Below are 58,175 nucleotides of genomic sequence, written 5' to 3'. Positions count from 1 at the left end.
CTTTCTCACAATAAAGATTTTCCTCACAAGCAAAAGTGTAAAGGCTACACAAACCATCAACCAAAAGAAAGTCCTTATATTCCAAAAAAAGAAATGACAGTGTCAAATGAAAGGAAAAAAGTTTACTGAGGAGTTTTATTTTACTCTGGATGAAAGTTTTGGTTAACTATAATAAATGCCCTGCCAGCAAGTATATTCTCTCTGCTTTCCTGATGACACCATCTACCCTATTTTACTTCTGTGCCCTTCAATCTAAAACCTTGTATGGTTTTGCCTGGTTCTGTAGCTGCTCCAGGTTGTTGCAGAAATTGTGTGTCGGCCTATTTCTGGTTAGTGATCCTGTGCCATCTGGAGCATGTGGGAACACAATCAAGCTTTCACCATTTATGTTTTGCATTTCTTATTGTCTGTTTCTGTATAAAAACCGATTTACAGGTTAATCATACAGAACCTAAACTTACGTAAAGTTGTTGAAAGAAATTGCCCTGACAGCAGCAAGTACCCATTGCCCTGCCCTGCTGACTCAGCATTATTCACCGGTGCAGGAGGGTGTGAGGTTCTCAGAAGAAAAGGAGATGTGTGCCTGCAACCTCCACCCCAGCAGCCACCTCCGGAGGGCTTAGAGATGCTCATTCCAGGTGTGTGGAGCAAAGTTAGGACTCCTAACATCTATGAAACACTGTAAATGTGATGTGAACATGGTCATGTGGCAATGGGAAAGTATGTCTCCTTAGGATAGTTTTCCAAGGAGGAAAGTGGTGTACAGAATTGCTGGAGCTGGCGTCCACGAGAAATGTCAGTTAAGGTATGATGTGAAAACCTGAACTGAGCAGCTAGCCTGTCCACATATCAGAGAATAAGGAATTAAGGTGCTTTTTGTTTTGATTTGTCTTTTTCTGGATATGGGGTTTTTTACACAATCAGTGTAAAGGGATTGTGTGCTGATGGTCGATGAAGCCATATTTACATTATTACTGAAATTATTTATTCAACAGGAAGGAGACCTAACCAATTCATCATTGCTTAAATTTTAATTCAGTGAAAATGTAACCTCTGGAAAACACTGTTCATATCTATAATTAATAGGTTGTTATGTGCTGTAGTTTACAATTGGATACACCCTGTGAAGAAGTATTTTATGTGATCTCTTCCTGAATTCACAACAGATGAAAATGGCCTGGCTGGTTTCATACAAGGAGGTTCATTTACAGGGAGATGCAGATCCAGTTTGCTGTTTGCTGTCGAATACAATTTAGGCAGAGCAGTGCAGCGCTCCCTTTTTCTCCTGACAGTGATTCTCCCTCCAAAATGAGGTTCTAGCAGTCTGCTTTCACACAAAGTAGACTCAAATGTAATTATGCTGCTATGACAACTTGGTCTTACAGCACTCACAGTCCTTTTTCTTCTCACGTTTGTAGTGCTGCTACGGGTAGCAACTGATTCTGGTTTTCCTTCGTCCAGTATAAATAGAAATGCATGTCAATGAAGTCTAAGTTGTGCTGGTGTAACACTAGTCGGCATCAGCCCCAGCACATTAAACACTTCTCTCTTAAAAATGGCTGAGTGAAAAGCGGGAAAAAATGTCAGGTGCTCGGTCCCCCCGCCCTCACTTAGTGCAAGCCCTGTTAACCACCCCTGTCCACACATCTGCATGGGGAAGGAAACCTCCTCTGTTTGAATCTCCACACTCACATGGGAAGACATCAGCCATGGCCACATCTCTCCCCTCCTTACCTTCCCTCGGGAATAAGCCACATCATTTCTTCAGAGCTGAGGAGTGGTTTCTAGAGAACGGGTACCCGCTTTCTGTGCCTAGTCCTTGTGCGGGGTCTGAGCCTGCTGTCTCCTGCTATGAAAGCAGAACCTCTGTTGCAAGAGGTTTAGCTTCCCCATAGATCTTCTCGTCCAGCCTTTGAGGCAGGCAGTAGAAAGCCTCTTTTGAAGGTCACGTCAAAATTCGGCGCCTGGTGCAGGCACGCTAACGCAGAACGCCCAGGGCCAACCCTTGAGGGAGCACGTGGTTTCGTCATCAAGACGTCTCCCTTAATTGCTACCAAAGCCAGACGTTTTCCGTGGGTTTAACTTGATGAGTAACGTTCAGCAAAAAAACTGGAAGTGTAGCCAACATAACTTAATTTGCAGTGACACCCAGGGAGCTGTGGAGAGGTGCCAGAGGTGTGATAGAGAGCATTTTAGTTTCATGTGGCTTCCTGAAGCTCCCCAGAGCACACTGAAAAGAGTCTGGCCCTTTTTTTTTCCTTTTTATTTAGGGCAAAAAAATATTCCCTTTCCAGCTGTGAAAGCAACTGCATAGGCCAGAACAGAAGGTGTTTGCGGTGAAAAGACACACAGGCTTAGCCAGACTATTTTGATCTTTTTTTTTACCTCCCTAAATTCTCCAGGTAGGAGAGGAGCCCGGCATCAGATGGCAGGGGAGAGACCCAGGGCTTCTACTTAATTTCTTCTTTCTGACCCATGCGCTGGAAGAAGTAGGTACTTCTGTTGCCTGATGTCCCCTCCGTCACTGAGGCTGAGACCCGAGGTCAGAAAAAGGCCGTTCGTTCCTAGTCAGTGTGGCTGACAGCCGCCGGACCCAGTGTGGGGCAGGAGGGTCTATGGGTCCCTGCGGGCCCGGGAGGAGTTTATGGGTCACTGCTGCCGAAACAGGCTCTTCTCTAGAAGCGATGGCCCACGCCTTACCTGCTCCAGAGCCCCCATGGCCCTCACCCCTGTGACCTCCCTCCCGGCTGCCATGCGGTCACCTTGCACACCGGAGATGATCTAACTCCCCAGCTCCTCCTCCTTCCCCGCCACCCCCACCCAGCAGCTGCCATTTTCAGAGCTGGGGGTGAAGAGGGCGAGCACGCCGGCTCTTATGGAGGAGTCGGAGGAAGCCGCCTCTACAGCTGCCCAGGGTGCTGTAGTGCAGCCTCAGAAACAAGCTGAGGAGCAGCAAGCCTCAGCGGTGAGGAAGCTGTTGGCCCGCGTAAGCTGTGCAGATGGCCACCTTGCCTGTGCAGGCCTGTTTCGAGGTTTAACCCTCTGAGGTCTTGGAGCAGAGGTGGGACCTAGTTCCCCAGATGAAGGAACCGTGGCAGCCACAGTGGGTCTGGACCTCTTCTGACATGTTCCCCCCCGAGTGCTTGATTCTGGGTGATCCTGGGTGCTGTGGCAGCCATGCCTCCTTCCCTGGCTTGACCCTTTCAGCGAGGTCTGTCAGCATGGGTGTCACCTACGTCCAAGGGTGGCCTGGAGCCCTGTATGTCTGGTAATACCAGACACAAGAAAAGCTGCTTTTAAAATGGCATCTGGCAGCCCTTTCTCTTCCCCTCTGCCCCTGCCTCAGAAACAGGGAACAGATACCACCGCAGGTGTTTTCCCTGTGTCACTTCGATGGTTTTGAAGTGGCAGCCTCCAAGAGATGTCTTTTCTGTGAAGAAACACCTCCTTTTCTGCTTGCTCCATGACATTTCCATGGATGAACTAAGAAGGTTCTGGCCTCTATTTTAATCAAGTAATGCAGATTCCATGTACAGGCTGGTTGCCCTGGAGCTCACGAGAGCATATGGGACAATTCTTGCCTGAAATAGAGACCCAAACCCAGCACTGACTTCACAAACACTGTTTCTGTCTCAAGCCCCACGTTTGCTTGTGCACGTGTGTTTGGCCAGCCACGATTCTGCCTGCTAAGCACCTCCTGGCCGAGAGTTCACGTTTTCTCTGGTGGGTGGCTCTTTCACTGTCTTACTGTCTAGACGTCTTGGGTCTTGCAGACCAAGAGTTTGTCTGAGACTCTCATGAAAGCTGAGGCAGATCCCTGACAAAGCAGTGTTGGTTGTGTGTCTTGTCTGTAACTCAGTGAGGTGAAACTGGAAGGGGAACTTTCTGTGTTTCCATTGACCTACCACTAAGATGGTTGCTAGCTGACAGCCTTCCCGCCATAGAGGTTGCTGGGGAACCTTTCCCAAGGAGAACAACGCACGGCAGGTTCTACTCTAGGCAATCAGAGTGTTCCCAAGATGATTTTATATCATGTCCGTATTCTGCCCAACCTCTCTCCCCTCTTGCACATACTGCTCCCTACACCCCCTGTTCCCACAGGATGTCCTGCTGAGCACCAGTCTGCTTTATCTCTCCTCCAGTGTGTCCTCAGCTGTGAGGATGCTTGTCCTGTTGCACACTAGATCTCCCAACTCGGGATCCATGTACTTGGGCAACAGGTCACTGTCTGCTGTACCACGCATCAGCCCCAGGCGTTGGCTGCTTGACCCTGTTCACCCATCTGTTTTTTCCCCAGAAGTAAAACTCCTGCTCCTACTTCTGTCTGAGATGAAAATACCTGAGCATATTCATTACTGAAAGTAAGCCATGTTCACAAGAAAAAGGCATATGAAAGCTTTATGTTCTCACAGTCTCAATTCTTCTACAGTAACTTGTCTTGTGCCACCAGTCCTATCCTCACAGAGAGTGCAAAACAAAGCCCAGTGTTGTATCTACTATTCACTTTGTGAAGATGCTAATGACTGGGAGACCAAAATGAAGTGGGTCTTCCCTGAGAAGAAAGTACCATTTTGTTCTGAGAGGCAAGTCATAACAGATGAGATGTATGTGCACTTGCTTTCTGGTCTGCACTTCTCATTTCTTCCTTCCTGTTTTCCTGCAGAAGTGAAGTTAAGAGTCACTCACACCAATTGATTGCTGTTGGCAGGATAAATATTCTCTGTTTTTAGGGTTCCATAAGAGAAGAAACAGGAATCACACTCTTCCCTCTTTCTCTGTAGCTCACATCACAGTCTCTTGAGGAATGGTGGCTTTCTTTCAGGTGATGCTCAAACTTAATCTTAACAATAGCAATTTGCTATCAGTAAATTAGAAGTTGAGTGATTCAGCATCATAAAAAGAGCTTGGAGCTCATTGGGATTCTTGTTTCGTTTCCTTTGTCAGCTTATATAGTAGTTGGACAAACACTGTTTCCTGGTTCTGATTCCATATTAGACTGTATGGGTCTGTATTTCACAGCTACCATAAAACCAGGTACAGCAGTGATGGGAGCCATATAAGTACCTAGATAGATGATAAAAATATTGTTGCCGAGTCCTTCAGGCTGTGCTTTGTGAGGGAAGACACTTAATCTAAAGAATACAGGATTATTAACTTTTACTATATAGCATATGCAATGCTAGAATTTATTAGCCTAGTGTTCAATACAGTAACTGATGTGCTGTTTAAGTATTTTTTTTAAATCTGTGAGATAAAAGAAATTGTCAAACTTTCTTCCTCAGTTTTCCTGTTTGCAATATGTGAATGCTGGTGATACTAAGTGAAAGTGCAGTAAATTAAACACCAGTATACATATATAGCACACAGGTGGAACGTGATTCACGTGTGTCCTTGAAAAAGTTTGGGTTTTCCCGGATCAATAAAGGATTGATTTCTAGTTTAGCTACAGTGACGTAACTGCATACAGCAGACACCGCTTCCAACACGCTGCAGCTCCTGCATTTGGGGGTGTGCAGGAGAGCTGTGGCACCCTGCAAGCTGTCTGTAACAAATAGTTAATAAAACACAGTTGTGTGGATGTCCAAAGCTGGCCCCAACAAAATAACCTGCAGGAAGCATTAACACAATCCCTTTTTGTGTTTACACAGGCCCTCAAGCAGGCCAGACCTCATGCACTGCCAGGTGCTGTCGCTGCTGCGGGGAGCTCGCTGCTGCATGTACGGTGCCATGACAAAGCGTTACAAACAGAAAGAAAAGAAACGTAAAAGAAAGGAGGCGGTGGAACATAAAGGAAAGAAGGTGGTGTTACCACTAAGACGATTCAACCAGGCGATCTCAGAGAGTTGTGCATTCATTACCTGCTGTATACAATAGTAATTAGGAGAAAGTAGTGCCAACCCCCTTTTTTTTAACGTATCAAACACATTTTTGTATTTTTGCATTTACATTCAATTTCTTTTTTAAACTGAGTATGAAATGACAGGTTTAGCCCATAGCTGCTTTCAGTGCATTGGGAAGGGGGAGTGCCATTTCTTTACCTTTCTGTCATTTGAGGGAAAAGCAGCCATTCTTTACACAAAATCTGCATCAGTGGCAGCTTTTAAAGACTTCCTTGCTTAGTGTCTGAATTTAGTTTTTAAAAATTTTGAAGTGCCAGCTTTTTCTGAACAAAAATTGTTTAACCCTCAGTTGCAAGATCTTCAAACAGTTTGCTGACAGTATCTAGACAGCCCCAACTGGAATAGCTTGCAATGGTTATAGCTTCTCTTGGCAAGTGGGGGAGATGAAGAGCAAAAAACCTACAGCGATGAAGATCATTACACTGAAGTCCCTCTTCGCTGTTATCTCTACACATCTTCAGGCATGACCGCCGCTTCCCACATTTCCCCGCCTTGCAGCGAGCATACATTGCTGCTGTGCAGATCCATCTGCAGGAGCAGCCTTTCCCTCTGCGCTCTCCTGATGTTGGATCTCGGCTCAGCCAAGAGGCAGCCTGTGCTCCGCAGCGGTGCTTACACATGGCTGGTGGTTGTCTCACACTGCTTCGTGCTCGTTTGCAAAGCGAAAGCGGCTACTTCACATATTTCAGTGTCTGACAGTGTCCCTCCTGCATGCCTCCATAGTAGAGGAGCACAGTGCATTCATGCTTTGTTAAATCTGCACGAGAGGCAGTGAGCTGCATTTTAATTATTTTCATCTGGCTATATGCAGCTTAGAAGGACAGTGTATCGATTTTTCTGTTTATTTTCCCATCTCTGAATGAATAAATGTTTTTCATTGAGCAGCTCATAACCTCAGGCTCACCAATATTTGTCTTTTCAGTTGACTCTTCTCTCTGACCTTCACCTACCTGTTGCATACCTTGGGGATCTACCTTTACTCTACATGGTACTCAGAGACACAAAATCAAGATATACATTGATACCGGCCTCCTGTTTGCTGGGATCTGAAAGGAGAAAGCCACTACAAGGAACAGGGGCCCGTAGCAGTTAAGAAGCTGACCCCAGTGACTGCAGCATGTACAAAACGCCCGAGTACCTTTGGGAATAGGAACCCTGGTGTCTGTGTAAATGGTCTGCTGCAGTACCAGGGTCTATGGCATCTCTGTCTGTCCATCCGTGTCCAGTTTCTACTGGAATAAACAGGGGCTACATAGGTCAGTGGATCTGACCAAGGAATGTTTTACTGAGGGCTTTTGGAGGCAGCTTTTGGATGCAGAGCTCCACATACTAGAAGGGAACAGGGCCTGAATTGACATAACATAATTTCAAGCGGTAAGGGCCCTGATCCTTCTGTGTCTTACCATCCTTTCAGCAGCTCAACTCTGCGTGCATGCACAGGCAATGGGTATCAAGCAAGCACTGCAGGCTCGGGGCAGGCAGTTTGCCTGCTTTCTAACATAGTGCAAGCACTGTATGTCTAAGGAAATAGAAACTCCTTTCTAATAACTGGCTCGGTCTCAAAACAGTGTTCATATGGATCCCCATTTTAGGAACCATATTTTCACCTGGCTCACGGAGAGGACTGCTTTACCCCTGCAGGTGGAATCGAGATAGGCAGCTTCACAAACCCCATGAAAATTTTACTCAGCAGGCAGACCAAGGTTCTCACTGAACACAGAAAATATTTTTTGAAAGGAGTGAAAAACATATCTTCTGGTTTTTGTGCTGAAGCTGATAGGCTAGACTGAAAACAGCTGATGGTCCCTGCCTGGCTCCAAGACCCCCTGCAAGCTCCAGCAGCCTTGCTGTGTGCTGTTGCTTTAAACCTGGAGAAAAGGACCACCTGCAGCCTTTTGGGGCTTATTTTATAACAGTTGGTGTTTGCTGGGGCTCTCTGTCTTCCAACTTGCAAGTACTCCTTTCCTTACCACTACCCCACCCCCCTTGAGGTTATTTTGGACTCCTTTCTTCTTCCCTTTTCATGTCCTCTGTGATTTAAAAGAATTGGTCATGAGAAAAGTTGGATGGAGGACTCCAGCAGCTTTATTCCCAGCACCCCTTTGCATGGCAGTGTGCTGGGAAACCTTCATGAAGCCTGTTAGCCCTGTCAGAAGGTAAAGATTTGTAAAGCACCTAGTCCCACCATGCTCCTCTGCTTTATCTTCCTCTACCCTATGCATGCCATGGGGTCATGGATACGATGGTGGGCCTGTGAGCAAAACCTCCTTTTCCCTTTCCCCTCTCTTTGCTGGCAGCCCCACACGCAGACACAGCTGTGCCCGTGCCGCCGCAGGGGAAATCTCTGCGCTGTTTTTTTTTGCAGTGGCTTTCCTTGCCAAGCCCCCAAGCGTGCCAGTCGCTGGTGGAAGCTAGGTTTTGATTTGCTTTTCCTCTGTTTCTGCCAACTCAACATATGAGATGGTGGTACTTTTTGTGATATTTTAGTGGTTAACAAACATTACGTGCACACTGTGAGAAAAATCTGACACTGAAATGAGATACTGTGTAACGTATGTCTTCCTTTACAGCACCTTTTAAATTATTTTTCTTTTTTTAAGAAGCCTGTGGAACTGGAGCATAACAGAGGAAGACGGGACAAGCTGAGAAGAAACAACAGAGAGGAAAATCTTTGAATTTGTGACTATCAGAGCAAAAGGCAAAAAGGTAGGATTGCATCTATGTGGTTGTTAATCTTTCACCCACTTGCACTGGCTGTAAGGTAGCTGTTGTCTCAGTTTGTGCCACTGCCCATATACTGTCATTGGACCCTCACTTCCTAAAGCTGGAAGGGGACATTAGAAAGCTCCAGAAGATCAGGGAGATGGGAGCCAGATTAAAGCAGGCTTTAGCAGGCTCATACTCCAAATGGTTTGGCTCCAGGCAAGTGAGAGAGGGGTTGTACTGCTCTGCGAGTCGGCCCCCGCAACCCCTCTTCCCCACCCCAAAGTGTCATAGCCTCTTTGAGACCAGCCCAGCTTCACTACCACCTCACATCGTAACAAATACGTGAAAAAGAGCGCAACCTGGGTTTATTTGCTGAAGCAGCTACCTGTTTAGTGTTTAAAACCGTGGTTTCGTTTCCACAGTATTATATGGCAGCATCATAACCTTTAACAGTCCATGAATCAAAAGGTGTCAGCTTTTCCCCGTCTGCCATGAGCCTTGTGATTCTTGCCGTGTGCTTTAGTTTCTTGTGGTTAGTTGAAGCTTGCTTGCAAATTTTTCCGGTTTAGAAATGTCCATCATTTCCTGTGCTCTTTAACAACAGAGGAATGCCAGCCAAGGCAGGCAGCCTTTCCACGCAGTGGCTCGCTCGTGCGCGCCGAGGGTGCTCTTGGTAAACAGGGTCGCTGCCTCTCCCGGTCTTGAAGCGGACTGCAGCGAGACTCCACTTTATGCCTTTCTCCTGGCGGGAGTGTGGGACTGGGAGGTTAGAGGGGGTAACTGGCCTGAAAATGTCAAAAAGCAAACCAAACCCAAACCCCAAACAACCAGAGAGAACCCCACAACTTTTTCTCCAGTTGTTGAAAAAAAGTCTTATATATTTATGTGGAAATTTTCCTATTATTGTTATTATTTCAGCTTGTAGTTGGCCATGGGAATGTTTCCAAAGAAACCAGTTCTCTGGGAAACCTTTTGTTTTCCAGAAAGGCTGTTATTCAAAAGCAATTAACATAAAAACATTAAAATTGTCTAACTTCAGAGACAGAAGAACGGAGGAAGGAAATGTGAGAGTGTGTGTGCGCGCAGGAGGGAACACGGCAGCCTGGGGTAATGCAAGAGGCAGAAGGGGGAGAGCAGGGGGCTCAGGTCAGCACACGGATGGGTGCCATAGCCGGGGAGGGTCAGGATGGGGAGACCACACACCCAGGGGATGCAAGAGCAGGGACGACAACTGGGGGCTGCTGTCACTTTGGAGGGTAGAACAAGCCGAGGAGAGGCATGGGGCCTGGGAGAGCATGAGTCCCAGGAGTGAGGGTGGAGATGCCCAAGTGTCTCTCCGTTCTTCAGGCCAGGTATGAAATTTGTGTTACGTGTTTTGGCAGCTCTGAGTGCCTGTTGCGATGAGGTGCAGCTGTGGTTTCAAGACCAGGCTTGTGCTCTGGCAGCTGGGAGCCGTGCTCCTGAATCATCTCCCTTCCCACTGTCGATGCTGGGTGAGGGCACCAGCAGCTACAGTGTTGGTGGCTTAATGTTACATAGGTATGATGCAAGTTTTCTCCACCATTTCTCCAGTGGGGTTTGAACCAGCTGGCTGATTTCAGTCTCACTTGAGAGGGCAGGGGGTCACGAGAACTGTCTAGATGTGTGGAAATGGAGGTCGAGCAGAGGGAGTTTCCAGCTGCCCTAAGGCAGATCTCTCTGCCTTTCTCAAAAAAGCACAACTATTTGAAAGTCTGAACTGCACCATATGCAGCCTGAAGTAAGGCACTTTCATTTGCACGGGGGGTGCAACAGCTATAAATTTACAGATTATCTCTGTAAGCCTTTCAACCTTTCTATCGTTCTTTCCTCCCCCGATTTTCCCTCATCTCTGACCCTGCTCATGTCCACACGCATCGTGCTCAGACACTCAGAAATGTGGGAGAGAGCTCAGTCCTCCTTAGGGGGGACCTAGGGGACTTGAGAGGCAGCCAGAGGTAATGTTGCAGGCAGGAGACCTGTGGAAACAAGAAGTGTCAGTAAACACTGTAAAGGCTGAGATCACCGGAGGTGGGAGAAATGGAGTCGCCGGGGTGGAAAGGAGGTACATGGAAGTTGATTAAATATCCCAAACCAGCCAGGATTTCCTAGTTCAGTGATGCTCGGAAGAACCTACCTGTGTAGGTAGCACATTTGAAACAGAAATTCACAAAGACCTTTGCTTAAATAAAAGTCTGAAATGGGAAAGCTTGTTCTAAACAAGACAGTGGTCTCGCACTCTGAAAAACCCAGAGAAATGGGGCAAGAAGCATTGCATAAGAAGGCAAAAGGCGTGTGAATGGCAGGGCTGGCAGAGCTGGAAGTGACTCCCAACAGGCGGAGGCTCAGCAAGCACAGCGTCCCGGTGGCATGGGAGGAGGTGTCTGGGACTGTTCTCCTGCTGCAGAAGGAGGCTTTGCAGGTTTTCGGGGCAGTGTTCCTGTGCTGGTGTTTTCCTGTAAGCCTTCCCTTGCGTTCAAAGTGCAGCACAAACTTTTAATAGATCGTCAGTAGCTGCTACCGCAGGGTCCCCCACCCCCTTGCATCCTTCGGTCTTGTTTCAAGATCAAATTTTAATTGAAACAAGATGTGGCAAACAGGACGAGTTTCTATAAATAGGCTCAAAAATGTCATCTTAAGAGGAATGTATGTGACCCAGTTCAAATACCAGTATGAAGAAAAAAATGGTTAAACACGTAGCCCCATTAGACACAAGAAGGTCTCCTTGCAAATTGTTTTATTCTTTGGCAGATACTTATTTAGGCTGGTTCCAGCAAATGATAACGTATTTTCTGCTTTGGTGCCCAGTAAATGTATTTTGCTAATAGTTTCCATTCATATTACACTTTGTATTGTCACTGAATTCATTGCACAGATAATGTGTGCTCTTACTAGTTTCTTCTTCTGTCACAATTTTTAAAGAGTTTAATTTATGTAATCTATTACCTGGTAGGCCAAGGAGATTTTGTTTGGGGTTTTAACCAAATCCTCATTTAAAAATGTATAATTTTGCATGATGTAATATTCTAGGGTGACCATATAGAACATTGTAGAGGTGGTGATGGAGGGTTTGAAACCCATGTAGGGTGTTTAAACTTCCAGTTGCATGTATATTACACAGTATTTAAGTTGTCTGACCCCCCCCCATGAAGATTACCTGTGTAAGTAGCAGAGGCAGCCAGGATTCAGCTTTTGTTATTCAATCTCTTTTCAACACATGAAGTGCTCTCAAACAGCTGGTTACATAAGTTGAGGTTTGGCGAGGTTATTTTTTTTTCAGTACTTGACTCTCTGCACTGCATATTTTGTCGTTTTTGCCTCACTTTCTGAGGGGTTGCATGTATCATCCTTATTGCTGAAGTTCTGCAGCAGTATGTATATTTTGAAGAACAGATATATTAGAATTGTAAATATGTTTTCACGATTAAAAATAAAAAGCGAAGAGAGGCTAAAGTAAGAGCCCAATGTACATTTTTAAGTATGCTTATGCAAGTTTAAATAAGTGGAAATAGACTTTTAAACATTAGCTGTACTTGCTGACCTTGTCACAGTATTACTATCGATAGTCAGCACTCAGAGCCAACTACCATTTAAAGACCGGTAACAAGAGTACCGTGTTTCTAGGGGTTCTATTAAAATGAACTACTCCTTATCTGTTCCGTGAAGTTAAAGAAAACTTTACCCCATACAGCAGTGCTAGCTGTTCATGTACATGCTGCAGAACTTTTCAAATATTTTGAAACCTGTGTGTTATCTGTGTGAAAGCCATTTATATTACATCAAGGTTAAGAAACAACACATTCACTAGTCATAAATGCAGAGTGCAGGCCTTAACATTCAGAATATAGGTGGGTTTTTTCTTTTTTTTTTTTTTTTTTTTGGTGACTGGTAGATTTAGACATAACACTTATACTAATGGAAGTTGTGAGTTTAAATATCCTAGCGAGTCTCTAGCATGAGAAGTCACAGAGCTTATGTTACAAAATGAAATATAAAGTTGCCTCAAGCCACAGACAGCAAGCAGTTCGTTTTGATAAGGTTTCTGGAACAGGCTGACAGTTTAGTTCATTGTGACATTGCTATTGCTTGAATTTGGGCATTAATCTTGCTATCTAGTGAATACATAATGTGTTTTAAAACTTGTTAGCCTGAGAAGCAGGGTATAGCAAAGTAGGATAAGGGGTTGTGGAGGAGCAAAAGAGGTCCTCTGCCTAAAAGCACATGGTACATCTCCCCTCCCTCAAGCATTAAACACATGTTCTTCAGTAACAAAACACTGAGGACAGAAACCTCAGGAGAAAACAGCGTGCCTGGCACAGGCCCCCTGTTTGGCTTTCTCACCAGTTTGGAGGCTTCTCTCTGGGCACAACATCAAAGGGCCTCGACTGCTTCCATCTCATCGTGGTTCTTTGTGGTGGCAAAAAGTGGGTGATACAGGAGGACTTTTAACTAGGTGAGGCCTGAAGTTCCCAGGAACTGAGAAGATCCTCAGGCTCCTGGACCATCTCGTGCCCTTTACATTCCTGGAGTGCTGTACTTAGCCGGCCGCACCATGGTACAGAGCAGACATGACCCATTCATCAAACCAGTAAATATGCGAAATAATATGAGGTACATGCCATGTGAAAGTAAGCATCTCTGTGAACCTTCAAGTTGGCATTTGGATTTAAAAGCAATAAACTGAGCCAAAATGAGACCTGTCCGTGCTTTTTGCATAAAAAAACTCAAAGCATACATGTACATGGCAGGACTCGGAGTAGATGGGCCGAGTAGAACTTCATCTAGACAGATCTATCTGCAAGTGGAGAAAGAACACAGGTATTTTAAAGTCTGAACTGCACATGTACAACCTTATATGAGGTACTTTCTTTTGCAAGAGGAGAGAAGATTGCTGAATTTTCTACATTTGCCTCTCTCCCTATATCCCTTTTCAACGCTTTTTTGATTTTGTTCCTATAGCCCTGGCCTTTGCAGGAATCTGGTTAGGGAATAGAAACCACATTAACATGGGTGACCAGTCACACAGCATATTTGAATCCTGAACAAAAATACTTGGAGATATTTGTACTGTTCAGCAACCCATAGGCAAAAATTGCTTTCATTGAACCTCTTCTCTACATGGTTATAAGAAAAGACTGTAAAAATGTTATCCATCTGTGGTCAGAACAAGTATCAAGTACAATAAATTACTTTTACTGAATACTTCTATAACTGTAGTTGGCAGTGAATTTGCTTTAACCTCAGAAGAGCGTTGCAAATGAAATCTTTAGCAGAGATGCAAACCGATTGTGCAATACTGGGCTTTCTGTTCCTCACGCCATCGTCTTGCTCACAACCCCAGGTTCACTATGCCTACCAAGACATATATTCTATTGGGGCAGCAGAAAACTTAAGCAGCTTCTAACTGCAGAAGCCAGCATAGCAGCTGAGCTATTTGGGATGAGAGCACCATGCAACAACTGCAGTTCCAGCAGGATTTGGCTCAGGGATCGTGTGGGAAGCCTTTCCACTGCCAGACCAGTGATGAAAAGGAGAGAGGGGGTGAGTGTGACACGAGCTCCAAGCTGTGAATCACCACTTGGGTTGGCCCAGGAGCCCGCGGACGGAAAGGGGAGGGAAGCGACCACTGAATCTGAGCTCCATGGACTCGCCTCCCCACTAGGAAGAGCTGCGCCTTTTCTTCCCTCTCTGAGATATGCCTTCTCAAACGGCCTGCGCCGCCATTAATCGGAATATCTCCCTCCCGCATCCTAATCAAACGGTGCTGGCACTGCAGAGTCAGCGGTAAGAGCGACTTCTGATATGCTGGCCAAGTCAGGCAGCGGGTTGCTCGCCTCAGGCCTGGCGGGTCGAGGTCTCCATCTAATTTTATTCAGCATAAAATGATTAATGGCAATGAAGCACATGCAGACTGTCCTGAAAAGGAAGGAGCTCCTATCATTGAGAGAGCTTGACTCTTGGGGGTTTTTTTTTTTCCCCTCAAATACATTTAAAGCATTGACTCTTTCTCTCTTTTTCCTCTCTGGAGCAAAATACCACCAGGTAAAAGATGTCAGTGAACAACTTAAAATGGGTGTTACACCAAAAATCAACCAGGGATGAAAAGAATAGCTGAGGAAAAGGAGTTTAAAATCAAAACTGCACGCGTCCCGAGATGTCCCTCATTGTGGCGAGTACATCTTTCCAGCCAGCTGCTTTGGAAGCGATTTCCCACTGCACAGGACAGGTACCCGTCCAGCTCTGCGCCAGGCCCGAACGTCCTGCAGCTGGAGTCAGCCGGGTGCGGGGTTTTGGCCGACTCTGCAGTGGAAACGCACATCAGCCACAAAGTGACTTTGAAGTCTGGGTCATGATTTTCCCCAAACGGGGTACGCGGGGGAGATTTTACCTCTCCCTGTTGTTGGCACCTGGGCTGATTTGTCAAGGAACGCCAGGGAGCTGCACAAGCACTCATGGAGTGAACTTTAATAGAGTTTAATTCCAGCGAGGGGCCTGCTTTTCACCCCGTTTCCTGGTCCCTAGGGAAACAAGCGGGGAAAGCAGGACCCTTTGCGGCAGGCTTGACCCCGAGTCGCAGCAGACGGAGCCACCTGTGTCTGTGTCACTGTGCCCGCGTCCAAGGCAAACAGCTCGCTTCCTGGAGTCCCCGGCCGGAGGGGGACGTCGCGGTGCGTCACCGCTTGGAGCGGAAAGCGGACAGTGCCGTGGGGAGCACACGCAGTGACCGGCTGGGATGCAGGCATTGATCCTGTGAGCTCATGGCAGCAGATGGCTCGTGCCTGGACTCGATGGCAGGAGAGAGGCAGGGAAGCGGGGTGCTGGGGGGGTGGGGGGAGCAGTTTTTTCCCCGAAAACCTATCTGTCTGGCAGATATCAAGCCCAGCATCTGTGTGTCCTGTGAAGTTCAGATAGACACGTTACACTGCTGATTCAGCCCCTGAGCTCCCCAGCTGCTTGGCTGGGGGTGGGTTTGGCGGATAGTCCTGCCTGAGGCTGTTGCAAAAGTTAAAAAGTTATTTTCTCAGCTCTTCTCCTTTCCCCACCCCCTGCCGAAGCACCAAACCTCTGGTTCCTTCCTCAGAAATTAACTAAAGCTTTGCTCCGCTAAAGCTTGGCCACCATGGGGGAAAAAAGGTATAAAAATATAATGATAGATATATGAAGATGGATTTTCTCTCTAGAAATAGGTTACAGATTGGATGGCAGTCACGATTCCTCCCTTTTTTTGTGTGCACACACATTTCCTCTGTGGTGGGGTTCCCATCGCTGCAGTTTTAGGCTGGGGCCGGGCTGGGCAAGCCGGCGGAAGATGAGCTGTCTGGGATGGGAGATGGCCGTTGCGTCCCTGCTGTATGGAGAGGGAGGGAAGGGGACGACGCGCCTCTCTACTTGTCTAAGGCAGCGTATGGGTGGTGATAGATAATGATAAGGCACGCTGAAGAAGTGTCTTAAGTCTTTTCATCACCACTATGGCATGTGCGAAATAGTGGCTTTAATGAGCTACGCTGGCCCTGGGTGGAAGGGAGAAGGTTTTGCAGTACTTCTGCCCCCCCTGTTCACCCAGCGGGGCTCTCCACAGGATAGCTGGTTTTCAAGATGTATGAACGGAGATGCCACCACCTTCCTCCAAAGCTCAGTAGCTGGCTGATTGCTTTTTTAGCATGAGTGTTCAGAAAAAAGTTCTTAAACCATGGTGTCTCCAGAGGTTTGTGGTAAGAAAACAATGTTAATTTGCCCAGACTAGAAGCAGAAAGATGAAAAAAGAGTAAAATACACTGTGCTCTTTGTTCCAAATACCCAGAACTAGTGTCCTTGTTAGAAGCGACATAAATGGCTTTAATGGGTTTTTTCCCCTTATTTATGGAGCAATGCAGTATTGCTGCCACAGCACTGGTGCACTGTACAGAACAGTCCACCTATTTTCACTTTTTAATGAGCAGTGACTCTAAATTACTGTAGATACTGCACTGGGTGTGCACTCATGTTTTATTGCATTTTCCAAAGGGGAGTGTGTCATATCAGCTTCTAGAAAAGTTCAGGATAGCTGCCTGTGTCATGGGAAAATAAGACTTGATTAACAGAGGATGTAGGAAGCCAAAGTAAATACTAGAAATGTGCAAAGCAGTTAAGGTGGTGTAGATTAGTATGTATGAAGGGATGTGTAAATCTGAGAACTTGACATGATTGATTTTACATTGAAAGGGAAGTCATTGTGTTAGTCCATTTTTAGTTGGAGGTCCCTGCTGATGGCATTGGAGCTATTTCTATGTCCCACTCAACTCAAAATCTCAAATATCGTGAAGATTTAGACCTGCATTCAGATCTTTCCTGACTTGCCAATATGGAAGGAGGAGTAATGAGAGAGAAAAAATGAAACTTTAAAAAGCGTGCCTGTCAGCAAAACGCACCGGTGCGCACACACGGCAACTCTTGGTTGAACCACATACCCAGTGTTTAAAAAAAAAAAAAATCCCTCCCCATGAAAGGTAGAGGTGATGGTAGCTGGATAACAGGACTGGCTAAAAGGCAGGAGGAGTGCCTTGCAAGCCTGTGAGTCTTGCCTCCGAGCTGCTCTTACCCCTTTTTATGTTGTTAGTGGGCTGACACACACAGCTGCAATAAACATATTGCTGACAAAGCAGCAGGTGAAAAGCTGCAGTTATTTAAATCAGTCTCTGAGACACATCCAGTTAACTCAGTTAATGCAGAAAGCGTGAATTATCATGTTCTTACTCTGTCATTTGAAGACAAATGTTTTACAGCACAAACCCCATCATTATGTGTACCTATAAAAAAAAAAGGATGTTGTTTTTTTTTTTTTACAGCAATCATGAGACTTTTCGACTTGCTAGGAGGTGGGTCCAACTTGTGGTTAAATCCTGCAGACGATAGTCTTGCTGATCTCAGGATTTTCCAAAGATTAAAACACAGATGTCTGGATTTCTCAAAACCCCATGAAACTTCAAAAACATTAGACCCATTTCACTCTTCCCCAGATATCCGAGATGGCCATAAACCACTTGAGCATCCTGGCAAGATTTCCTGTAATAGACAATCTGTTGAATAGCTTTTAGTGGCTTATTAGCAATTTTAGGTTTTATATTTTAGCAAATGAAATCAAAGTTTATCCCTTAGCTGTTGCTTAACTACAATAAATTATTTATAAAGGGCACCCCCATGCGTGTGCAGGTACAAGAGTTTTTCCCAGTTGTGCTATTTTTATAACAGAGTGCCATTCAAAATGCATACATGAGGGGGGAGTCCTCTATAGAGCGAGCGAGCTATAAAGTCTGAGCCAAGCAAAATAAAGAAATGGCCCAGTAAATCCTGGCGCTCCTGTGACGGTGATTCCCGTGCCATCCCCAGCGCTGCTCACGGGTCTTGCTTCCTACAGGAGTCCAAGGCCAAGGCATGGAGGTCGGAACGCTGCGCGGCCCTGGATGTGGGCTCAATGAGAACTGGTGTTAGCTGAATCAAATGGATGTCATTATCCAGAGATAAGCCTGAAGTGACTCTTAAGTTCCTGGCAAAATCTTTCCAATGCATATATTTACATTAAGGGTTTGTACATATATTTACATTCAGGGTTTGTAGATAAAGTTACAGTGTGGCAAATATCCCTAAGCTAGACAAGTTGGCAGGAAAGAGACAGTATTAAGAACAGAAGTGCCCGCATGCCTGCTTGAGTGAAATCTGGAAGGTCTCGGTGTGTATATGTGTCTTTTTCATTTACTTGTTTTAAGTTTCTCAAGTGGTAACTGTGAGCCTTGGGTAGCCATACAGTTCGAGAAACAGAAATACGGTTGCTGATGGAAAAAGCTGTGTGTATTGGGATAGCTGGCTGGCTCCATGGCAAGTCATTTTTGATTTTCTGGTGAACTCATTCCATTTTAAGCTTTCCTTCAATGGCCCTTTTGACAGAAGGACTGCTGAAGAGGATGCTTCTCGGTTTGGCCCACCCTGGGATTTTGATTATCCTTTGCAGAAGGCTGCCTTTTTGGCAACATGGGCCATTAGCTTTCCTCTTGTGGTTTCAGCTTTCCTTCTTGCTTTTCCACTGGGGATTTTTCTTCTGTTTTCAGTAAGCAGTCTCTGCAAATCTCCAGGTGAATTCTACTGATTTTATGTAAACCCCTTCCTTTGATTAACTTGGTTATTTATTTTTCAGTCCTCATTTTTAAGATGAATGTCACAGGACTGTGGTGGTTTGAGGGGTTTTGGTTGGTTGGTTGTTGGTTTTTTTTGGAGCAGGGAGGGGAAGTGGGAGGTGGAGGAAATCACATCTCCCAGGGAAGGTGCTGTTACTAATTATGCCTCGGAGGTTATTTCTTGGTGGCTTAGATATAATTACTACTTGATCAAACTTGTATGTGCTATTTAGGACAAAATAAAGCCTCTCCTTTCTGTATGACACAAAACCCAAGGTGTTACTTCAAATATTCATTTTTAGGAGGTCAGGAAACTGCATCTGTAATTCTTACATATCCTACAGCTCCAATCTTCTTCCCACAGAAGCCACCCCTGCAGCCTGCCTCCTACCAAAACCTTGCCACCTACACCCAGTACAGAGGTGCAAAGGAGGACTTTTAGGACACCTGTTACTGCTGGATTCTGGTTATGTGTTTTGAGAACTGCTTAGAAATGTATGTTGTAGGACAGGATTTTTAACCTTGTCCAGTGTCTTGGATTGAGCTTGTGACGTAAGTTTGGAAAAGCTGGAGGTAGAGAATAGTGTTCAATAGGTCATGAAAGTAATAGAGACGTGACCTGAAAGGCAGAGAAGTTCTGGGAGAATGACAAGAGGGTCCCTGTCAGCCCTTGATTATTTTTTTTTTTCCAGGGATGCTCATGCTTTCACCACTTCAGATCCAGTACTGGTAGCAATACCAGGTACCTTCTGGTGACAAGCAGTGCATGCTATGTGAGCCACTCAGATGACACAGGTGTTGAGTCAAAATCCACCAAGTTGGTAAGACTCATTCCTAAGTCTTCAGAAAGGAGCAGATCTCCAAAAGGGATCCAGGCTGAGTTTAGACAGTCTATACCCAAACCTGCAGTCCTCTGTATCCTCACACAGCTGCTGACTGGATCCTGGATGGTTACCCAGACATCTGAAGCTCTGTCTTTGAGCGTGCTCAGAGACATGTCAGCCTTGACAGAGCCGAGCAGTTCGGTGCCAGCCTCCTGCCCACAGCAGATGCAGCGCCCTTCCAGATCCCACTCTGCAAAAAGGCTATTGTGGGCTATTGCCTTCGTTTGAAATACAGCCAGTACGGGGATGCTGCTGCAGTTCCTGCTGTCCTTATCCAGCCGCCCAGGGATGAGGATGCTCCCTCCCCACTCTTTGATAGGGGCTCAGTCTCCTCTTTCACCCAACAGATTCAAAGCACCTCTCCCATCCTCTGGAGAGCGTCCAAACTACCAGGGCTGTGTAAATGTTTTGCAGTGGGTGCAATCCCATGATTTGTAGAGTTGGAGGGATTAATCGAGAGACTGTTATGTGCAGTGAGCAGAGCATGTGTGTGAAAGGTGGAAGAGCAGGGTTCCGCTGCTTGTTCCAAAAATCATCCACGTGACCCATGCATATTTTTTATGAAAGATACAAACAGACCTTGGGAGAGGCTCCGGAGAAGTCTGCGTGTCCCTGTGGGTCTGTATACAGGAAATGTACAGGAAGAATGGCTTTTGCATCCTCTGTCCCAGTGTGATCCTTCAGAAGGACTTCTCAAGGTCAACGGAGAATTTGGCTTCCAACTCATTATTAGGTAAATTGTAAGAACATGGAGCCAGCCGCTGAAATAAACTGTTTGCAGATGGGGTTCCACAGTGAGGTTCGACGTGCCATTTCCCAAGCATTCAGGAAGCATGGGACCAAACCAGGGTACTGGCGTGGAACATCTCGTGCTTTGCTAAAATGGTGGTAATAATTCTTTATTTACAAAGCTCGTGGGAAGGACTCACACAACACTTGAAAGCAGTTGATGGCATTTATTTCTTAGCTCTCTGATTTTGTACAGCCTGGTACAAGAGATGAAGCATGACAAACAAACAAATTCTTGGTTGTTAGAGGCCAAAAATATTTGGTTGATTGTGCTTTGCTATCAGCTTCAGTAACAAAAGCCCATTTAATATGAAGAGAACATGGCTTGTGCCTATTAGCTGCTGTCACTTGTGCACATGAGACTGATGACAGCCATTGACTCCACATCACCAGCTATGACATACCTTCCAGAAAGCCACAATTTGAAGTAGTGAGTTATGCTCTATTTGTGTTCTTTATTCCAAATATAAAACCACCATAATGCCATATATGTTATTTCAGAGGATTAAGGATCACCTACAGAGTATTTTACAAATGATTTCTCTTCAGCATAGCCTTATATTGTCAGGGCAATTGCTTCTGCATTCCCAGTTCCAGTCCTCTCACCTCACTTTTAGCTCAGCTCTTGTTGAAATTCCTGAGATTTCCTCTTTTCTTAAGGTTGTTACCAGACCCCGCACTGCTTCTGTTGTCCTCCATGCAAGAACTGCTGTTCAGGCACGCTCCTAGGGGCTGCTGGCTTTTTCCAGTTGTTTCAAAGTTGGTGCCTGCATTTTGGTCATGAGCTAGAAGGCAGACTCCCACTGTGAGATCGCCTGCACGTGTTCATCCCCACCACGTCTGCCTAGCCACCTGGTGAAGGATGCAGCTGTAGCAACACAGGGCAGGGAAGGCACACACCGTACAGCCAGCCCTCCACTGTCTCCCTAAGCAGCCATGGCCTGAAGGTTTCATGCAATTAACCGCTCTAATTGCCTGGGTGGAGTTCAGACCGCAGGAGCACTCCTCCGTGTGGGTGGGGTCACTCCTTCATGCCCTTCTGTGAGCACGCAGGGGCCACCAGCATCCAAGTTATCTAAGCTGGAAGATGAGAGAGGATTTGAGCCAACAGACAATTATATTAAAAGATCCTTAATTGTGTCCCCTCTATGTCGTCTTGATTCATTAGTCGTGAAGCTAATGACCTGACACACAGTATGTAGGCAATGTGTGTGCGTTTAGGGTGTCCTTTTAGAGGCATCTCTTCCTCTAGAGAAGGAGAAGAGAAACAAGAGAAGCTGTCTTGTAAATCTGCTGTCCCTTGGGATATAAATGGGATCACAGCCAAAACTCAGACATTCCCTGTTACCCTTGCTTACCCAGTGCGCAATGCCCACCAAATATTGACCAAGCAGACCAGGCCTGCATCTCTGCTCTTAAGGGTTTACTACTGTAGATTTATCAGAGCTATATGGAGGCACTGAATGTGCATGGATACCAATTTATTTTGGTAGGATGAGACACGAAACGCTTTCTTCCCATGCATGGGTAGGCAGCTGTCTTGAGACATTCCAAAACCTGATGCTGAGAACTTGCTTGTCTGTGACCTGTGCTGAAACAGAAGTACCCACGCAAGGGGCACCTATTCTCCCTTAACACAAACTATGTTTTGGATTCAAGACTCGCAGAGAAAAGGGACAGTGTTCACATGTGCTGTGCGTGGTTAGCGGCTTGTAAATGATTTCTTCACTTGAGAGGAGTAATTTTTGCATCCCAGATGTGGGACATTGGAGAAGACTTTGGATGGTCCATGAACCAGATGCAGTTTTCTGTGGTGCTGTGCTGGGTGTACCGAGGTCAAGTAAGAAAGCCACAGCAGTCAGCATGCGAGCACCTGACGGGAACTCTTGCCCAGAGGAGAACATGCTGGCAAACAGGAACCACAGCTGGCCCCAAAACCAACTTATTGTCTAGTCCACTAGTGCTACGATCTTTATGTAGAGAATATTGATTTTAGGCTATGGTGTCAGGAAAAGCGATGCTCTGTACTTAACACATGTGATCTCCTAGGTTATAAACAGTGTGCAATTACACAAGCACTACTTACCAGTAGTTTAAGCAGTGTTTGTTAGTTGTTGTTGTTGTTGTTCTCTCTCCCAAGAGATTACTGCTATTACTGTCTGTAGGTTGTCATTTACAGTAGTGTAATCATCTGAAAAGATTGGATTTGTTAAGCTTCTCAGATAACAGACAACCAAGTCAAGCAATACTTACAGATACCAAATGGATTTAAACAAAAAGGTTTTGTTACTTGAAGCTGTATTATTTTACGATGTGTCATCATAATGACAAAATACATAATAATGATAACATACAAAGGGATTTCTGCAAATTCTAGTATTAGTGGTATCAGCACCTTAGTATGACTTTAGTGTTCAGTAACGATACAGATACCGCTTGACTCTTCTTGTTTAAAAGAGCACTAAATCAGGGTTTTTTTCCCAGAACCTGACATCAAGTCTGTGAAAGTCGTCTTCTCTGAAGAAAGAAAAACTATATGAGATTTTGTCTCGAGTACGTAAACCACGTACATTGTTAGAGATTATAAGAGGCCTTAAAAACTACTGGTAAATTAATTTATTAAAGATGACTTAGTCCTTCAGGAAAAAGATTGTAATCATGCAGGGATTTTGAGCATTTTTCTTACATAGTGGACTTACAAAACCTTTTTAACCTTACACTAGTTTATTTTTACTTTGATATTCTTCACCAGTAAAAAGCTCTCCACTTTGCTTACCTGCATTTCCTTGTGCTTTGGTGGGATTTGACACTTGCAGGCCTCTGTCAAAGGAGGTCAAGGCACATCTCCCTGCATGTGCCTGCTACTCCTGTCCTCCATGGAAGCCCAAATATAGCAACTCCATAGGGACGCAGAACACTATGATGGGAGAAAGCAGGTTAATACAGGAAAGTGAAATGCAGGGGATCCGAAATGAGCTGGCCCAAGGCCTTTCTGAATTGAATTTTGCTGCTTTCCAGGACATGGGGCCAAGGTCATTCCCAGCACAGACGCAGCAGAGGGGAGGGCTGGGGCAGGAAGTTTCCCCGGGCACCGACCTGGTGTAGGAAGCAGCAGTGAGTCATCAAGGCGAGCGCCCTGGAGCTCCAGCACCCTGCTCTCCCACCCGCTAGCGAGGGTGCGAAGGATGGAGGCAGCAGCCGCGGCTGGCCTAGGCTGCCTCCCCCGCACACGCCTCTCGCAGCCCTCGGCACAGGCCTTCCCTCGGGAGCAGCTGGCCATACAGGCCCCCGCGACGCGGCCCTGCCCCAGCCGCGGCACGGCGCAGCACCAGGGCTTTGGCCATACTGGGCGCTTCAGCCTCGGCAGTTTTGCTGCCCTGGGGCCGACGGCCGCAGAGGCAATTGCCTGCTTTGTCGGGGCCTTCGAGAGCAAGTAGATCCACCCAAAGCATGAGGTAAATGCAAGCTACTGTAGCCTTTAAAAAAGCCCAGAAAACCCCAAAGTAAACGGGAGGCCATCCCCCATCTCCACTGTTTGCTGGAGCAACAGCCCGTGGGGGCAGGTAGCTGCACAGGAAAGGAGGAGCTTGACCTCTGGTGAACAACCTCCTTCTTTCTGAGGGATAGGACAGATGAGGCAAGGACAATACGCTTTCCACCCACCAGAAAGACTAAGGGGAAAAGATTTGCCAGTTGGACTGTACCTTGCGAGTTGCTGGACAAGCTCACTTCCCAGTAACATCAGTGGGACTTCCGTGGGAGCTTAGCCACTGGGGTGCTGCAAGCTGTTACAGGGGTAATGGAGGGGGTGACAGGGGAACGTATTAATGCAAATGCATGTGAGGCTGAAGCTGTTTGTGGTCTGTAGTAACGCATTCAGGTGATACCTCACAGGTAGTAATGATTGTACTTGAACAAGTTAGTCCTTACCCTGGCTGCTGGCTTTCTGCTTTGCAGATGTGGCAGTTCCATTGCTCAAAATACATTCTCCTCAAGTCTGAAATGGTATTTGCTGCTGCTTCTCTTTTCTTCTTTTTTTGTCTTCTTTGCAGTTTAGATTTGTTATTTATCTAGGTAACGCTCCATAAGTCCTTTTAAATATAAATGTACTCCTCAATTTTCACTTCTTCTAGAGCTGGCAATAGCTCTTCACTTACCCATATTTTCTCTTACATGCAGCAAGGTAGGTGTTGCTCAGTTCTCTCACAGAAGGCATTGATGAGAACAGCAGGTCCATGTGCTGTTCCCAGAAAGAAACTAGTCGGACTGAACGACATCGTACATGTTGGCTGCTAGATCTTTTCTGTCCTCAGCTTCCTGCTAAAACAAATTCGTTTTGACTGTTCCACATAGTAAAATGTTGTCGATCAATGTAATGCTGAATGGTGCTGGTGGCTGACTCACCACTCTTGGCTTGACTACTGCAGAGTAAAAGTGAGGTACTACCAACTATAAAAGAAGGGGCTGCAGCTAACAAAGCAAGAAACAAGGAAAGAAATGGGAATCTAGCAGCCATCGTATGGACAGAAAACATTGAGAGAAGAGTCACTAACGTTTTTGCCAAATCTAAGCTGTATTTATTTTACTGATGCTGATCGATTCAGTAGGACATGGAGGTTTTGAAAATGGAATGCATAAACACTGCGTGGTAGAAATTAGGCGAGAAGCAACATCTTAATATACGGCACAGGAGTGCGTGGAGCATCTCTGATGGTGAGGGAGCCTGGGTTCCTAAACAGTCATTCCCAAAGAATGTTAAAAATATTTGTGGCAGAGTACAAGCTGGTGAAATACGATTTTCTGAGCTGCTGTCTGCTTATTTAAAGCATAAATGATCTTACAGCATTTCTGTGTGGTTTTTTTTCATATCAATGCTAAGCTTATCTTAGAAACACATCTTCAGTACATGAAGTGAGTTAAAAACATCCATTCTAAAACTCGGCTGCAAAGAGAATGTGACTCGGCTGCTTACTGGTGCAAAGAGAGATATCCTGTCTTTTTTTTGTTCTGTGATACAGTTGTAGCATTATCTGGTATCCAGGGCTTTGAAGGATCTATTGTAAGCATGTCAAAGACTTTTTAAATTACTTTGTTTTTGTAAATATTAGATCACAAAAACTGAGGAATGAGTCCCACAGACTTTCATTAAACAATGTGTCTCATTATTGTTTTTCCTGTTCTGGAGTTGAAATTAAACTCTGCATATTTATTCTTTCAATGAGAAAAAAAATCTGTTTTAATAATTACCATGTCTATAGAAAAGTGTATTCAAGGTGCAGCTTAGACACTAACTAGTCACCACTGTGTACTGCTTGTGCAGTTGGGAGACAAGAGGTAACTTGCACAAGAACCTGATGTCCATGATGGAGCTTGGGTGAGACAGGACTGCTGTCCCATGATCAGCGTCTCACTTCCTTAGTGACCTGGGCAGTCCAGGACTAACAAGCTATGGGACAAGTCTTCCACGTGGCAGTTTTGCACACACGAAGGGTGCATTCCCACAGCAAGTGGTAACTCACCTAGCCGCCTTTCTGGCTAACACTCACTGGTTCAGAGAGATAAGGGAGGTAAGTGTCACAGCTACAGGGCAGCTGGTGGAGTATGGGTGTGAAGGCTGTGTGGTTGGAGGCTAGGAATGGCTGAGCCTGAACTTGGAGCCCAGATTAAAACATGACAAGAGTCTAAGACTGGGACAAAGATGCAGAAGTGGGAAGACAACAAATCAGCAGCTTGCCATAAGAAAGAGGGTGAAAAGAAAGAATGAGCAAAAAGAAAGAATGGGCAGAAAACCCTCTGCCCCCTTGCCCCTAGACTTAGTTTCAGGAAATCATGGTCATTCTGATGTTGGCATGTACTTTTCATCCCCCTCCAGCAAGAGTCCAAACTCTCCTTCAGTCCCCTTCCTCTAAAGGGTGACAACGTACAGTTGCTATCTGTTATTATTCTGGTACCTCATGGTGCAAAGGTCAGCGTCCTGACCTAGAAGGTCTCGCCTTGCTGAAGACCATCTGGGTTTCAGAACATCACTGGACAATGGAATTCCTGCTTTATTTAGCGTAATTTTTAAAAAGTTTGGGAAATTAGTACAAAAAAGTACTAATTAGTACTAATATTGTACCAACTAGCAAAGGTAGAAGAATACTCAGGTTGTGAAATGAACTACTCAAGAACTACAGTGTCATGATTAAGAGTTACCTAGTGATTTGATCCTGTTATGCATATTAATTAGGATATTTTAAAAACAAGTTTTCGTCCAACTTTATTTATGCTGACAGTTCTTCAATGCAAATACTTGTGTGAAGCTGTTCATTTCCACAGTGCTTAGTATCATAAACAGTCATCACAATAGCAGCACGTGCTAGGTATTTTAACTTCATTTTACAGGTTGAACAAACTCCTTCATAGCCAAGTGGGAAGCGCATCTGCAAAGCAGATTTAGAAGCTGGAATATCTTGGTACCTTTTCCTTAATTCAAATGACTCTTTCTTCTGAGCCAGAGCAGTACATAAAATATATAGGGTGGGGATGAAATCCTGTCTCTACAGAAATTAATATAACTCAGACATTATGGTGCAGATCCGTATTCTTAAGGTCTAAGTTATTCTATTCACCAAACCAAATTGCTTACAAATTGGCAAACTAACAAATATCAGCATTTATCAAAATTAAATCCATATGTTCTTCAAATCCATGTATCACCAACTACTTCCAGATGTAAATATCCATGGAGAGTTTTAAGGAACCTCAGTCCCGCAGTCAGTTTCCATCTTGATTCTCAAAATTAGCACTGTTTGCAAGAGATATACAACAATGTTTGGTCTTTTCAGGAAACAATACTTGTTGCTTTCCTTAGAGCCAGGTATCCTGTAACCACATCTGAAGGGAGCATCCGAATATAGGCAAATTCTTCAATAGTACTAAATCTCAGCTTGCTCTGGGGATCTGTGTAATTTGCCTGAAAAAGAAACAATATCAGAGACACTATTCAAAGAATATCTCAAAACAGAACACTAAAAAAAAAGTGTCTAGTTACAAGACCACAAAATAGTGAGTTTCTTTTCCCTGTAACAGCACTGCTGTTCTACCATGTGACCAAAAGTCTGTACCTTTTCTCTCTCCTTGTGTCAGAACTTATGAGAAGTTAACAGACCCCTATGAAATCACATTAGAAATGCATTAACGGAGGGCTAAAACAGTTTCATACAAAATACAGTGCAAAAGGAATTCCTCAACTCTCTAAATTCACCCTAACAACTCTGTGCCTTGTGCAGTCTCTCACAAGGCAGCTCTCCAAAGAGTCAGGCTGCTGCCAATAAATTACCCACAAAGAGGCTGAATTATGGGTGCTGTGATAGCTTTGGACTGATTTTCTCTTCCTGCATACAACTTAGCTTTTAATTTACTTTAAAGAGGTTGTGAAAGCAAGGGAGTCTCAGCTTATGGCTCTGTGACTGAACTGATAAGAAGTTTGAACTCAGCATTGCGCTTTGCTATGGACGCCTGCTTTCAGAATAGCCTGGCCAGCTAACCCTGGGCTACGCTCGCATCCTCTGCTGTATTTAGACCCTGGGTGCCTGGGAGCAGTGCCAGTTTCCTTCCATCCTCTCCCCTTCCCTGTTGTACAGAAACCTTGAGCTTGGATGAGCTCAGGAGGCAGCACGGGAGGCTGGGCTGGAAGAAGGCAGGCTTTAGGGGATCGCCTCTCCACCTGCAGTCTCCAGGACAATCACCACCCATTCAGCACTGGATTACCAAGTGCCCGAAAGTGTCTCCTGTACCTTTCTTTAAGAGGAGATGGTGGCAGGCTCCAAGTCACAGGCACTTGAGATCCCTTAAGGCATTGCTACTTAAAAAGAAAAGGCCAGGAAGAGCTGAGGCATTCCCCCCCCATCCAGACTGTTGAAGCGTAGAGCCTTCTACCATTTTTATGCTGGAAAGGTTCTGTTGACCATAGTAACAATCCTGTTAATCATCTGGCTTGATAAGACTTAGAAGAAAATTAAGTGTTATTTGTAGCTTGTTTCTTTACAAAGAAATGCTACAAGGTTAATTAAATGTAGTCTGCTAACAACCAAGCCATCAATTCATTTTCAAACAAATGGCAAAGTTAGGACATCAGGAGTAAATTTATACCTGCTGTAACCTTGAAGTTACCACTTCATGGCTGCAGCAGGTATAAATTTATTTTTATTTCACACTTTAAATCTGGCCCCATGTATCTAAGAAAAAGCTAACCAAGCAGACTCCTTTTCAAATGTGCATCATTCTGTAATAAACTAGCCAAGCAATATCTGCAATTTGTGTTGCGTATCAATCTACGTTAAAAATATTATGGCAGTTCTTCACCATTCTCATACTGCGTATTGGGCTGTACTGTTTGCACTCACTAATGCATGGTAACTAGCATGTCATTTATGCCATGACTTCAGTCTGAAAACAAACTTTAACACTACTTCAGCAATAATTAAAGCACGTTAGAAAAGTGAAGTAAGGTGGTTTTGAAAAGAAAACCTCTGTCATGTTTAGAAATGAAGTTAAAGGCCACAGATACATGCTCTTCAAATACAATAAATCAGTTATCTCAGTCTATAGTAACAAGGCTGATCCATTTTCAGAAAAGGAAGAGAAATATAAACATTTGAAGGTTTGTCTGTTTTTTTTTTTAATCTGCTTTACAATAAATGACTTCGTTTTGCATTTTAATATATCTAAATACTCATCTTGCAAGTTTGGAAGTAATAGTTTTATTTTGCAGTGTCAATAGAGTAGATAATAGCTTTTGAATTCTAGGCTGCCTTACAAATATAAATTAGCTGCTCTGCTTAGACCATTGGTAAATTTAATTCCATTTGTGTTACACACAGAAAGAAAAGAGGATCAGTAGAATTTAACTGTGACAGTTAATACAACTGCAGGTATACTGATGAGAGTGTTTTTTTAATACAATTCTCTTTTTTTGTACCTGCTAGACCATTTAATTCTTCCCTAAATAGGTAATGCTAAGGAATTTGGTTTACTTTTTTTTTTCCTCCATGGGAAATCCAGAATTCCCATTTCAAATATAATCTTACACAAATGCTTTCAGATTTTACACAGAAAATAGACATTTTTCTTAGACTAGATTTCTAAAATATTCTATTACCCCACATATCTTCCTACTAGGAAATGATCTTGAAAATAAATTTAGTGCTTCTTATGAAACATTTCTGGCTTAGCAATTTAAAGGACGCACTGCCTCAGTTATCTTAATAAAAGAGATTTTTTAAAGCATGTTATTTTTATCATAGTCTGGAGAAACCTTGCAGGCCAGGTAAAATAGGAAACTTGAATCACTATGCAATTAGAGGATGTAAAATAAAGAGAAAAAAGTGGAAAGACAAAAAAAGAAACAAAAGCTGCACTGAATGGATTCATATAGAAAGAGTATTTATACTGAGCTAGAATAGTTAGAGTACATAAATCACTGATGGAAAGGAGGAGGAGGCAAAGAAACATCAAGGAACTGAAAGGCAGACTCTTATTTCCTATGGCTAAACTGACCCTTAGCTGGTAGGGACATGGTCTTCACTCACATCTATAACCTGCATCATCGTCTTGCTATAGGTGCAATGACCTAATAGTTTTGAAATGCATCAACGGCCACTGCTGGAAATGATTACTTGGTTCCTTGGAGATGGGGCAGTGGAAGGGACTTACGCCCTTATGCCTTCTGCCTCACATAAGCCCCTCACAGGTCAGAGATGTTACTGCAACGCTAATAGCACCTGGTGTGAATGCTACCGATACTTGCAAGGCAACTCTAAGGGGAGAGGGTAGGAAACAGATGACCACTGTTAAGTGACCCAGTATGGAATTTTTGTTGTCTTGGTGATATCCCTCATTATTATTTCACAGGTCCACCTATCCCCCTTTCCTCCATCCACTGCATCTTTATATAGAGTAGGGGTACTTATGCAAAGTTCCTTATTCAACTGACCTCTACTCGTGTCTGAAAACAAGTTGCTGCTACATGAAAACAATACTCTTACTAAGAGTACAAGACTGTAAGTCTGCCTGGCTGGAGGGAATTATTTCCCCTGGGTTTGTGAGCAGTCCCTTCCATTCGCTGGCTGCCAGTTCATCTGCGAGGGAGGTGTTGCTTTCCCATTCCCTCTTGAACACCAGGGGTTTTCAGCCTCGATCCGAGCAACCCACTCCATTTCCAAATCATGCTCAATGGCACAGGCTGGAAACATGCCACCTCCTCGGTGCCTTATTTAAATGTGTTACTTAAAAACTTAAAAAGTCAAAGAAAACATATGCTGCCAAATCAAGAACTCAAATGTTAGGATGTGCAGCATTACAGTTGGTGCTGTAGCTATTCTTTGATCGCTTGCACTGTGTATCCACTGTAAGGCAGTCCTTAATTAAGTGCTCACTCATTTTTTCCCAACAGAGACTTTCACGTAATTCAGTGTACAGAATGCAAAGTGCTGTGTTAAACCTGCATCAACATAACAAATGTGTATATTTACAGGCAACCCTCTGAGTTGATATCAAGCCTATGAGGTGACCTAGTGCCTTATGGATGAGAAACAGATTAAACTGGGGGAAGGGAGGCTGTCTAAGGCTATTTGATGTTACAAAGTTTTCATTATTGCAGTTATATAGTGTAACCATTACTTAACCCTTTTTATAGTCCAAAAGATAACATTCCCATTCATTTCAATTGTAATAAATGCATAGGCTTCTGCAAAATAAATCACTGGGAGCTGAAGGTGAAAAGTGAAAGGATATGCTGTTGCTAACACCTGTTTTGTTTTAAGTAAAATTATTCATGTCACGTAGGAACAGTGTCAGCAGCAGATACAAAATTTTTGTTGGGCAGAATTCAATGACTTTACTCCTGTTTTGTGCCAGCAGAATCTTTGGGGAATTCAGGTGCCAAATTGTAACTACTGAGACTTTTTGGAGCATGTGCAAACCATATCTAAGTCAAATGTGGGGTTTTTTTTTTTCTTTTCTTTTCCTTTTCTTTTGCTTTTTTCTTTAACAAAACCATGTAAAAGAGCCCATCTGTGACAAACAGGCTATACATCTGCCAAACTCCAACTTCCAGCTCTGAAGCATGGGGGTATTTGAAATTCTCAAAAGTCTGTGCCAAGTGCCTGTCTCAGGCCAATTTGTTTGAGGGAAAGTTTGAGAGTAATGATAACAAGATTTTTTTTTTTTTTAACCTGGGCCAAGCAGTATAATTTTGTCTAATCTCATTCTTGGAAATTGCTGGGCCATCTTTTTGAAACTTCCTCTAAAAGATATAATGAAATAAATCAGGCAAACACTCAGTATGGAAAGTTTCAGTCTGTGTGGTTAAAGCTTGGCACAGTTAGGAGTCATGGAGACTGTGGGCTACCAGCTTTCACTGTAACAACCTAAAGAATCCGAAATGATGGTGACCAATGCAGACTCTATAGCTGGGAGCGTGGTGTGACAGGAGCCACCTGGCAGGACAAGGTATTTAATCTGTCCTGATGTATATTAACAACCCAAGGATTTTGTGATGTAGGGAAGGTATTTGAGGTCTGGCCCTAAACCACTGGACAACTTTTAAGCGCAAAGCTGAACAGGAACCTCAGCAAGTACATCCTTTACAAAAGTATGCACCAGCTTTATTTCACTGTAGAAAGTGAGGTACCAATTTTGAAGAGAAAAATAAAATCCTTACCGGAAGTCCTGAAATGTCCGAATATTTCTTGGCAGGCTTAAAGGAAGGAGGAGCATCAATACTAAAATCTAGAGAGAAACAAAGGGATAAATTCAGTGTGCTATATATATTTTAAAATGCAAACTCAAAATGTAAATAGCTAACAATACTTCTTTAAAATTCTGCCTTTACTTTCTGAGTCTCTGTTAACTAGCAGCACTAAGGCAAAGAAATATGAAGCAGAATTACCTCTGAAAACATTTAGCCTGTTAGCACTGCAAATGACAGCCTGATTCTGCTCACCAATCTGAGTTCAGTAAGCAAAACTGCCCTCCCTAAAAGGAAAAATGTGAGCTATTTAAAATGTGTTGATTTCTTCCAAGTCTTAATGACTTCCCTTGCAGTCAGTTATTTGCAAACAATAGCCACTGTCGTATGCATGCTGTACGTTAAGACCACAAAACATTGTTCAAGATTGCAGCTCTGAAATACTATAATCCAGAAAAGTAAAGTAATCTTTTAAATCAGTTAAATCTTTAAGCATGTACCACTTTCAGGCCAGTCTATGACCTAGAAAATTGTCTGAATGTTTAACTTAAATGATGGAAATTCCTGTTCTTTGGTGCCCTTTAGATAGCAACTCTCATTCATAAACATTTTTAAGATACAGTTGGTATGTTTAAGTAGTTAAATCACAGGGTTTTGATGTTTACAAAAGTATCTTGTACCTGACTCATTTCTTTCCTCCTCCTGATCTCGCTTGCACCTCATTCAGGTGCTATGATCATTTCAAATGTTCCATCCATATCAAATTTCTAACTCATCATCTCATAATTCAAAAGACACTAATGCCAAAGACAGCTGGTTTTAAATATGCAACTGAATTTCTTTTCCCCCTTCTTAAAAATCCTGTAAATTTACTGTTGCAAATGGAACATAATAGAAATAGCAACATCAGCAGATTGTCAGTTACAATAGCCAGGAACACACAGCAGTCTGCATTTTTCTTTAACAGTTGAGTCTAAAACACTTCAAAAAATGGCAAGCTATTTTTGGATAAAGCACCAAGTCTGACAAAAAGTACATGCATATGCTCACTTGTGAGATGCCTCCACTTGCTTAAGTAAAATCTGAGGATCACATTCTGCCTCCAGCTATGTTCAGTAGTATCCTACTTTATGAGTAGACTTGAACTGTATCTAGATTAAGACCACTGCTGTAATTCTGCTCCTGTAGATGTACACCAGCTAGCTGTAATCAGGACTGCTAATAGGGTAGTTTCAGCTGTGCTGAACTAAACAGGGGACGTAGGATTTAAATCTCTCAAGAATCTAGGATAAGGAGCTGGATAGGAAGCTTGGGCTGAGGTCTAAGCTACTGCAGGTATGTGGCTTAGCAGAATCTATTTGAAAATAGTTCAAATACAGCTAATCAAGCAGCAGCTACCTGTCAGAAGGCATTTGGGCATATGCAGGGGAGGAGGCTCCTCAGCAGCGAAGAGATGACAAAAACCTAGTGGGAATAAGGAGTTTCTGACCTGGTTCAGACAAATATATTTCCTTTATTAAACTCTCTCCCCAGACGTATTTGAATTTTGTCACAATACTCCACATTTTTTTGCTTCCCCCTACTTCCCACTTAGGACTGGTGAGTGTGATTGGACTAGTCTTAAATGTACAACTGGACCCTGTTCAAGTAGGATACTGCACGCACTGATGAAATAATTTAGGTTTGTTTTAAAGAAAGTTATTTGTGTGGATTTTATTTTTTATAAATACATGCAAAGCATCTAAGCAGCTTACAGCTAGGATCATTTAGTTGCCATGGCAATGCCCTTTCAGAAGCAAGAATTTGTTTTAGGTTCTTCCAAGTTCTGTTCTTCTTGCCAGCTGCTGCTCCACCAATGCCGGAGTGCTAGAATTAAAAATACGGTGTTTAGAGTAAAAATAAATAAAGAATACTATTTCAGAGCGTGACACTTCTATTTCATAGTCTGTCTGATACGTCTCATCTTGTCATGAACCATTTGTTATCCTCACTTATTTCATCAGCAGGCTAATAAACTGCGCACTTTAATCTTGGCTGCAAGAAAAACAAAGCTTTTTGGACTATGTCAAAGCTACTATGTTTAGAATTAACTGAAGGAAATGGAAATTTGCCTTTTACATGGAAATAGAAAATCAATGTGGTTAGGTTTAGCCTGAGATTACAGGATTCTGTATGTACTTCCCATCGTATTAGTACTTACTACTATGAAGTTTTGTCTAAAACTGTGATTACACAGCTAAATTTTCTCTCTCCTTTTTACGGCATATTACAGGTACAGCTCTAGCTCTTGTAAATTATCCGTGACTGTAGAAAACACAACTGATCTTTCAAAATGTAATGAATACTATGAGTAACTTTCTGGAAATTTTATTTTTCTTTCAAAGGATAGAAGACAGAAGAATAGAAAAAGAGTAATAGGTAGAATGTTGGCTGCCAAGACAATTTTGCATTTTGAAAGGTACACTAATGGAAGGCTTGCCACAGGTACTGCAACAGTAGTTTCAGTTATCAAATGGGATTGCTACAGAGTAATTTATTTATGTCCCTCCAGAGACAGAAGCTGCACAACATACTGTACTACTTCTAAATGATCAAAGGACATAGATCTACAGCTTTACTTCAGAAAAGAAAATGTTCTTACAATCGGGGAGTTGTTGTTATCTCTGTTAATAATTACTACCTGCCACATAGGTCTCATCAAAACTCAGCAAAGTTTCTGCAAACACACTTCTTCTGTGATGGGTTTATAAATTAGCCTGTTAAATTGCAGAGAATGATAGGAGGAAGGATTCAATGAGAAACTTTTTTCTGTAGACATAAGATATATTCAGAAAGGATGCTTGTAAGCTGATGACGTATCAGGTTTTGGCAATGGATACCCAATATAGGAAGTACATGCTCTGAGAATAACACCTTAGTAATCTAGAGATCATGGTAAAATAGAGACTGCTGTGAGATAAAAATAGATGTACTACCACATTACTAATTCAAACTCATGACATGAAATTTCCCCCAAATCATTGCATAATGATTTCTTTTTTCAGTAGTCTGGTTTCTCAAAAGCAACTATTGAGTTTATAGGAACTTATGCCTCAGCCCCCACATACCTGCAATCAAAAGGCAATGACTGCCAAGCACAAATGAACAAAGCTACCTCTGCACTAGTGAAGTTCAGGGAAAGCTGGAGCTGGGACAGGTGGAGCTATTCATTGCTCTACACAACTGACAGAAGGTCTTCTTCCCCTTCCCCATTGCCAAGGGATGCAAAATCCATTCAGGAAGTTTAGAAAAAGGTAATTTCTTCCTTCTTCTCTGCTTTTAAGTCTATCCTCTGCAGTAAGCTAATAGTTCAAACTTGGGCATATTTATGAGAGAGAGACATTATTTGATTTTCTTCCTTTTAAGGCAAATTAGGCTGGAAAGATGCAAAAAGCAATCCAAATAGTTACTACCAGTTCATACTGACAAAAAGCTAGTTAAAACTCAATACATTTCTTCTCAAATGAGTTACTGTATTGGGGAGGACAATTTCATGTTTTTATTATAACTGCCTATTATTTCTGCAGCAGTTGCCAAAGGCCCTGTAAATTTATTATTATTTCAAGCATGCAGACATTAGTATTGCCTTGTTGGAAGAGGTGACATCCCCCTAAGAGCTGAAGGATCAGCACAAGGCCTCACGGCTATTTAAGTCCTATAGGGAAGCTATATGGAATGCCTCTGGGCACAAATGGAGCTTTTGCAATAAGCCCCATTTCTCAAAAGACGCTGGTGCTCACTGGAGGATTAGAGTGAGCAAAGTATACAGTCATTTGAACACCCCTCTCATGACAGAAGTCATCCACAAAGCCGACATAGAGCAACTGGCAACTCAGAGATTAATTTTAGGCCCCCTGCCAAACTTGTGCTTAGTGAGCTGTGTGATGCCCGATTACTCAGGTTTTATGCTGTGAGGTATTGTATCTTATTCATACAGAACGAAATCTGGGATAAAATCCTTCTTTCTAAGTACTGGCTTAGGACCAGCAGTCTGAGAAGTTTGCCTGTCTAGAAAGCCAATGAGTTGGCCCTGGCACAGCAAGATAAAAAGATATTAAAAACAAACCTAGCAGTGACAGCATTACTAGCTCTAGTCTTCCTTCACCTTCTCCCCCAGTTTAAACCTCTGAGTGTTTTAGCAGCCTGTATTTCGTCAGCTGTCAGAGTTTACATGACTTCTGAATGCCGGCAGGCCAAGCTTCTGGGGAGCACAGAGCGTTTGCTTCTAAATCTAGCAATTACCGGAAGAACAGACACCACAAGTCTGTTAAAAGTTTCAGGGACTGGGAGAGGAGCAAAATGCCAGTTGCTAATGACTCTCTGGCTGATTTCTAGTTCAATTGTTTTGCAGTCTGCCTCGTCTAGGAACTGGGAGGTGGGATTCCTACATTCACAGCGGTATAAATTATTCCTCTCTAGCTGTGGTAGTTTGTGAGATACCACATCATAAAACTTGTGCACTTACCTTGATCTAGCAGGTTTTCTGACTCTGTTCCAGAACTTCACATAATCGTTCTGCCTCTGGACAAGTGCCATTTCCATGCCATAATATACTGTGCACTTTGGACCATAGTGTAGCATGGACTTGAGGTGAATTTCTTAAAAATTGCCAACATTTTATTTGGCTGTTAAGCTGACTTTCTTAATATTTACATTAGCAATATGGTTAAATAGAATCCTAGTTAATATTTTATTTGAAGAGTTTAGAATTTCAAATTGTTAAAATAATATACTTACAATGAATTTTGGATCTTTAAATGGTAACGGCTTGACAGTTGTTTCCACTGATCCTGTGCTGGAGTCTGTGTTCAGAAGTTTGTTTTCATTCATGGCCTCCCCACCTGCACTCTGAGGAAAAAAATACAGTCTTACTGCTTGTTACTCTGAGCAAGTTTAACCAGAGACTGAGCTGTCTGCTGTATTACCTACCTGTTGCCTTTTCAGCCTTTCTATATCTTTTGAATCTTTAAAGATGTTGCATGCCAGCACTGGGGAAGCATGAAACAGAGTATTTGTCAAGCAATTTACAACTGACGCATAAAGCAGAGGAGGGGAAGAGAGTGGCCAAAGCCTACTGAGTAAAAACAGCATCGGGTTTATTTCAGCCTTAATAAAATCCATCTCTGTGAAGTGCAAGACAGCATATGAAACCAGAAATGGCAGAAATGTAGGTTGGATTTGTTTCAGAATGTTCAGTATTAGAGCATTAACAGGAATATATAAAATTTATAAGAAAATTTTTGTCAAGGTTCTAAAGACTAATTGATTAATTAGTTTACTCTCCATATGTGGTTTCAATCATGCCTGAGTGAGGATTGAGGGGAAAAAAAGATTTTATTATATGTATTATTTTTATATACAAGCCTCACAAAATCTACATCAGTACTAGTTGGTGTTTTCTAGGCTTTTCTTTATGGATTATTTATTTAGAGGGAAGAGCAGTTGGAGAAGGGGTGTGTGTGACTGGAAAGCTAAAAAAGTTGTGTGGTAGTCTAACCAATTTCTGATAGTTCTGCATGGCTGAGTCTGTGGTGATTTTTTTAATTTTGTGAGCACCTGTAGTCTCCACACTAGCAGAACTAGACCATGCTACATGCATAAATGTTCCTCGTGAAATCCTGATCGATACTGAAGCCAATGAAAACTTTGCCATTTTGTTTGGCAGTTCAATCAATAGGATTTCATACCTTGACTCTTTTTTCTTGAAGAACAAAAAGCTTGGCTAAAAGCTAAATCAACATTTATTGGGCGAGTGGTTAAAATGTTTCTTTACCTTCAGACAGATAATACTTAGAACAAAAAAATGTTTTCCTGTGAAAAACCTGCACTGCAAAACCTTCTGTGTTGATACAATACTCTTTTATGTACAAGAAAAAAGGACCATTATTATTATTAATGAATTATGGGAGTACCTCTAGAAACTGAGACTATGTAGCAAAGGCCATCATTCAGCATATCCTTCTCCATGTGATTACAAGGGAAGTGTTTGTATTCTTAACTACATGCTTAAGTAATTACAGGATTAGGAACTAGGCAAGTTGGACTCTTCTTTGGGGAAATACATCAGTTATTCAACAGTGCCTGTTTTTTGCATAGCAAAGAGAGGTCTTAAATATTCAAAGTATGGTATAAAGAAGCATTCAAGTAAAATAGTCATGTTTCTAGTATCTTCTTAAAATAAAATATAAGAATAGAAATGATCTATTTTCAAAACAAAGTCAGTCCTCTGTAAGCTCACGGGACAGGGGATACTGCCATAATAACATCAGTGGAAGCGACACTGAAGTCTGTAGCTTAAACTTGTTTCTTCCCTTGCCGAGGACAACATTAAAAGGCAGTGACTGTCACAGAAACAGAAGAAATGCAGATGGATGTTTAGAAACGTGCATTATGTGAGAGTGAGCAGAGCAAATATCTTCAGCAATCCTGAGTAAAGTGGCTTTATACAATGAGTTGCTAGGTTTCAAACTATATTCTTGCACATGCATGCTTCCAGCACTTCAGATTTCAGCAGCAAACATTAAAGTCAATCTTGAGAAAGACAAGGCTTGAGATACAAGATTATTTTTGATGAATAAATTATCTCTGATACTGCTCATTATCAGTGTAAACTCTTTAAGTGGAGGAATCGGGGCTCACAGTTATTCTTCAAAGCATTCTTGCCTTTTATATGGTACCATTTGGTTGGTTTTAAATCCAAACCTATGTTTTTTATTAATCACTTTATCACTTTTGCCCCTTCAGTGATCTTCTTCTAAGTATTCTGTTGTTGATGAAACAGGTTTTGAGTAGCATTTCAACAATATTGCAAAACAGTATCTAGCATTTTGAGACAGAGCAAATAAAAATGGTTTATCAGTAAAGGGAAAGAAGCTTCCTTATACATATAGTCCTTAATTTCTACAGCTGGGTACATTTACATTTGTCACTTACAGTCTTCAGTGGGTTTTTCCACATGGATTCAGTGCTAATCTTGCTGGCGCATTGGGAAGGAAAGTAAGGAACTGTTCCTGGCAGGACAATTCCTGAATGTAAATTCTACACGTCGTTTCTTTTCCGGACCAACCCCGAAGGGATTTCAGGTATTAGCACTGCTAAGAGTCGGGATAACTCACGTTACATGCCAGATGTTGATTTTGTTTGTGCTAGTATCCCTTGCACAGTGGCAGAGGCAGCAGGATCCGGAGCAGCAGCTGCTTTTCTGGGCCATGCAGACACCCAAGTCACCCTCCAGTCCCACTGAGACGTAACGCCAGCAGGAGCTTCTGGATCTGTCATGGACAACTTGAGAGCAGTGGTTTCCTCTCCAAGGCAAAGGGTGCAGACTGGTGTGCAGGACTGGAAAGCAGGTTGCATACCATAGTGGCATGCAATTGATACCATGATTTCAGAGCCCTGTGATAGACTGGCAAGCAAGTAAGACTGAGTACTGTGATCCTAGTTAAATGCTGGGAACTGAGATAAAGGCATACTGTAGAGGCATGCCAATTCCCTCACTCAGAAGCTGCTTGCATGAAAATTCTGATTTTTAGCAGTAACAGAGCACTATGGAAGAAAGATACTCAGCTAATATAGCTTCTGTCTGGAAAAACATTAAAGAGTTGAGTAGAAGCACTGCTCCCACAATAAGATGCTACTGCACAGAGGAGTGAACTCCAGCAAGTACAGAGCTTTGAAATGCTTTTTCCCTGCAGCCTGCAGAAGTCTCAGCTGATATCCTCAGCAGTTTTTCAGCCACAAACTGAAAGTGTCTCAACAATCTACAAATCTGTCCAGCCTATGTTTTAAAATGTCAGGATTTAAAGCACAAGAAACATAATTTATTTTCAGGTTTGTTTTTTAAAGGGAGAAGGGAAGGAATGCCAAATGGATTTTAACCATTATGGATTTACCTTTGTACTGCAAACCCCATCTTTCTTGACCATGAATAATGCAGTGGTAAATACAAAACATTATTTTGAGCCTGAACGGAGCTTCCTCAGTGAACAGGAATTACTGTGCAGTAAAGGTTATCTTTAACTTTTAACACGAGCTGAACACGTCTCTCAAATGTGCTTGTTTGCTTGGTCGTTTAGTTTGGAAGATACTTCATTCTTCACTGTCATGTGTTGGGGCAAACAAACAGGAATGAATTAAAATCCCCTCTGTAGTCCTGTGAAGCGATGGCAGTCTCGTGAGCACAGCGAGGAAGCGGCTGTCACCAGGGAACATGGACTGCTCAATGTGCGCCGTAACCCCCAGTCACGTGTGGGGCAACTTCCCCTTCCTGCCCAGTTCACAACCAGTCCTCAGCATATTTTCTCTACCCAGTCTCTTCGCTAACTCTCTCACTCCCAGTGTCCTAGGATAATCCCAAATGTTTTGTAGCAAGGCGACAAAGAAACTGTAACCCCGGGCTGAAACTCTGGAAAGAGTCTTTAAGGCTTCTTTTTAACTGAGCTTGTAATGTAAACATCCTTTATGGGGAGCTCAATGTACACTTCAAGGAGAGAGACAGTGAAGCAGCTTTTACTGTGCACTTTGTAACTAAACTATGTCTTTTAAACAGTGGTTTATGTAACTAGGGCTACAGGGAATTTGTGCTACAGCAGTCACTAAGCAATCTGTATTTCTCTGTAGGCTGTTGGGGACTGTAACAGCAAAGGCTTTGGAGTGGCTTTACATTTACAGGTACATCTGCACTGGCAAATGAAGGTCCATGCTGCACCACTTCTCATGTCGGCTCCCTCTCTTCTCCTCCTCCCGGTATCCCCCTTAGCCAGGTGTAGAGCAACCTTGACTGGAATTGCATGTTTTAAAAGTTGTAGGCAGCGGGTGAAAGGCTTCTTACAGGACCGCTTGTGCAATTTTATTCCCTCTATAAAGTTGCATTTATGTGCTTTAGCTGAATTTTAACTGCAACCGCAGTGTGACAGGTTGGCAACCTCCACCTCTCCTGGGATAGACGGAAGCAATAGCGGGGGATGTGGCTTCTTTTTCGCATTTCTTTTCATAAGACCATCCCTCGAGTATGCAGCGCATCCCAGCTGCGTGGGACACAGTCCTCCCCGTTACATACTAGGACTGGGTGACAGTCACCCAGTGAGGAAGCTGGCTGAGGACTTCACTTGGTTAGGAGACAGCAAAAATTCAAGAGAGCAATGAACTGCAGCAAACACTCGGGAATCCTCAGAGGTTTGTTGTAAGAGCAGCCAAGTCTGGGGAAAGGAGCGGAGCAAAGCTTTGCTACCTTAACACTGGTTTCTTTTGAATAAAGCCAAACCCCAGGAATGAGCCTAGTTTGGACCCTACTGTATATGCTGTCTGTACTGGGAGAAAACACACATTGGGAGGGTGCCTATTCACATACTAGTTTCCATCTTAGGTTTTGGTAGATCTATTAATTTTTTCAATATATTCTGTTCCAAATTCCCTACCGCAGATGTATTGGTTTTCACATGATTTCCAAAGATTGCTCCATTTGTCTGGTTTTATTTAGAGAGAGGACAAGCAAAACTTGTAGACCATGGAAGCAGAATTCTTTGTTTTGGCTATTTCTAGGTGGAATCAGCATTGTGGGGTTTGGGATGGGTGTCTGTGATGGGACTAAATACCAGGTGCAATTAGCTTATTATGAAAGTGCTTGTCTGAATCATCATTCCTTTTTTCTTTTTCCCCAGAGGGGATTAAAACTGCGTAACAGAGTAACTGATTTGCGTTGAAGTATCATTTCTTATCTATTTACTTCTAGATTATATTCGATAATATTTTTTCATTATTTTAGACTAATAGGATTTGACAAAGTATAAGAAACATAGAAAAATATGAAACATAAAAGTCAAAGACATAAATTTGTTCATTTCTGGCATCCTATCAGTGCATACCATGCATGTCACAGGTTAGGAAAAAAAATGGATTTGCACATTACTGAAGGTACACTACGATCATCAGTGACCATTTCACTAGATGTACAGGTTTACATGGTAAAACAGAATTTAAAAATAGAAGGTAAACTGAACCATGTGTTGGTAAAGCAAAACTTAAATGCATAAATAAATTCCGTAAGAACTGGAAAGGGGCTTCTAGTTTAAGGGAGCAAAAGCAATACTGTAAACATTGATTTTCTCTGTCTGTTTTGTTTTCTGCAAATCATTAGTCAGTTTTAACACAATATTGAGTACAGCAATTGTAGATGAAGCTGTACATAGGTAGTTTTTTGGTTTGGTTTTGCTTCTGCATTCAGTACTTCTGACACTCTGGCTTTGTCTTAAAGTGATGATTAAGGGGTTGTATGTCGCTATTGAAAAATAAGTAATAAGAGGAATCTGGATCTAAATCAAGCCCTCACACTTGGTGATAACTTTGCTCCAAGCACCAAATTTGGCTTGCTGAGGAACCCATTTGTCTCCAACCTTTGTACGTGAAGCTCAATAAATACTTTAAATTATTTTTACTTCCTTTTGGCAGCTGATTTGCATAGCCACAATAACATTCCTAATTTCATTGACACTGTTGTTTTAACTCAGCCTCAGTAGTGGTATTTGTCTACTTATTCCTGTAGTAGGCTACTTCTAAAGCAGCAATATCCAACTTGTAGCAACTTACCTAGCTACGTTCTCTGACATCCTGACGAAGTTGTGGCATGCAGCCAGGGAAGAGAATAGTAATTCCTAAAATAGATGGATAATACCTGTATTTTCACAAGCAGCCAATTACAGTGAGCACGAATACCATGTGGAAACAGAGCACAAATGTCATTATATTACAGCTGCAATGATATGAGCAGACTTTCCAAAATTGGGAGTAAACTTTGAATGTCACCTATTTAACACAGTCACAGCTAATACTGCTCATAGTGGAACATATACTAAGCTGTTTGATTAATATATTAGCTCTCACTGTATAACAAGCCTGGTATAGGCTCTTGCACATTCTGAATATTTAATTAATTTAACTCTGCATGATGACATGACAGGAGCCATTAAAACTTGAACACTTACACTCTGGCAGGCAAAAATGCAGTTCTGCATTGCTGGGAACAATTCAGAGAGAGAGGTGTCAGAATCAGACGTGCTTATGCTCACGTTAAAATGATAGCTAAAAAAATTACTCATCACCAATGTTATTAGCATAGTGTATTTCTGAAAGTAAACTCACTGAAAACTCCATCACAATGTGAGACCGAAGAAATAGCACTCTCTTGGAAAAGATTAACTCTCTCCATGTCTGTGATGATTGATAGAAAGGTTTGCTGGAAAGACTTACTCAGTAACATGTATAAACATGTCTTCCCCATCTGGTTGCATTTTACTAGTTCAGGAAAAACCTTTTCCCTCTTCCTTTCCACTCGCTAAAATGAAGCCCCGTACAATTTCCCCAATCTTTTCTCTCTTAGAACTCTGGTACATGGTAGCATTTTAGGAACGTCCTCCCTTCACAGGAGGTTCTACCTTATTTTGAGGTAGGACAAAAAAGATTTCAGCTTGAAATTTTTCAAATGGCAGGAAGGAAAAAACCAAATCTTGCATATTCACAGCAAATTTTGTTCCACAGGGTACTGAAAAGCTCAATTTACTAAAAAAAACCCAACAACTGAGTAATAGCCAGCTGAAAACAGGTATTAAGTACAGTGCAGATCAACGTCCTTGATTTCAAGCAGCTCGCAAGGTGGGCAACAGCATCACGCATACAGTGTAATTTGAGAGTAAATCCATTTACGTAAATGGGTTTCATCATTGCCAACTCATCTCAAAAGACAAGGTTCCTGGTGCAGGTTTCTGCTTCCATTGACATCAGATGTAAATCTCCCAAATGCCTGACAACAAAAATATTTTTGTTTAAATTATGGCATTGTCCTCAGATGCTGATGATGCTTTCATTATATAAGGAAAGCTGAGGGAGGGTTGTTAAAAACAAACATAACAACACAAAGCTTGAACTTAGATTGTTGAATTATTATAATAATAGTTTATAATTCCACGTACATGTCACTAAAAATACTTCAGCTTCTTCTAAGCATTTCCCAGAGGACTTCTGAGTCACATGTCTAACTACTTTTCTGTGCTAGGCTTTCAAAATCTGCCCTTCCTAAAGCAGCAGTTCCTTCCCTCTAACTTCCTGAGTATTTCCGCTGAGCATCAAAAGGTAATCAACTATGCTAATTAACTCCAAACGTAAGACTAAAATTTAGAAATAATCTTGCCTGTTGGGTGTGTAAGAGAGGGCGGAGGTATTTGAAGCAGGACATGGAAAATGTTTCACTTGCACAGGTAAGGATAATACATAGACACATAAGCTGTCCAGAAAGCAATCTGTACATCACGCTTTTGAACTTTTACACCACTGTTTTGAGGCGAGTTAAAACATCTTATATTCCAACTGCCTTAGAAAGCTGAATAAAATTTTACTCATGCACTGAAAGATTGGACTGTCACAAAGTGATGGATGGCTTTTCTATGTTCTCTGTAGGGCATTTCAATACCATAGACTCCAAGTGCTCTTGATTAAAAGGCGACATTCTCATTAGGGTCCCATCACTGCCTGAGCTTCAAACCATTATCATTCACCTGCACTGGTGCTTCCAGTGACAAAATACTTACCAAAATTTATAAAATACTAATTACTTCAGTCACTTTGATGGAGGTATAAAACACCCTAAAGCAAAGCTCTATTACGCTGTGTGAGGATTTGAATTCAAAATTAAAAATGCAGCCAAAGGGAGAATAAGACTTTAATTACATTTCCATCTCTCAAACATTTCTTGAAAACCTAGGGGAAAAAGGCCTAGCAATTTTGTGACACAAGAACTCCCTTCTTAGTGGTACTGCTCACTTAAGGAAAAAAAAATCCAGAAAACCTCAAATTTACTTGGTTTTCTTAAAAATTATTAAACTTTCTAACACAGAAAGACACTAACAAGCTTTAATAAAAAGGTCTGATTTCTTCTCAGGAGATTTCGGATGCCGAACATGTTTTTCCATTTAAAAACTTTCAAGCACTATTGATAGAAATCGGTAGTTTTATAACTTGCAGATATTTCAAGGAAAAAAGAATTACTATTTTCTATGGGGAAAAGTCTAAAATAAAATGCAATTGGAATGCAACTGTGAATAGCTTCACACTATCCCAGAAAAGCCTGGTTTAATTTGCATTAGCCACAAAGCTCCCTTCGGCTTAAATAATTGCAAAGGATCTCTCACTTTTAGATTTCATTTGGTGGATTGGGATTACTCCTTGTTCATAACATTTGACAGTTTTCTTTATTAAGAAAATTGTAACTTGGACAAATTCATGAACTGAATGGCATGCTGAAGCAGCTCTGGAGCTAAAAATTTCAGTATATATGGAATGAAAAAGAATGTGTTAGGTCATACTTTCAGCAAGGGTAAAACTGAGCCCAGCTAACAGAGTATTTTGATTCCCCAAGAGGAAAAAAAGTTTTCTAAATTGATGGGCCTTAAGACTGAAAATGGGTGGAAGTGTAGTAGCAAAAAAGACTAGATTAAATCACAACTGAATTTTTATAAAAACTGCCAGTACATTCCTTTCTCTATCAGGAAAACTCAGCTCAGTCAAGGACTTCGGCTAAACTGCTTCTTAAAGTTTAAAATGCATCATTTGATACAGAACAGTTAAAGTATTTCAGGAGAAAAGACAGGAGGATTACAATATGCTCATGTGCTGTTAACATTGTAAGGCTGCTCAGGGAGCTTATCAAAATCGCTCTGTCGAATAACAGGCTTCAGCCTAGGTAGGAGAAGGGTCCAAGTCCATTCATCTGCATGGGACTGAACCAGGGACAAGGAAAGTAAAAAGATACCGGCCTTTACGGCTGACATGAAAGGAATTCCATTCCGCAAAAAATACTCAGTTTCCTGATTCTAGTTTATTCTGTAAAACATTATCCATTTTGACAGGAAACAATGTGTGAGTAACAAACAAAACCAAAACAACATTTCTTCAAGGAAAAGCAATTAATTAGTTACAAGTAAAGGTAGGGTGTATCTGTCTTCCAGAGCTCCTACTATATCTCTTTTTTTTAGCAAAAATAGACCTCAATTAGAATAGTCAAATGTTACATTTGGATGTTATAGACTAACTGGTAAAGTGATACAGAAAACAAAACTTTACTTTTGCATTTCCCGTATTTTTTGCACATTTTAGCACTTCCTTCTTTCTGCCTTGTCACTTTAAGTTGATAAAAAGTCTGTTTCTATTATATTTCTGCTAACTGCACCTACTGATGCATTAGTAAATACCAGCAGTCGTACTGCAAAGGCTTAGTACTGCAGTCTAAACTTACTCAGAAGAAGGTTTTTCCATTTGTGTGCAGGTACTTAGACTGTCATACTCAAACACGATGCCAGAAGGACAAACGTTAGGTACAGTGACATATGGAACATTCGACTTCTAAAGCAACCAAGAATAAAAATATTCTTTCTACAAACCTTCAAAAAGTTATCAAAGGCATAACGTATCAGAGAGTAGTAACTGTAGCAGATGCTCTAAAGGACTTTAAAAGAGGTGTCCCAGTTTCAGCTGGGATAGTTAATTTTCTTCCTAGTAGCGGGTATAATGCTGTGGTTTGTATTTAGGATGAGAATAATGTCGATAACACACTGATGTTTGGTTGTTGCAAAGTAGTGCTTATACTAAGTCAAGGACTTTTCAGCTTCCCATGCTCTGACACTGAGGAGGTGCACAAGAAACCGGGAGGGGGCACAGCCAGGACAGCTGACCAAACTGGCCAAAGGGATATTCCATACCATATAATGTCATGCTCAGTATATAACCGGGGGAGAGTTGGCTGGGGGCACTGTGGCTCAGGAATTGGCTGGGCTTTGGCCAGCAGGTGGTGAACAACTGTATTGTGCATCACTTGTTTTTGTATAGTCTTATTCTATTATTATTATAATTAATAATTATTAATAATAATAATAATCTCTTCCCTTGCTGTCCTATTAAGCTGTCTTTATCTCAACCCACGAGTTTTACCTTTTTTTTTTTGATTCTCCTCCCCATCCTACCAGGTGGAGGGGAGAGGAGTGAGTGAGCGGCTGTGTGGTGCTTAGTTGCCAGCTGGGGTTAAACCATGACAAGAGGACAGGAAAAGAAACTCTACCTTAAGTTTTTAAAAATCTTCAGACCACAAATATCGTCCTTATTGTTTGTCTCGTGTTATGGGACAAAAAAAACCTGGCTGTACACGCCCTGAATACTACATACACTTTCCTTCATCTAGCAAACTCAACACCAACTACTCCTGCTTTGAATAGCACACCAGGTCTCCTGTACTGACCGAAATTGTAAGTGCATTATCCCATGGATACCTACACTTAACTGGATAATGAAAAAAACCCTGATGATTGAACCAAAATAAACATACAGCAAATTCTAATTTAGATGAAAATAAGGTAATATAAGTATCTATTGTAGACTCTTTTGAGGCTGCTCAGGAGGAAAAGGGAGGAGAGAGTTGTGATGCTAATTTCAAGGCAAATTTCTGAAATATTTCTGCAGAAACATTTTTACAAGTAAGTGGGTTTTTATTCAACTGTCTACGTTCTGTGGCCATACGCTTCACCCTGATACTATATATTGAAGTTGAGGAACTGCAGCACACCTCAAAAGCTCCAGACAGTTCAGTGTTTTGCATATAAAATTGTATCCCAACTGCCTTTTTGCTGGACTTGAAACAGAACAGAACTATTAAAAGACTTGACTTTTCCACCACATTAGAATTAGTGAAGTTTTGGTATCACATCCACAACTGTAGGTGAGAGGAAAATACAGTATTTAAAATTTTGTAATAGTTTTAACAGTATGTTTTAAGAAGGTTCCCACAGTGAATTATTTAGCAAATAAAAAAATACCTTTTGGTCAGATGGAAAGAAGGAGAATAGAAAGGGCAATTCTGTGGCTGCAACAAAAGGCAATTCTAGCTGCAACAAATAGGCTGAACAAAAATTAAGGAAAAAATGGAATTTCTGACTTGAGAAAATTTAAGGTTGTTAATGTGAGATTCAAACTAGCATTGTTAGTTCTAGACTATGTAAAGAAAGATAACCAGCTTAAGGAATAAGGCCTTTCCAGCTAACTACTTTGGTTTGAGGAACCTGAACACACTGCGCACATGTCAAGGAAAAATAGCTTTCTGCTATTCCAGTTTGTTGATTTTAAGAGTAAGTTTTGCTGTGAGAACATTGTGCTCTTCCTCCCACGGAAAAGCAGTTCTACTAAAACATAACCGTTGTTACAGTGTAGGAAGAATACATACAGTCTAAATGTAGTCACTGAACTTTGGGCTACTCAGCTGAGGTACCCTGACCTGCCTACGGAAGGCATGTACGACTGCTCGTCTAGGGAGAGGGCACACCCATCTTAATCACATCAATCAGGCGTCTGAATTGAGACACGGTAGCACTGAATCACTGAGGCTGGAAGGGGTCTTGGGAGGTCACTAGCCCACCTCCTGCTCAAAGCGGGGTCAAAACTGACCTCGGACCAGGCTGCTCAGGGCTTTGTCCCAGCAGGTCTTGAACACCTCCAAGAAAAGAGATTACACAGCTCTCTGGGCAACTCTCCGTCTCCCTAGTTAGAAATCAATATCCTATAAAATATAAAATACTGGGTTTATTAACAAAAAGCTCTTTCAGTCATGAGCAGTCATATAACTCACAGTAATTACTGCCCTAATTTCTGCATGTTCCATTTCAGCAGTATTTTGCTGTAGTCTTGATGGTTTCAGGGCATAAATGTAACAAAGTTTCTGGGCAGAGGGGTCATCTTTTATTAAATGTACCTGTTTATCTGGAAAATTAAGACAAGCTTCTGGATGAACTGCATATCAATACACCACTGACTCAATAGAAAGACTTTTTATAGCGCATAACTTTCACAGAGTTTCCTACAGGCTCCCTTCTCCTTTCTCCTAGCTGATAAATATTTTCGTAACACTCTCTCTCTTCCCTGATTAACATCTCATGTACTCCTGGGATGCCACTAACCTTTTCTTCAAAGATGGTCTACTTGATACCTACCTAACCAAACTCTACACAGTAGTTTCAGATTTGAAAAAAGACTTGCATGCTTGAAAGCTTATTTGATTTTCCGGCTGTAACACTGAAGTGACACTATCCATACCTGTAAACCTTTTGCAGAACCTATTACAGACGTCTTAGCCTTTTTTGCCCTTCTTCTTGTTCTTTCACTAACTCAGAAAAGCATAAATGTGAAGAAGCAGTAAATAAGGCTGTCGTGATAAGCACATTACATCCTTATGAACACAGGGATAAGTAGTGTTAAAAGCACACCAACACTGTAAGGGCAGAAAAGTAAAGAAACTAACTTGCTTAAAATTGTGTAGAAGGTTTCACCTCTAGGTCTGTGGGTGTTTGCAAGATGTGGTATCTTTTTAAATTATGTCAGATTTCATGTAATTCACATATTAGGCAGGCGGTGCATTGAAGCACACAGAAGTGTGTATTTTGTCTGTTGAATGAAAATTGAGGACATAAGATATACAACAAATCATTTTTCTCTGTTTAATAAATTATAAAAGGACAGATATGATACTAGAAGTCTCTCTCCATGTGGTAAAACCAAGCAATGGCCTGCAATGCTTTACAGAAAGATTTTTGTTTTAATTCCCAAAAATGCTCCTTATCCACAGCAGGGTCTTATAATCAGCAAGGACAATTTTTGTTCCTGAGTCAGCCAGCACACATCCTGGGGCATGATGATTACAAACCATGTAACTACAGATATTCACCCCTCCCAGAATGATGGACTCTACAGTTTAGTTACAAATTACTCACAAAATAGTTTCCTTCTATCCATTTCAAATTTGATTCTTGAATTAACAGTGATGCATTTTTATTACAACATAAATGCATGTTATTAGATGGCATGACTAGATAGCTTTTTGGCTAGAGTTTTGGAATGAAAAGATTTCTGATCCCTGTTTGCACAACTGTGTATTTTGCATTAAAATTATCATTAGACAAAACAAGTAACAGAAACAAATACCTAAAATACATAAGCAGACCATTCTGACAACCGTGTTCAATACTATACTACAGAGTTGTTCTCTTTGGAACAGACAGAACCTCCATCCGTGGCTGGAGAGGAGAATACATTTCCACACCCCCCTCCCACCATACCAGACTGGCTTCCAGTCTGGTGGTTAGGGTGTATGTGGGGAAAAAAGGGGTTTGAATCCCCTCTGGCAGTGGCAGGAACAGGACTAACTTCAAGTGGAGAACACAGAAAGCACTTGTAAGGAAACGTGATATAAAATGCCAAGTATTGGTGCCTTAAGTGTGACTTCTGTTCTACTTAATATCTGCTTTCAGAACGGCAGATGTTCATGGTTCTGAACCCCAAGTGGAAAGAGTTGCCTGTATCTTCAGGGAGAAGTAGAATTAGAACTAGTCATTAGTATTTCCTGCTGGCTTATTTTGTTGGCACCTCACAGAGCTTGCTGGAGTTTGTAGAATCAGTTCTAAGGTACTTTGAGACTGACAGACAAGCAGTATGACTGCTGAAGCTGTTACTCTCCAGGTCTTCCCACAGGCAGGGACACTGGATCTACTAATGAATCAGATCTTGAACTCCTCCAGTTTGCATTTAGTTTGTTACAGTAAACTAACAAAACCTGCAGTTAAGAGTATCTAAGCTCATGAAATAGCTCGCCTGCAGTGGAAAAGTGGTTTTCCTTGCACATGGTCCTGTTTCTTCCTTGTGCTACCTCCAACACCTGTTAGACCTCCCTGTGAATCAGTCCAGTTCACCAGTGTGGCAGGAGACAATGCAGCTTCCTGGGAGAGGGGGAAGGTTTGGTAAGTTGATCTTCTTACTGAGGGACCTCCATCAGTGGCTGAGCAGGTCTGGTGAGTAGTACCAAAGCTAGCGTGATGCAAGAGCATGCAGCTGAGACTTGTGGAGGCGGGTAAGACGAGTGAACAAGACGGGAGAAGACTGGGGCTCTTTCCATACTGATCGTGAGAAGAACAGATTGCCCAATTGTGCCTCTTGAAGTTGCAGGTGTGTTTTGCAGTGAGACAAGACATGCTGTTCATGGATACAAGTCCCACAGTGAGGGCCAGGTTTATTTCACAACACGGAGCGTCACAACTTCTATGGCTTTCCATAGGTCTAAAGAAATAGCCAATGCCTCCATTCTGTTTCTTGGAATGCTTAAAAAATGTGTTCAAAACCCTCCCAGGCTACAAAATTAATATTTCAATTAGCCTTTCTAATCCAAAATGAATACATTTATATAACTATTAATGCCTTGTTAAAGCAAGAACTGAAGTTATTATCTTAAAAGGTCTTTTCCAGTCTAAGTGATTCTATGATTCTATTACCTAACACAAGCATGACACTTTACAAAAATGTGAAAAACAGTCTGACACCTCTTCAAATCTGCAGTATCTACACGGTTAAGCTATTCCAAGTTTTCTTTTGTTAATCGGAACCTTTTAATGCATTAAATGGATTCTGAGATCGCTTTTTAGGAGCACTACCTCTCAGACAAAATGTCATGCTAAAGTACATGCATGCACTGTTTTGAGATTGCTCTTTCTCTTTCATAAAATAACCCATCCTATTTTATCTCTTTATGATAGAAGCAGTGAACCAACTTTATTATCTCTCCTAAGTTTCTTGCATGTTTATTATGATTCCTGAAATTAAGTGTGATCATAGTAAGGCTCTCCATTTTCTGTTAGCAAAAGGAAAAATTAAAATTCTCTACTAGGAAAAACAGAGAAGGGTAAAAAAAACATGACACCAGCATACTGACGCCCATAGTAGAAGTCAATACACATATGCTTTTGCCTTTCTACAACATAGCACATCTGTGTTTACTCTAACTCTAAAATCTAATCACATTTGGTTGGGGGTTAGTAAGTCTCCGAGACTGGCATAGACTGGTTTGGAAATTCACATGCTTTTATGATTACAGATCATCTAAAGCCTTCACTATGTGATAAATCTCAAGCAAAGTCAATTCTTAGCTCTCAGTTTTGACAGTTTCCCTTTTAATCTAGATTGCTCCATAAAAGAAATTCCCTTTTTTTAACAAACCTAAACTTAAAACACACATACTTTTGACAGATTTCCATACAAAATCTGCTAATTGTCTTTTAATTATCATTTTCTATCAGGGACTGGAAGGATTCTGGTTCTTTAACAGATTTGACTTCAAATGTGCAAGTGACAAAATCTGGCACCTCATGATAATCCTGGCTCTCATTAGGGGACTGCCTGAAAATAAGCTGGTTTTTGGGAAGAGTGCTTAATATTTCAGCTGTTCACTGCTTTGTTGCGGAAAGTATCTTTGTGGTCACGTGTTTGAAAGGATTAGGAAATGTAGGCGGTAAACCCGTGAGTGCTTCATACAGAGAACTGCAAGTTTGGGGGATTTTCAGTGCTCTGTGGTCTGGTGACATGCAGTGTGATGCCACAGTACATAACCTGTCTGTGGGATAGCTATCCCAATTTAAACACTACCTGCTAAAACTCTTGTTAAGACATGGCCATTTGGTTTAAACTGGCTGAGTTAGTTTTGTAAGAGCCAAGACTCTCAGGTTAGGGTTGTGAGTAAGTGTGCAAGTGGCTCAGCTTCAAGCTGAGCCCACCTCAGCAGTTCTTATCTTAACTAGCAATCGACTGCACCGTATCCTGATATTTATACTTTATCCAATGAAAGTGTCATTTAAATCAGTTTAATTAGGTTTGAGTTAACATCCCCTGGGAGCACATTACAACTTTTAAAGATATTGTTCCAGGCAAGCAGTAGCTTCAGATTGGCACTGCTTCATTGGTTAAATTCATGTATTTTCAGTTACTGTCATAACCTTAAGGGCTAAAAGATGGTTAAAAACAAAAAGTGCAGTCTACAGAATAATGCCATGATAGCTTTTTAATAAACTGGCAAATACATATGTACTAACATCTCCCCACTATCATGCTGTATCAGGATCCTGCTGTCTCTTCCAGGGCAGGAGGATTGGTAGAAACGCAACTTACTATATTTCCAACTACAACAGAAAATCATGCTTTTTTGTTACAGAAAGTCTTATATGGAATAGTGTTATAATAATTAGAGTAAGTTTAGTGTTACACCAATTGGAGTAAGTCTGTAAACAAGGTCTGAATTTGTAAGTAAGTAGGTGATTTTTTATTTTAGGCCAGAAAGTTTATTATACTGTGCTGTACTGGAGGGGGTACTTGTCCCAGAACACGGTGAGAGCAGCATGGTGGGCTCAGGAGTTGTAGTGGTACGCACCGATTCTGTAGTAAACTCATTCTCCCTAACCTCATTTTTCAGGAAATTACAGCCAGATCAAATGGACTCTTTAAAACAAAGTTATTTTAAAATTTATTTGATGGCTCCTACCTACAGTGATAGGCTTGGTAAAATACCACAATAGGAGAATTGATTAAAACTGCTGATGTTTTACAGTCCAATTCCATGCTATTTATGTACTAGTTAAGTTCTCTGTCTTTAGCGGACAGATTCTGAACACATAACAGTAACCACGTTAATATGTATATATTTAAGTATTCTTGTTGAACATACAGCTGTCTGTCAGAACGCTAATCTGATGATCTTCAGTTTGCGATATAAAACGTCATCGTTCAGTTACTTTTAAAATAAAAATGGAGTTCTAACTGTATCTTAGAGTCACCCCTTGTATTTTCATGTTGTGCATGAGAAGAGCTTATTTAAGAGGACGATAACTTTAAATCATTTTGGCTTTTGTATTTTCCAATATTATTGTATAGCTTCTGTTTTTAAGCATAGAACAATACAGAAAGTGTGAAGCACACATATGAAAGCTAGTTACATAACGTGAAGGTTGCCAGTAGCACTGCTGCAATATTCACAATTAGAGATAAAATCAATATATTTAATAATTTAACAGTTAAATACCATTGCAGAAGTGGAAGTTCAGTCTTTATTTTCTAAATGGTACCAAGACCTGCTGCTGCTGTGACCACAAGGGAGAGGAAGGAAGCGAAAAGAATTCTCTGTATTTCTGTAGTTTACAAGGCAGTTTACGTCAATTCAAAATGTAAGGTGAACCATGATGCAATTCTCAAAGTTGTTTACTATACTTCATCATGCACGTCTGAAGTTGTTTCACGAATAATGTAAGCAAATATGCACTTACCATAATATTTAGCATATTTCCTCTCTTTAGTTGTCCTCTGACAAAATCAGACACCACTTTTTTTTTTTTTTGACCCAGATCATTCTCTTATCTCACTGCAAATTCTGTCTTTTAAGCTTGCTAGCTGTCATGGGCAAGCATTTTCTTTCATCAATTATGTCCTGATGTAGAGTACACTCTTTTAAAAGATTTCTGTTGCTGTATAATCTAAAAATCTATGGTGTGAACATTAAGGAAGGGGAACTGGTGGCATTTTAAGATCAGTGTCAAGGATTCTATCCCAGGTTAAGTGATAGTAATTAAAAAGACAGGAGACCTGGAGACAAGTCTGCACAAGAGACAGCGATGGAGCTGAACCAGCACAGCAGCCATGGGGAATCGTTGGGCAAGGACATTTAACTGAATGGTGCTAGTAAACCACTGAGCAGCATTGTTTCTGACACATGACTGTTACCAGGTAATATAAGTAACAATCCTCAGCATTAAAAATCTGCTGCTGCAGCAAAGACTGAGGTATTTTTCAGTGGCACAGCTGCATGGGAGCAATAATTGTGTAAGGCTAATGAAAGTGATGTAATCAATTTGCAATCATGCTTTCCTGTAAACTCACTTTTAATTTTACATTTGGTAAATACAGGCATTACATCCAAAAAGCATGTCTCCTTCTGTAGATGTGACTGACAAGCCCTATGTGCAATGTGCTTCCAAAACAAACATGACTCAATACCTTTGGGTTGGTAACTCACACAAGCAATGAAGAATGTTTTTTGGTAATGTTCCTAAAGCATATCTTAGAGAAAGTAGCAGTTCATTTGCTGGAGAAACATAATCGAAATTGGGTTTATAAAAATCTGTATGCTGTGTGATAACTGTGCCTTCTTGTAGGATACACATAGTTACCCAAACCAGTTGAATATGTTGCTATACTTAAGCAAATTTGTTATACAAAAAAAAAATAACACATTTCTGAAACCTAGAGTCTTACTAGACCATCGTGTTATACTTAAGCAAATTTGTTATACAAAAAAAATAACACATTTCTGAAACCTAGGGTCTTACTAGACCATCGTGCCTTTCAGGGCAATCACTGTCATAGCTACTTGTGACACAAAGCACATGAAAGAAAAACAAACCAGGTGATTTGTGGAACTTACAAAAACCCCTTTTTCTGTAGTTTCACAGTGATGGAATCACAGATGTGGGTAAGTAAGTTCACAGCTGGAACAATGTGAAGTGTATGTTCATGCAGGCCAGGCACAAGGTTCTCAGCAGAAGTTACCAGTTAATATAACAGGGAGTCCCCAGATCCTAAGTTGACCCCTGCAAGTAGCTATAAATTTCTCAGTAGGGATGCCTTTACCTATAGTTTGCTAGTTAACCAAGGAAATAATTCACTATTTCTCTATCTGTTTCACAATGTCAGTTTACTTAAATTAGAAACCGTCTCATGCTGAGCTGTGGCACGGTGTATTTGGCTTCAGAAAGGCTGAAAATAGGCTGTAAAAGGCTGTTAAAAAATATCAAAGAGGTTAATTCGGAAAGTGAACAGCCACAGGAGTAACAAGTGCTACCTCCAGACCTGTGCTTAAAGTGGTGTATATCAAAGGTGTGTACCTATCGGACTGCCAGATGAATGTTACTTGTTTGGAGTTAAAAAATTGAAGTAAAAAAAAAAATGCCACAACGATTGGATTCTCGGTATATAATATATTCAGGAAAAGTATTTAAAATTCATGGATGACCTAGTCCCTGATTAGCTGAGCTGCTTGAAGATTAGCTATAAAATAGAGCGTTACGTGCTTGTTGACTGGCTATATTCTAAATAGCTCAGCAGACTAGAATTACTGAGTGTTTCATGGTGTCACAGGTTTCCTTATCCAGAAAAAGCACATTACTCAGCAATTAACTAAGGACTTTACAAGGACTTCTGGAGATTAAGATTAAATAAGGTACTGCACAAGAAAATGCCCAATGATCAATGTTTCTAACTCAAAAAGTGCAAAGCACCCATTTCATTTCTGTTTGAACTGGCTCACTCCAGAGCTAGTCAGCAACATTGAATGTGATTGCTAGAAGATCAACGAGCTGTTTCTTGTCCCATTCCTGAGGTTACAGATTTTCGGAGACTCATTTTTTTCTTTCCCTTATGGGATTGATCTGCGCCGCTGAACTCAGTGAATGCATATGCTGACGTGGACATAGTGTTGAGAAATTACTCCTTTTTCCACTGAAATCACTTGTGAGAAGAATTGCAAAACTGTTTATCACACACTATCAAAACCCGGTTTGAGTAAGAAATCATGGATCATCTCATAATACTGGAAGCTGTCCACAGACTTAAGTTTGGTGTGAACTTCAGAAAACAGTTTTAAAGGCTGAAGAGTTTCAGTAAATTCTTTAAATACTAAAGATTTTACATGCATTTAAATTATATAGAAGTATATAATGTTTTATATCTGCACACACATACACACACATGTGTACACATGCACAGAGCTGGAAAATCCAGACTGTTACCTCTAGCAGACCTTGAAAAAGTTGTCAAACAAACGCAGTCATGCCAGGCATTAATTTTTCCCAGTTACAGTGTGGTTTGTCAGCTACATTAAAGACTATGGCTCATACTCCCTCTTCTAGGGATAAGCCCACCAGAAAAGGAAAAGAAACTACGTAAATGACAGAGGGTGAAAACAAGCATAAGAAGAGGGTGATTCAGAACAAGGAGGGGTTTGTGTCTGTGCTCTTGTGTGTACACAGTGGCTTGCAATTGTCTGGAGAGATCTGCTGAAAAATGCAAAAGTGTTCTCCTCATCTGATGGCTCATATGGAAATAAGCAATCTAACCAGCAGTAGGACATACTTTGCAGCTATGCTACTCTGATAGTTCATGAAATATTGAGAAGAATCATTTGGGGGCAGGAAAGACAACCATTTTTTCAAACCTTTTTTTTGACCACTTTAGCTACTGAAATCCTTCTAAAAGAAGTAATCCAAGACATACTGCATCTGAAGTGTGTACAGATATCATGCACACAGTAACTCTGAGCCTCTTCCGGGGCTTAGTTTTGGAGCACGAGATGCTACCTCATGATGAAGAGGCAGATGTCATCAGCAGGGGTTAGGTCTGTGGAGCTGCACAGTGGTGTCACACAACGCCAAAATAGAGGCTGTGACTGGAGGATTAGCAGGTTAGGAGAAACTCACAGTAACAGCTTTTCTCCCTCCCCTGACTCTGTTCCCCAAAACTCAGGCTCCGACATTATGTCTTCATTTCACATTTAACTCTTAGGTTCGCTTAGCTCAACTGAGAGGCAGCCATAATGCAAAATTATATTTGAGCTGCACACAGCAGAACGAGCAGCTGTTAAATTGTGCTTATTTGAGCGCTAGTCCCTCCTCCATAACAGATCAACTACCTCAAATTAAAATCATCATCATGCACAATCAGAGGTGTGTGCACATAGGTGTACGTACAGGACTCGGGTATGGCATATCGATCACAAAGCTACTGAAGGCAGGCAGGGAAGAAAATGAACAAGTGCAAGACGGCTTGATCAGGAAGTGCCAACACATACATCGCCAGCAGTGAGGTAATTTTAAACACAGCCTCAACTGAATCTCAGTTAAGCTTTGCTTCCTACTTACACACCCAACTAAAGCACAACTATACTGCCGGTCTAGTTGTATACACGGAGGGAGCAAAACCTCCACGCTACAAGGGGATGGAAGAGGCCTGAAACTCGGCGTTCAAACGCCCGGAAAGAAACCGGCAGCCCCTGGCTCAGCGGCAGGCAGCCGGC

The 58,175-nt window shown here is 41.9% G+C and overlaps 1 protein-coding gene across 1 annotated transcript; it reads right to left on the bottom strand.

Moving 5' to 3' along the window:
- Positions 1–26,758: 26,758 nt before the first annotated feature.
- On the bottom strand, positions 26,759–45,971 carry INO80C (INO80 complex subunit C). The gene is given in 5 exon segments (XM_010292925.1): positions 26,759–27,400; positions 32,150–32,217; positions 33,931–34,042; positions 36,953–37,063; positions 45,861–45,971. Coding segments are annotated over 5 exon segments (534 nt in total). The 3' UTR covers positions 26,759–27,268.
- Between the last annotated feature and the right edge of the window lie 12,204 nt (positions 45,972–58,175).

Source organism: Phaethon lepturus, unplaced genomic scaffold (assembly GCF_000687285.1).
Source record: "Phaethon lepturus isolate BGI_N335 unplaced genomic scaffold, ASM68728v1 scaffold1208, whole genome shotgun sequence".
Lineage (NCBI taxonomy): Eukaryota > Metazoa > Chordata > Aves > Phaethontiformes > Phaethontidae > Phaethon > Phaethon lepturus.
This window is presented reverse-complemented; position numbering and strand designations above follow the sequence as displayed.